The following is a 56,658-nucleotide window of genomic DNA, read 5'->3' on the forward strand; positions in this document are numbered from 1 at the left end:
ATCCAGACATCAAAGCTGGCACAAGAGCCTCAGGGCTACAGTCCCCTTCCCCATGCATTTCCACACAGCAGATTTAAATAAGGAAACAAAAGGAAAATATGTTTGTGGTGCTGATGTGAAATTCATAGCCACAACAGTTCTGCTTGTGCGTTACTTCATCCTGCCCTCACCTTTGCCTGCACAGCTCTGTCTCACAGACGTGAGGAGTGTCTGTCTCTGCTGTGTGTTGTACAGGGATCAGTGCAGTGGGGCCCAGCCTCTGCTGGCCCCTGATCCATAGTAATCATAGAACCACAGAACAGTTTGGGTAGGAAGGGACCTCAAAGACCAGCTGGTTCCACCCCCCTTGCCATGGGCAGGGACACCTCCCACCAGACCAGGTTGCCCAAAGCCCCATCCAGCCTGGCCTTGAGCACCTCCAGGGATGGGGCAATGAGGACAATATTAGCAAAGCAGTGAGGGTTTGCCCAGAAGAAGGGACCCAATGTGGGCAGGACTGTATAATGTCAGAGGCTCGTTTCTGTAAACAATAAATCACAGACTAGCACAGCTCTGTGTTTTACATACATTTTAATGTGTTTTGGAGAAAATTGCATACAGTCAATCAGGTTACTCCAGCAGTATGTAATATGTTTAGTATGTGTGGTCTGGTCTTTTTCTTTCCAGCTACTCAGCATAATTCTTAGCAGGATTTTATGCTTTAAAGAGTAACTAAACTATCAGCATCCTCTGGGACATCTGTTCCTATTGACTTTTTTTGGAAAATTCCTAACTATATTCTGAAATTATGAAAAGACATACTGTGTCTTTGTGGAAATTCAATAATATCTCTGTATCATTTCCTAATAGGAGTATCTGAAAATGTTCCTCTTAGACAAAATGTACTGCCAGTGTCAGAGAACATTTTCTTCAACCCAGAGCTTTTTATTTGTTGTATTTTTTTTTGTCACACATCACCATCTCAAGTTATTTTTATGAATAAAAATTGAGTGGTTTTGAGTGGACAAAGTTTTTATTCTGAAAAGGCCTCTGGATTTGCCAGAGGGGAAACAAAAGTCCTAATGGAGCTGCAACAGCTTTAACAAAGTACATTAAAAAAAAATAATCCTGATGGCTAAAGATTAATCATCTGGCGGTGAGGAGGGCATTGCTTAAGGAAGTAACACAGACATGCTTGTGAGTGCCAGCTTAAGGTGCTTGCATCTCCATATATTTCACGGTGCCTCTGCACCACGGCACCTGGCCCCAGCCTTGTGCTGGCACAGGTGTCCTCCTGTCGCGTTGTGGCTCCGGGAGCTAACCTCGCTTTTAGGTGCAAAGTAATGGGCTGAGTTATTTTCCTGACAAAGGAGACCCCTGCTCCAGTGTAAAGTGTGGGAACACGGAGGGCAGTGCTGGCAGCACGAGGGCGTATGCGCTACGGCATGGGGGTAGGATGTAGAAGGGCTGCAGGTTGGAGTGGCTGCTGAGGACTTTCACCTGAAGTCATGGGCTTACTTTCTACTTTTCTTCACCAGCTTTTGGCCAGTGCTTTCTCTCTGATTTCAGTGGAGTCATACCCATTCTCCACAAGTAGAACTCCACAGAAAAGCAAGTACGTTGCTTGGGAAGTCCCTGTGCCCACAGCTACCTGCAGTTTCCCCCATAACTAAAACAAGAACTTCAGTTCCAAATGATCTACTTGCCTGTTACAACCCCAGGTTATCATTTGTATAATTATTTATAATCAGACCTAACTTTAAAACTAGGAAAAAAAAAAAAAAAAAAAGCCCTATAAAAACAGAACACAGAGTCCATATTTCAATCATTAAAAAACAAAAGGAATCAAGGCTTTCCTTGATTTTGGATAGTCCGTAAATGTCTTGAGATAGTACCTGAAAGAAAACAAGCAAGAGAGTGAAACTGCATACATGCAAGAAAAGTGGACAGTTTCAATACAGCTCAGCTGAGGAATCTTATAACACCTCCAAACTACTTTGCTTTGCAATCTCTCTGTGTTACTCTGCAAAAAAAATATTCCCCAAGTATTTGTATCTGGTTATTTAATTAAGTGCAAGCTGATAATAATGCTAAGGTTGTAGCAGACCTAAAGTAGAAACCTTAGGAATTCAGAGCACAGGAGCCTGCCTACTCCAAAATATTGCAGAGAGTGCAAGGAACCTTCAGGAAAGGTTCACGTTACCAGGCCCGGTGACAAGATGCCCTAATGCAGGGGAAGCAGTGATGCAACTCGTGCTACATTAACTGACTGTCAGGCCCATTTGACTCCACAGGTTTTCCAGCACGCTGCTGTACTTTCACCTAGCCACAGACAGGCCAATACGCTTCTTCTACATCGCATTACATTTGGATTTTATCTTGAATTCTGGCCCTGCTCCTTTGCCCCTCCCTGCCATTTTGCCACACACTGCCGGAAGCAGTATGGGTTGCGGTACCTGTGATGGTGATAAGCACGTGGCCCAATGCAGCAAAGAGTAAAAAAGGCAAAGGCGAAGGCTGGTAGGGACCAGGTTGCGATGGCAAAACCAAACCACTCCACAATTTCTCCGAAGTAGTTGGCTCCAGAAACATAGGTGAACAGCCCCCCTGTATCAAAAGACAAAATATGTGATTTTTACCCTCCTGGGAAGTTCCTTCCCATGAAGTCAGCAACAGATACCCTACCTTCCTTATTCAGAACCCATAACAGAAACCTAAAATGACTTCCCTGAAGCCAGTGGAGCCATGTCAAAGTACAAGGAGAGTCTTGTACAAGTGTAAGAATCAGAGGTAATTCTAAACCAGAGGTTTCCAGCATTTCACAATCATTTATTTCCATTTGGAGAAGGGCTTAAGAAAGCCCATCATTAGAATTATCCAAATTATAATTATTAACATTTATTGAATTCTTTTCTGGCCCTAAAAATATTTTGCAACTCCACTACCTTTGGGGAATGCAAAATCTGGATCTCAGTCTTGCTAATCAAAATATTTACAAGGGTCATGTCAGTATTGGAGGCAAGGAATGGGGCAGGCGGGAGAGATACCAGCATCCACAGCAAGCCAGCAGGAGTCAGCTCCAAAAGCAGGACCTCCTGGATCGCTGTCCATGTTTCTCTACAGAGTCAGGCATTTCCTGGTTCATAGCTCTGACTTTTTTTCCCTGAAGTTTACGTTTTGAATCTTCCTTTTGCAGTGTAAGAAGTCCACTGCTTCTTCTTCCCGGACCAGAAGATTTCCTTCTTTGCAGCTGCCTTTTACAAGGCTAAAAACTCTTATCATGTCCCACTTCAATCTTCTTTAAATTATCCAGCCTATTTCCTACAACCTCTCCTCACAGGCTGTGTTTGCAGACACTCTTGTTGCTTCTTGCCGACTGTCTGCAGCCAGCTCATGCTCGTTGCTGCTGCTCAGGGAGCATCTGCAGCAAGTACCTGAGCAATACTGGCATTTATGCCATTACTGTTTGTTTGTTTGTTTGTTTGTTTGTTTGTTTGTTTTTATTTATTTATTTTGCAAAATGTCATCTGTCTTCCTGCACTACTTCCCCTAATGACAAAAACATACCTTGAGGAATCTTGTAAGTAACTTCCCCAGGTTTCCTCAGCTGGCGCAGCAGGAGATCACTGTGAATGTTGATTCCCATCCCCAGCAGAAATAAGAGAAGGCCTAAGGAAGAGAAATGAGAAATGGGTTAGAAAGGCAGCTTCTGGTCTGTCCCATTATTCCTACCCAAGGAATTCAAGCACATTTGTGAGGTTTATCTTTGGAGCACACAGACGTGAGCCCTAACATGATGTGGGTGGATTCTTTTTCAAGTCAAAAATGTGCTGCTACTGAGAAAGCTACTGAACCAGGGAAGTATGAATGATGGCTGACAAAATAACCGTGTATCTCTGTGTCAGCCGTGGGATCCCCTACACTGGATAATTTCAGTGTGGAGAGCAGTTATGCACAGAAAAATGACCACCCTGAGCAGACTGTTCTGTCAGTCTGACCAGAGCACTTTCAGGTGCTGTGAGAAAAAGCTGAACTTCCCAGGTGGCCACAGTCACTGAGCAGCACAGTCAGTGAACATCGAGGGGAAGGGCAGATGGTGTGTGTGTCGGAGATGTGTGCACGTTCCAAAACCAGAGGGCAGGTCAAGGCTCCATTTTCAAGAAGGACATGGAGAAGATAGCTTTCAAGAAGCTATTACAAGAAGAAAGGCTAAAAAGTCAAGAAGCATCCCTGCACATGGGTTTGTGGGCACTGCGATTGCTCCTCAGGCTTTTTGCCATTGTGCTGTGGTGTATCTATAAGTCCCATCCTCTGGCAGGGAGCAGAGCTTGGTGCTACCACGTGCTACCAGCTGGAGCAGCAGATGTGAGGATAGCCTGCTGCCAATTCTCAGCTGCTGTACAGTTGACCTTATCGGGTCCCGCAGGTACAGGCATTAATGATCTGGAAGATCAGTCATTCAGCTCAGGCTCCCCCTGGCTGAGCAGCACCTACGTATTGACAGTCCCCAGGGACATCAGGTGGCCAAGGACTGGGATGGGCTGGGGTGGCTGGGAGAAGGAGGAGGCCAGGGATTGAAAGGATCAGAGAGAAGCTGGAGAGAAACTGCGATAACTAATAGAATCCTGACAGCAACTGAACAGAAAGTTAAGGGAATAGGCAAAGGACCTGAGGAAGAGGCTTATTTTGGGTAGCTGAGGGACAGGTGGCTAAGGTAGCCAGAATTTTCTGGCTGAGGTAGCCAGGAAGGTTAGCTTGAGACAAAAAAAGGGTCCTCTGCCTGCCAGTCTAAGAGACCCCTGCTGTTGTACTTTCTCCCGACTTGTCAGCTGCTGCTTGCTCTTTTTCTTCCTGAGGCATCTCTTTTAGCAGAGAAAAGTGAAGAAGAAGAGCGGATAGCCTGCTAGCAGGCTCCATACCACATCCACGCTGATGGCAGCCTGCCACAGCTGTGCACGTTACTGCAGAGCTGTAGGCAAGTTTCATTATTCTCACTTTACAGCTGGGGAAAGAGGATCCCAGGGAACACAAATTTATCCAGCACGTCACCAGAGCACGGAAGGGAACATACATCCCAGGGCAGCTCAGTCCACCGGCAGCGAGGCCGCAGGGACAGAGCTGTGGGCATGTACACGGAGCAGTCGCTCCCTCGCTGAGGGCTGCTGACAGCTTCTGGGCGGCGTGATTCATTGATCAGCCTCCATTTAGCTGAAAAACTAGAGGCATCTGATTGAGGAACTCTGCAGGTGACATGCCCTACATTTCATGCCACATTAGACACTGAGAAAACCATGTCTGACAGGAATGAAATGGAGGTGGTGGGTGCTAAGAAGCATAGCAAAAAGTACTGGTAAAACCTCAACGCTTCCAGGAGCAGCAGAAAGTTGGGAAGAATCTGCAGAGGAAGAATACATTGGTTTTTATTTGAGATTTTAAGTGCTGCTAATAATGTTTTCTCTTTTTTTTTTTTCCCTCATTAAATATATTTTTAATTTATTATGCAAATTAGGCAGTGCGGCATTTACTTTGATATGTATGGGAGCTGTTGCTAAATAACATCCCGGATTTTTAACATGTGATGCTGTGACACAAGGCTGAACTTTCATCCAGTGCCTAAAACAATGTATGGAAAGTACCTTGGTTACTTTGTACTTGTCATACCCAAAACACTTCCTCTGACTCCGTGCTGATTTTCATTTCAAAGCGTGCATTTAAAAATCATCTTCTTTGCAGCACCAAATGTGTAATGCCACCTAGCTGCTCTTGCTCAGTTATTCTCTCAGGGTTTTTACAGGGTGAAATGTAGCTAGATTCTTAAGTTAGGGAACAGAAAGGAACCTTATTAACATACAAAGAGACTGTGCATGATCTCTAATCTTCCCATGTGCCCTACAGGAGAAAAAAGAGCCCTTTGTCTCTAAAGCCTCATTTATGCTGGGGCTTTGCCCTCTGTCAGTCAGAATGGCTGCATCAAGTGCAAACCACCCCAGCAGGGACAGAAAGCCACAGTTTGCCCTTGCACGCTCTCGCCACTGCCTGGTGGACATTTCTGGCCAAGTGGGGCACATTCCTGCTCAGCTGAGGTCTGAGGCAGCAGGAGGCTCTTGGATGGCATCAGGAAAACAAGGCTGGAGATTTGAGGCTGTGCTCTAAGACCCTCCATCTTCATCGTGCCTTCAGAGGTGGCTGCCTAGCAAAAAAATGTCATTGCACATTCAGTTTATCTGGGCCAGCAGGCAGGTTTTATGCTGATTTCCATCACAACTGATTTGACTCACATGTTCTGTGAAGATTAGGACGTAATTCAAAATGTTGACAAATTGCTTGGAGATTACATCTTGGGAATCCTGCAGCTGTAATTACCTGATGTAAATCTGATGTCAGTGCACCAATCGTTTGGATATTCAGCGCAGTAAATCAGGTAGTACCCCTGGAGGAAGCCATTATAGATACAGAATAACGTGCCAAAGAAAAGCAATTGCAGTGGGAAAGGTCTGCCTCTAGTGAAGAAGGGGTAAATAAATGTCCTAAGGTAGATAAGAAAACAAAGTCAGCACATTACATGATAACATTGTATTTGCAATTTCTCTGCTGTAGGAAGAAAAACCTTAACAAAACATAAAATATATATATATATATATATAAGTCAGTAAAGATTAAATATTGGGAAACAACTGTAACAAAATCAGACCAACAACAAATGGGAACAAGAAATACTGCCAATACCCAGATTTTTCTGGTCCCTTGGGACTGAGCACAGGGTGGGAAGCTCGAAATCTCATCCAGAGTCTCTGTGGCTTCAAGAATATCTCTCTGCCTTCATTCTCCCTTGCTGGTAACACGAGGAACTCAAACCACAAACAGCACTTTCATATTAAGACCTTGGCTGCCCTTTGCTGCTGTACTGCAGAGGGCTGAGCAAAGGAAGCTGTGGAAGCACATGGGCACACCGATATTCAGTCTCCCAAACGTGCCACAAGCACTCTGGAGGAGCTTCCTTGTGGAGAAGACATTCCTGATCCCACCACCAGGAATGATCCCTGAGGGATTTAGCTCATGGGGGGTGTGGAGTTGAAGGCAATGTCAAGACCCCTCTGGTTCTCCCATTCCCTGTGGTGTGTAACCTGAGGTGTAATCGCCTTTCCCAGCTCCTCCTGCTCTACTTTCGGATCTCCGCTCATCTCCGACACACCGCAGCTCTGTCCTGCTCTGCTTGGACACCTCAACCTAGAGGCAGAGTGATGTTGTTGCCTGCACAGGAGGGCCACTTTGCCCCGGTCTCTGCCTCTCCTCCATGCTTTCATACTCTTCTCTAAAATAAGAAGAGCTAAAAACTTCAGTTTAATATGCTAAACACCAAGATTTTCATGCAGTTCCAGCAACCAAAGCTTCCTTAGACAAAGGCTGTGCTAACACTAGCATAAACATTTGTAGGAGCAAATAATTTGTGATTGTGTGGCTTTAGTCATCACACGTTCTCCACTTGAGAAGGGCATACTCCTCTTGACACTGTAGGCAATCCATATCATTTTTGGGAGAGTGGAGATGTTATATTCAGGACTGTTAAGTATTTTCTTACCTGTCCAATTAAGTTCTGTACATGATAAAATCTACACTCTTCGTGTCTTTCTTTTGGCCTCTCAGGCTTTGGATGGTGCTTATCATCGCAGTATGTAAGCTCTAGTGGTAGGCAATCCACAGCCCGGGTTGCCAATATCAACTTCAGCAAGCTGAGGCATAAAATGTCATAACACTATAAATCTAGCTTGAATCTTATTAAGCATGTCTAAAAGTGAGTAAGCTGAGTACAAGCAACAACATGTTAATGTATTCACTGCTTTCCAGAGCAAGATAAGCCAAATTGCTGGCAATTAAGACAGCTATGATGCACAAGTACTAAATCTTTCTAAATACAGTGAAAGCTAAGAGGTACAGAAAATATTTTTCAGGCAGTGATATCATGAGCCACACTTAATAAAGCATGGAAAGGAATGCTCTTTGGAGTACTGTTACCAGCTATTGCTTTTGTCCTTCAGGAGTGAGGTGCTGGAGTAGGCAAGGCCAGCTTTAGCAATCAGACCTGCCTGTGGAAATCATTCTGGCAAACTGGACCCGAGCAGCTATGAGAAGTGGGACACTCACAGGTGGAGACTTGGAGAAAGCAAATTGTACAGAAACATGAGTTTAGGAGGGGAGTTTACACAGCAGATTGGAGTGAGGCCCCTTGTCCAAAACAGGTATGTTTGAGAATCTCCTAATTTCTTTAGCTGATACAGACAGAAGTTCCCACCCTCGCTTCTGTTCCTCATCTCAGCTCCTGGTGAAGCTGCTGCTTGCCATGGCACTGCCTGAATGTGCCGTGGCAGTACGAAGGCTACAGGCGCTCGCAAGATGGTTCATCCAGCAGTAACGGAAGGGAAAAATCAGACGTGGAGCTACCTACCAGGGGTGCCGTGGATGCAGGAGGACAGAAGGAAGCTCCGTGCACAGTGTAAGCACAACCTCAGGAGAGCCAGGAGGTGCCAGCTTTTTGTTGTTGTTGTTGAGGGGATAAAATCCTGGCATCAATAAAATCCTGACTCATAGTGAATTCTGAAAATCCAGCTCAGGATTTCATCCAATAACCTGCGTTGTGGAGCAACTTCTCTGAGCAAATCTGCTTCAGTTAATCCAGAGGCCAGACTCAGTTTCCTGTATCTGAACAATGCCAGAAGCCTTTGTTTTAACACAGGGCTTGTCAGCTTGTGCCACACAGCTACCTGAGAGTGCACAAACTATTCCTGATGGGTTTTGAAAAGACAGCTGAGACAAAGTGAGGATATTTAATAGGATTAAGTAGTACATGGAAGAGTCTGCATCTCTGCTGAAATTATTTTGCAATGCGCAAATCAAAAGAGGATCAGAAGCCACCATTTTAGACTAACAGATCAAAAAAATGGCCTTTTGGATTTAGACCAATGACAAATTTGACCTTTATCTTTCAGTGCAATATTGATGACTAATCCTTTAGTCCTTTATTATCTTTACTGGCCAAAGGCACTGCATCTGACTAAACCATTGCCAACAGCTTCCTTTTAAATGAATGAATAATAAATTATTCATCTCCTTTTCCATCATTTATTTTCCAGAAGAACAGGTTTCAAAGAGAAAATGACTTGACATTGCATCCAGTTTCATCTCACAGGTATTAGTCCAGCTCCCTCGAAAACTGTGGAGGTTCCCACTCAAACTGGGGGAAACCAGAGGTTTCTTCTTCTTTCCTTGGAAGGTGGAAATCTTTTCACCAATGTTACCATAGTCCAGTAAGAGAGGGTTCTCAGACCTCCTCCAGCATCTTGTTAACTGGAGGCGTTTATCCTGCTGCTGTCTTTTCTTCTCCAGGGCCCAGGTGCAGTAGTTCAGGCAGCAGCAGCTTGTGCTTTTCAGTCTAGAAACCAAAGGCGTTTCCAGTGTGCATGAGCTATTTTACACCTGGGACAACTGTGTTAAGCCCCAAGATACACTGTTCAGCCTGGAGAAGAGAAGACTGAGAGGTGATCTGACCAATGTTTATATATTTGTAAAGTGCAGGAGGCAAATGGACAGGGCCAGGCTCTTTTCAGGGGTGTGACAAGAGGCAGTGGCCAAAAGCAGGAACACAAGAAGTCCCACACAAACATGTGCAAGAACTTCTTTACGCTGAGGGTGATGGAGCTCTGGAACAGGCTGCCCAGAGAGGTTGTGGAGTCTCTTTCTCTGGGGATATTCAGTACCTGTCTGGACGCTTTCCTGCTCAACCTACTGTAGGGAACCTGCTTTTAGCAGGGGGGTGGACACAATTTTCTCCAGAGATCCCTTCCAACCCCTGTGATTCTGTAACCTCAACGCTATTTTAGTTGCATGGCCAACTAACAACACAGGAGTTTTTGCTATAGGTTGTCACTTGACCATGTTGGTGGGGAGCTGCTGATGCCCTTGGCATACCTGAGCACTTGGGTGAAGGCTGAAGACATCCACGAAGATGGATGTCTTCTACCTGGGCTATCTGTGATGCCCTGCACAAAGCCTCTAATTATTCTGGAGACTCCTGGATGTCAAAGGACACATTGCAAAAACATCTGCTGCTGAAGGGTCTGTGCTAAAAATATGCACATACTTTCTCTTTTTGATACCAATCCCATAAATTATTTGTGGATTGCTCTCTGAGTCAATTTTTAACTTTTACTATTTTTGAGTTGTATCATACTGATTCTCACTGAATACTTGCAGAAGACTGTTGAGCCTATTCTGCATGTACAGTCAACACCAGGGCACAATCTGGTAGTTCATTTTCATGTGCCAACTCAATTTTTTTCAGTTATCCCAAATGGGATTTAAACAAATGTGACAGTTAAAATGTCAGTTTCAAGCAGTAGGCAATCTTGCTATCAGTTCAAAAGGACAAATACTTTCAAAAGTGAAACAGAAGTGTTTTAACCCTCCCTCATTGTGCTGGCATCACAAACAACAGTAGAGCTTCCTCACTTCTCTATTCCTCTCCCCATACATCCCACCCTAAGCTGCTTTGCACCTCCTCCTCATTCCCATGGACTGTAATAGCCCCAAAAGGTCAATAAGACAGGAACATTTGAGCAACGAAAGCACGCAGGTTCTTAGGAGCCAGTTGTATGGCACAGGGTGGACCACATCCCTTTAGTTAAGGAAGTGTGTGCAGTCAGACATGCTCTGGCGTAGCCTCAAGAATCATTTCTGGCCGTGACCCAGGCGACACGCACACCAACGATGCTGGCATGCAGGAATGCCTGTTGGGCTGCTGAACCTCTGGCAATACCTGCCGTAGGTCCAGGACAGACGCCAGATCTCCTGACTGCAGTACTGCAGTTGCACATCATCTCCTGGTGTTTGGAAGGCTGTAAAATCAGGAGCTGAGGTCTAGCTGCAGCTGCCTGTGGAGGCTGTGTGTGGCCCTGGGTGACCACCAGCTGCAGGGCACCCCTTCTTCCTTGCCCCTTCCTGCATTGCTGCAAGTGTTTGGGACCACCATAGAGCTGTAATCACTTGCTGGCCCAAGGCCCAGTCCTGTAGACTCATCTTAAATAATTGTCCAGTGATTGTGATGGGAGCAAGAACTCCCTTTTTACTTCAGTCATGCAGATTAACAGATAGCTATGACTAACACAAAGCTGAAATTCACTCTCCTTTCAAAACCACATGTAATTCCACGTTCTTCCAAAAATCTTTGAACAAAGTTTTGGTTGCTATAACTTAAGGAACAAGAAAGATATACACAATACTGACAAGCTTACAGTCCAGCTGCAAAAAAACAATAGTAAACCTGTCACCTCGGGTTTGTTGCTGAGTATTCTGTCTAAAAAAAAAATTTGCTCAATCTATAATTATTGGGTTATTTGTGGTCCACTTAGAAAATTCATCCAACCTGGAGCCTGTTCATAGGGACACTTTTTCTTTGCACTCTCTTAGGAGCAGGTTCAGGACTATATGAAGGCTCCTGGAAGAAGCACTCACCTTTCCTGGGGAAAAAACACGGGCACACATCTGACTAAGGGATGGAAAAAGGACTGAGGAAACCCTGAGACAGAGATGGCACCATGAGATGGCACCAGAGATGGCACCAGAACTTTCAGGAGTTCTTGAGAGAAAGGGCAATGGAGCACGGAAAGTCTGGGCAACACTGACTGAGGGAAGGACAGCAGAAATGGAAAAGGATTCAGAGCGGCAAAATAAGAAGAGGCCTGGAAGAGATTCCTATACTGGACCATTGGTCTGCTGAATTTGGACTGAAGATTAAAATGAGAAGATATATTGGAGATAAAAAATATCAGAAATAATAGAAAATGATCTATTTGGTGGATCTGAATATCTGTGTGCAGAAGTTCTCATGATACTGAAAGGAAGCAAGTTCAAATGCAATCAATATTCATAATAACATTGTACACACACACAAAAAAAAAAAAAGTAGAGAGCTCAGTAGGACTGGAAGAAGAAGGGGGATAACCACAGGTTACAGACACAGGCAGGTCCTTTAATAAAGAGGAGAAAAAGTCTAAGGCTTTGGAATGCATATGCATTTTTCTATGGATAAATGTGGATAATAAATATTCCAATAATAAATAAATATTTATTAAATAATAAATATTCCAATACAGAGAGACAGAGGATAGCATCTCCCCTGGGTGACCGACCACCAATTAATGCACTTTCTTCTGAAAGACTTTTACCAAGACAGGGCACAAAGTGCCCTTAGATCTCTGCTCTAAGCCAGTGTGGTAACTTGAGGGTTTTAATAGTGTCTCACATCTCGTCTGAGAAAATCACACACAAACTGAGCGAGTTAAAAACAACAGAGTTAACTCCCTAGAATAGAAAAGCAATTGCTTAACATTGGCATTTATGAGCAGAGCTCCCGAGTGATACTCACTATCCCAGGAAGGCTGACACCATGGATGGCAGCACTTGCAGAAGCCAGCGCCGTCAAAGATTGACAGTCAAAGGGAATCAACAACTGTGCTTGACTTCTTGCCTACAGTTTAATACAGACTTCAGGTTGAATTCTTGGTGCTGGATCAGAAAAGCTCAGCTGCTTACAACTGCATTTGAATAAAGTGGGATTTTAGGAAAAGATCTACAATAATTTGCAGAGGCATGCATATCCAATGTGAATGGCTAAGAATAAAATGCTGTTTCTACACTACTATCAATCATTGCTTAAAAAAAATGATGCAGTGAGGTTTTTTCCTCAGATAAATCTGAGGAATGTGAGCTATGTAATGTTCAATTTCAACACTGTAAACGCGTAAAGTCAGTCATTCTGACAATTTAGTACTAGTTGGGAGCACGTGGTTAATTGTTACAAATTTTAGGCATGCTATATGGTTAGAAAAGTAAGAAGGACATCTACAGTGTAGGGATGAAATTGAGTCCTCTTCACATCAGTGCATGCAGGAATGATTAGATGTGCTTCACTTAATAAAATACATGTGGTTGGAGGAAAAAAAGAAAAAAGAAAAAAAAAAGGAAAGAACAGGACCTAATAATGGGTATTTGTTTTTAATTAGTAAGGAAGAACTGTATAGGCTTGACTCCAAGGAACACATTCCTGCTTTTCTAAATTCATTGCAACAGCAGCCAGGTTTCAAAAGCATTTTGCAAGTCTGTGTATGAATTACTTCCTTGCTCCTCTTGTTATTCTGCCATTATTTCAGAAGTTGTCGCTGGAAAAATCTGGTATCTCCCAGCGATTACCAGCACCCAGTCAGAACCAGCAAAGGGGAATTCTTCCCTTTCACTGTTTAGAAAAGGCATTGAATCGTGAAAAGCATTGAATCATTGTGATCTTTTCTACTGGCTTTAGCAGGTAACAAGTGCCACACTTCAATTATTATGCATTTTCTAAAGGGAAACCAAGAACAAAATTCTTGGGCTTGGTGCATTAGCAAGCTGTGCCAGCCAGACGCAGTCCATTAGCAAGCTACAATCAGTATACATTTATATTGATATATTTGTTCCTCACAGGTTTCCATTTTGGAGTAGAAATTCCACATTGGTTTTAAATACCCCTAATTGCGAAATATTATTTTATGTATATTTGCTCTTAGCTAAGCAAATTTTTATGATGTCTTCCTTTTTGCAGAAAGGAGATCTGAAAGAAAGATGGACTAAAAATTGGGGAAAATGGATTGAATGTCCATAACCAAAAGTGACTGGAGCAAGATCCTAGAACCAGCTGTCTCTATCTATCCCGTCTGCCAAACTGGATAAATTCACTGGAAAGACTGGGATTTTTTTTTCAAAATATTTTGCTCTTTAATAGCCAAAGAAGGTAAAGTGAAGCTAATAAAGCAAAGGAATGATTTCCTGTGTACAGATCCATGCTGGAATCAAGCCCATCCCACGCAGACCCACAGTTTGCCCACAAAGACCACACAGCAAAGTACTGGAGTCCACGACGTACAGCATGATGGACCTTTTGTCTAAAAAGCCAAACTAGTATTTGCAACAGCCTCTGCCTCCAGGAGTGCTATACACCTACAATAGCAGGAGGCAGGATTTATTTCTATATTTAATTTAGGTAATCCCATTTTCTTAAAATAGGTTTATTTAGTGAAGGAATTAACATAAATTGCATGTATTATGGGAAAGGGAGGGTAGCAGCAGCAGTTGTTCCATGTCTTGATCTTAGCAAGACTTTTTATACTGTCTTACATGTCAGTCTTAGAAGCGTCTTGGGGTTTCCTGATATAGAAGATGTTATTTTAAGTGGCAGTGAAATTGATTGTTAAATTGTATCAAGGGATCATTAACAGTCGTTCACTATCAATGTAAAAAGGGTATTTTGAGAGAGGTTCTGTAAAAGACTTTTCTGGTATTATTCAGTTGTTTTTGTGAGTGATATGCTTCTGGGAAAAGGTGAATATTCTTAATATGTTTATGGCTAGCACAACTCTGGTAGATGCTGAGCACACCAAGAGTGAGGAATAGAGTTAACAACAATCCTGAAATATTGGTTTCCTATTTTTAAAACAGTAGGTTTGATTCAGTAAAGACAATGATAAAATAAAACACTTGGGTAAGTCTAACCAGATGTAAGACAAACTGGAAAACTGTCTGGATAGTAGAGGGAATGCTGGTAGGGCACAAACAGCGTGAGCTCAGAATGTCAGCCTGTGGTAAAGAAGGCAATAAAATATATAATGTGGAAACAGGAGTGCTGATGGAGACACTCAGAGCAATCTTTCCCCTTTGCATGGTGTTAGTAGGAACTTAGAGCATACTAAGTACAGCTGAACTCTACTTTATAACATGCAGGGACAAAGCAGAAGCAGTCCAGAGAAAAACAGCTGTGGTTTAGGAAATGTGAGCTATGTGGAAAGACTGAAGCACTCGGGGTTGTTTCACCTGACAGAAAACCTGTGGATGACATTGTAACAACTTACAACTTCATTAAAAGTTGCTGCAAAAAATAAAGAAGTATTAGCTGGAGGGTTGGAAGAACGTCCATCACTGGTGGTTTTTAAGGACAAGTCAGACAAATGCCCATCAGGAATGATGCTTAGACTGATCGTCTTTCCTTATTCTCTGTAATTTACCCTGCAATTGCAATTCTGGGCTGTTGCAGGCTAGGTCATTACAGGACACTGGAGCTCGTGGAGGCCTCTCCTGTGCTAATTTTGTCCATACAGGTCAAAGCACTGAGAAGAAAATTCAAGGACTATATGGCCGGGAGCTGTACAAGAATGGGAACTTGGAGCTATCTTGGTGAGAGAGAGCTGGGGAGGAGTGATGAGATCTGGAATTAACTCAACAACAGCAACAGCAACAACAAAAACTAGCATGAGCAAAACCTCTTACTCAGGCTGCAGACTGAACCCAATGCCAGGTCAGCTATCTCAGTTGAAACCCTAACTAAACTTGGTCCAGATTTAAAATTGTATGAGTGGTAGAAGACAGGACTAGGGTCAACATGAAAAGATGAACTGCGGTGAAGACAGACGTGCAGATACCAACCACAGTACTTCATGCTTGCCTCTACTAATTGCTGGTGTCTAAAGGACAGCAGTACATAATGATTAAGGGAGTGTTTGTTGTTTTATCTAAGCAATAGTGTGTCAAAGGCTCGGCCAGCTAAAGCATATATTTCAGCAAGGTATCTCACTCTTTTCTTCTCCAGAAATAACCACTTGATATTTATGAAGACAGATCACTTTGTTCCTATTGCTAAACTATGGGTGCCTGCCAAAGGCACGAAACATGTGCCAGAGTAACTTAACCAGACACTGTGCTATGCACTTCAAAAAACTCCCTGCTCCACTGGAGCGGAGAGCTGAAAGAGTTCACAGAGGCTCAGAGTGTGAGAAGAACAAAAGGACACATCTACATGAAAAATGGTACAAAACCCAAGGATGCACAAATCTGTGCTCTTACAACTGCACTTATCAGAGAAAGTGTACTTATTTCCCACAAGTGGCCCACATGGGGCTGAGAAATGACCAAGGAAAAACAGACAGTTGGTAAATTAACCCCCTCCAAAGTTACATCTTGGTCAGACTGTATCCCACTGACATACACTAGCCTTAGTATCTGTTCAGAAAGCCCCTGGAGAGTTGCAAGAGACATTGCTAGTAGTATTTAAAACATTATTAACTGGCTTTTTCCAGTCCAGTAAGGACCTTTTTGTCCTCTTTTAAGCCTAAACTCCAGCTCTTTCTCCATTTTGCTCTTCCAGCCTTCCTGACTTTGTCTTTTCTTTGTCTTTCCTTCTTCAGATTCTTGCCTCCCTTATGGCTTCTCATGATTTTTTTTCCTCTAGTCAAGATTTGTCTCTCTTGCTACCTAACAACTGCACTCTGCCTCTCTGTCTTGTAGTTCTTTCACCTTTGTCCCTCTCCCTTTGCAATTATGACTGGATATCTTTAGCAACAGGATTGCTTCTCTTGGGCTCCCAAACAGGTCCTTGACCCCTCTACAACAGATTTTCCAGATCCTGTAGCTGGAAATGACTCAGCCATGACACAGTATTAGTACAGTTTACACTGACTTGTCCATGAAAATGTGTTGTGCTTCCTAAACTATTTAATTCTCAATTCCATTTGGCTTTGCATTGCCTCCATAGGGTCAGTTCTTGATAAACTCTTGCATAATTTGGACACATAACAGCATTGGTCTACACGGTTGCTATGGCAGAGAGCAGCAGAGACTGGCTGTTACTCCCAGTAGCAATGCTTGGTACTTGTGGAGGTGAGGACCAGGTTAGGACCTCCTGGGTTTGCTCTCCCCCTGTCCTAAGTGCCCATGCAATTGTTTTTTGTGAAGGAGGAACAGGCCAGGAACCTGGTGGAGGAGGCTTTCCTGTGCCAGTCTCTGGCTGGGGAGCACGTCCGCACTTGGGGACCTGTGAGCATGTGTTCAGAGGCAGTGTGCTCACTGCTCCCACACAAGGCAAGCAGGCTCCCAGCTGCCTCGCTGATCAGCCCGAGCAGCTGTGTCTGTGACAGGGGCTCACAGAGCAGGAGGGACGCTTGGGGACTACAGGAGACTGAGAAATAGACCTAAGGTCATGAGTGCATCTGGTGACAGCCAGCAGCTACCTGAGAGTCTCACCCCAAGTCTGGAGACTTGACACATCTGTGTTGTTTATTCAGCTACATGAAGCAGTTTGAGATTGTCAGCTATGAGTTGCTCAAAAAAAAAAAAAAAAAAAAAAAAAAAAAAAGACCTGAAGACCTGTGAGAAAACTGAGGTCATAAATTAAAATAGTTTAAGGCCCTACCTCGGCTGAGAGTGCTTCTGCCTTTCACCATGCAGCAGGCTAACGGTAGAAGGATTTCTGACTGTTTCACCACCGCCCACAGGGTTCAGAAGTGCAGCACTGGGTCATCTTCTTCCTTGTTTCTTAATATGCGATGACATGCTCTGAGAAACTGAAAGACTGAGCAATAAACTTCTGCAGCAGTTTGGGTTTGTCTCGTGTTGGGAAAGTCTTCTTCATAAACGTAATGACCAGAAACACTACATACATTTTTTTCCAAGTTTGGAGCCTAATTCTTTCATATGAAAATTTCAGGCCTTTTAACAGACTTGTTCCCTGCACACATTCAAAAACACATTTAACTGAACAATTACAACATTTCAAATTATTTTTCATCTCTGACAGCTTTGCACAGTCAGCTTAGTTAAAACAAATGTCTTGCATTAGTCTGATTAAAAACATGGTGCGTCATTAAATTCCATGTGCCAGACCAAGCTCTGTCCTCAGCTGTGTCTGTATTTCAAACTAATTCAAAAGCAATAAGGATGAGCTTGATTTTTGAAGGAAGACAGAAATTCAAAGGCCAAGATATATCATTATGATGACAAAGCAGAAAAACTGCTTATTGCAACACTTAAACTCTTGGAGCCCATGCTGCATTTGAAGGGCTGTTGATTGGTATAATCATTTTAACCAGTAGACTATAGCAACCGAATATGGAAACCACAAACAAAAAACATGGAACTCCAACTTGCATGGCTAAAAATTAGAGGAAGTCAGGTCCATGCTGAAATGTCCTGGAGACTCACATTTGCATAGACGTGTCCTAGGTCTTGAGGAGTACTGAGTACGTTCGATTTGATTAGTTTTCAATACCTCCCACACCTCCGCTCCTGTAATTGGCAGCATCCTGCCATTATAAGTCAGAATCTCAGACATAGCCTTCTATCAGCAGTTTAATCTGATCAATGTCTACAGCCGATACCTAAAAAGTTGTTCTACTTCTAAAAAAGTAAAAAATGTTGAAGTTGGAAGTTATAATTTCTAAATCCTTAGGTTCACATTTTGAAAAACATTGGTTGAATGTCTTTCATTTGGAAAGGTAGTAATCCAAATTACTCCTGAACCTGTATGACCTCATGGCATCCATGGCAGTACAGACACAGAGAGGAACAGAATCTGAAATGTCCAGTTGAGGTCCCGAGTTTATGTTCACACTAAAATGGTCAGAAGGTTTATTTATTTTTTATTATTATTTTATTTTTTGTAATGAAAAGAGCTGTCATGGGCTGACACTGAGTCACAGCCAGCTCTGCTCCCTTCCAAACTAAATACTACATCGAAAGATTTCCTATCTCATAAAATTGCTAAGTGAAACACTCAATTCATAGAAAATGTCAGTATTAGTGTCCTTTGTTCCCCAGATTTACCCCAATACTGTCCTCTTGCAATTTTTCCGTTCCATTTCTTCTCAGTCCTTTCTGTTTCTAACATTTCTCTTACTAGCCCTTTCCTGTTCTGCTCTTTCACCTGACCTTTCTATCTCTTGCCATCTAACCCTGACCAGAAGCCTCACAGTATTTTTTATTTCTCTGCATTCAAGACAAATTGTATTTTCCTATCCCTCGCTGACAGGACTCCAGACAGGGGACCCTTTCACCCCTACCAGCCTGAAATGCATGAGAAGCGCTGCTCTGCCCCTGCAGTGCTGGCCTGGACAATACTTGGCTGGATTGCAGGCTCGCACACTTTGGTCCTGCTTATAGCCTCAGATGAACCAGAACTGCTCAGCACAAGTAGACTCTAAAGATGTTAGTTGACAAACTTTATGAAGTTTTTATGAACAAATACAAATGCATTTCCCAGAAACAACTCCGCCAAGTTTAAATTGCTTTTGCTGGGAACAGCCAGAGACACATCTCTTGACTTTAGTAACCTTAGCCCAGGCCAACTTTGAAAACATGAATGCTTTGATGATTTTTTATTTTTTTTTTAAGTTATAAAGAGAAGCAAACACACACAAAGAACTCAATAGCATAATGTAAACACAACTTTTGTTTCTCCCCTTCATTGTTCTCAGGAGCAGCAAAAGTTTTATAGTTGCGCATGCATTTTCCTGCCCCAGGTGTGTGACAGGAGTCCCTGACAGGTCTGCTTAGGACAACACTCTCCAGAAGTATTCTGCATCACTTAGTAGAGCACTTAAAATCACAGAATCATCCAGGCTGGGGAAGACCTTCAGGATCATCAAGCCCAGACCTCACCCAACACTACCAAGTTCTGTCACCAAGCCATGTCCCTAAGCACCACATCCACTCCTCTCTTAAATACCTCCAGGGATGGCCACTCCACCACCTCCCTGGGCAGCTTGTTCTGATGCTTGGCCACCTTTTTGGTGAAGACATTCTTCCTGATATCCAACCTAAACTTCCCCTGGCACAACTTGAGACCCTTTCCTTGTGTCTCATCACTTGAGATAAAAGGGACCGACCCCCTCCTCACTGCAAGCTCCTTTCAGGCAGCTGTAGAGTGCAACAAGTCCACCCATCAACCTCCTCCTCTCCAGACTGAACAGCCCTGGTTCCCTCTGCTGCCCCTCACAAGCCTGGTTTGCCAGTCCCTTCACCAGCAGGGTCACCCTGCTCTGCCCACGCTCCAGAACCTCAGTGTTCCTCCAGTAGTGAGGGGCCCAACACTGGACACAGCACTCAAGGTGCTGAGTACAGAGGGACAGTCACTGCCCTAGTCCTGCCTGTCACACCGCTTCAATGTGCATCTCTACCAGGAGAACACCCTTATGCAATTAGACTGCATTGAGTAGCCCAGCTAGCTTATTCAGATGGTGGCATGAAGGCCTAGTTTAAAGGGATTTGGCTTTATAGCAAGGCAATCCAAGTCGTCTTCACCAGCATGTCAAAGTGACACGAGTCCTCACTCGGCCCTGGGATCTGCTTCAGCGTAGTCCTGCCAGGGAAGCGATCTGCTCCTTAATGCCACAGATAGGCAAACCCACTTCCTCTGGTAGACAACACATCTCTTTCCAGACAACCTTTATACAGGAACATTTTCCAAAGACTTTTCTGAGTAGCAGCCTCCTAGCATGAAAAGTGTTGGATTAGGTTGGTGAAATCTAGCACAGTTGTAAGCAAAATGGTATATATGGCAAATGTCAACTGTGGGTGACTACTGATCAATTCACCGGCCACATTTAAATCAACATCTAGAAGAGAACAGCACTTCAAGGTGTGTAACATAAGAATGGTTATTTGATTAATAGTTTAAGTATAATTCTACTTGACCAAAATGACTTTAATTTTGAAGGAGATAGCATGAATATCACCACCGGCAGTCCTATAGATGCAGTGTTTGGAATGTGTACATATTTATAATCAGAATAGTACAAGGCTGTTTCACAGGTTTTTATTCTTACCTGAGATCCCCAGAACTAGGAAATGACCTAAGTGTATAAGCTTTTCAATACACAAAGGGGCTTGTGAAAATTTCTGCTGCATGTATGGAATGAACCTTAGCTCTTCTCCCATGCTTTTTATTTTATACTTAAAAGAGCAGCCCTAATAAAGGGATACTGCAGACTTCCCACGATCAAAACAAGTAATTTCTTTGTTTGGTAGAAGGAACATTATTTTAAAGTAAAAACATTTACTAAGACTCTTGCATATAGTGTAGCCTTTTTTCTCTTAGTTTACTCCTTTACAATTCTGCTTTTCAAATATCAACAGCAGGAATCTGGTAATGCAGATACAAATCTTTACGTTCTCTTCAGTCTAACTGAAGCTCAATGGAGTTCAATGCTCAGCATGTATCTTTCCACAAGGCTTTAAACTCCCAGGGTACAGAGCATTGTAACTTCCTCACTGAGGTTTGGAAGCCCACCTGGGTGAGATCAGAAGGACCTACTTGTGCCTTGGTGACTGCCTCATGGCTGGGACTTCAGGTCTCTGCAATTTGAACAGCTCTCTCCAGAGCGGCTGGGACTGAGCACCCACTGAGCCTTTATTTATCAGTGACAGGCAAACAGGAGTGACCGACTGAGGTGCTTCAGAGGAAGCACAAATACTACTTTCGCTATGGCCCTGCTCCAGGTAGCAGAGATGGAACAAGGAGAAAAAACTTCTGTGATCTGCTCTGCATGTACCATACCTTCCTTTCCTTCTGGAGGACAGAATAGACACTTGGTATATGAAGCCAGTTGCTTGACTGCAAGACAACAGGTATAGTCTGGAGTGCTAAATTGTAATGATGGGCAGCATACACACACACACACACACACACACAAAAAAAAAAAAAAAAAAAAAACTTCTTGAACAACCAAATTTGGGAATTACTGCCTTAGGTGGCACAGCAGGAGGGGTGGACATGACAAGGAATGGAGAGCAAGAGAGCGGCACACAGTAATGTCTAACTCGGAAGAAAACCTCAATTATAAACTAAAAAAAAAAATAAAAAAATCACAGATTAATTGGCATCACGTAGAAATATACTGATAGCAGGCACGCTGTCTTGAAAAGATGTGAAGAAAGATAAGTCTAAGTCACCTAAGTGATCTGGGGGTTTTGGTCTACAGCAAGCTGAAGACGAGGCAGCAGTGCAGCAGTGTGCCTTGGTGACCAGCAGGGCCAACCCTACCCTGGGGTGCATCAGGCACAGCACTGCTAGTTGGTCAAGAGAAGGGATTGTCCTGCTCTGCTCTGGTGTGGCCTCACTTCAAGTACTGTGTGCAGTTTGGAGCACCACAATAAAAGAAGAACATAAAACCATTAGAGGGTGCCCAAAGGAGGTCTACAAAGATGGTGAAGGGTCTGGAGGGGAAGACATATGAGGAGCAGCTTGAGGGCCGTTGGTTTGCTCAGCCACGAGCAGAGCAGGCTGAGGGGAGGCCTCATGGCGGCCTGCAGCTCCCTCACGAGGGAGCAGGCGCTGAGCTCTGCTCCCTGGGGACAGCGACAGGACCCAAGGGAACGGCATGGAGCTGGGACAGGGGAGGGTCAGGCTGGGGGATAGGGAAAGGTGCTGCACCCAGAGGGTGGTCGGGCACTGGGATGGGCTCCCCGGGGCAGCAGTCATGGCACTGAGCTGCCAGAGTTCAAGAAGCGTTTGGACAATGCTCTCAGACACAGATTTTTGGGTGGTCCTGTGTGGAGCCTGTGTTGGACTAGATGATCCTTGTGGGTCCCTTCCATCTCACAATGTTCTGTGATTCTACAATACCTCTGCAGAAATTCTTCCAGTCCAAGGGATAAAAGGAGAAATGATGTGGGTACACTTTATGCTGGGCAACAACTGCAGGTGTCTGTAACGTTAGGCCATTTTCCAATGGAAAAGGAACATATAGATGAGACTGTTTGTACTAACAGTGAGGAAGGCAATCAGCTGGTATTCAATTATAAGGGAATAATTATGAGGGTATTTAATAATGCTAGAGGAGACTGCAAGGAAGCAAATTCAATAGCAGCTCTGGATATGTGAACATTTTACACTTCTGGGACAAAGCATGCTGAGATGTTTTAGTTGACTACTTACACGCTAATTTGAGGAACCTGGGTAGAAACAGCAAGAAATCTAATATTTTCACTGATGAGATGAAACTGGATATAGCTGGCATTACTGAAACTCATTGGGATGAATTGCAAAAAGTTAAACTCACTGACTGAGCAGCAAAGAATGCATGAAAGAGGCAGAGAGAATGGCCAGCCTCCTCTAGGGATATCACTACCAGATCTAGAGTTAAGCCCAAACAGAAGAGGGAATGCAGATGTGTTACTGGGTGGCTGGTGAAGGCCAAAAGGTACGTGGTTAGGATCTACTGCAAAGGATCAAGGTGAAGCAAAATAGAGAATTGTACTTGTTACTTGTCAAATACCTGCATGTTATGTGCTGGGAGATGAATGGTAGAGGTTTCAAGAGGCCGCTATTGAAATAACTTTAGTTCTTGACAATTAATGATGATGACTTTCTAAGAACAAAAGATAAAATAGGTATTTCTTTGGGGAAAAAATAATTTCTAGATTGAAGCTGGTGGCTATTATATGGTCTGATTATATCTACTATTAGCCAGGAGACTCCTACTTAGAAACATACAGTTTAAACTTAATCTAATCTCTGCTTATCTACTTGGTGTTTCAAAAAAAAAAAAAAACCATAATAAAACTCCATTATGAATGAGTACAAAATACCTCTAAAAATCATGAGCCAATTTTCTCACTGTTCATGAGTAGGCACACCTACAGGACAAAAAGAAAAGTGTGTCCAGGTGAGTGCTGCGCATGCCTGACCAACCAGGCAGTACAGGCAGGCTTAAGAAGACTGGATGAGCCCATTTTGCAGAGCTTGGGGAAAGGGAGCAGCTTTTTCTTTCTAACCCCAGTTTGGTTTTGGAGGGAGGAGTACTGGCCAAGAGATGCATAAAGAATTTGTGCAGGGTTCAAATGCTCCTGGTTTCCCATTCTTGAGCCATGAAAGTTGGCTTTCCCTGATTTTTTCAGAGTGATCTCTGTAGAAAACTAAGTACAGGCACACCAGATGGGTCACCTGTAACTAAAGGAGGCTGAGGATTCAGCTGTCTCTGAAAGACCTGCCTGCCTAATGCCTGTCAGACCGCTAGAGCACACTTCAAAATTAAAACCACAAATTTATTTATTTATTTTTTATACACTAACAGAGTAAAGGATTATGTTTGTAGCTCCGTAAGACAAGACTTTCTCCCTGACTGTTGAAGTTGGCATCTCCTCTGCTCCCTCACCACTCTGTCTTACTCTTTTCTTGCCTGGTCTGAGTTCTAAGAGAAATGCAGCCTTATGGTTTATATGGAATTTGATTGTGATAGCTCCCTCTCATCCTCTTATATTCTGTTTCCCCACTTTGGTTCTTGAATGGGATGCAAAACGGAAATGCAGTGAACAGGCTCCCCACCCACCCCAACACCACCTGAGGACTTCAGCTGGCATCCTCACTGCATTCCTGAACCAACGCAGCCCCTCTCGCAGGAAAGGCTGTATTACAAAATACATTTCAAACCACAGTCCTTTAAAGTGATTTATGACAAGAACTATTCCGGTACATACATCTCATGCCACTCATCATTTTCTGCTCACAGACAGCTTTTCCTAGAGACTGCAGATACAGATGGCAGATTTGGCATTCAGTGAGTGCTTCTCTCACTTTCTTCCTTTTTTCTCTGCCTTCCCAGCCCATCAGTTTTGGAGGCCCTGCTATCACAGACCCTTCCATATGAAAGTGAAGAAGCTGTGAGCTTACCTAAACCAGATGTGATAAGTTCAGATTTTTATGGTATGTTTTCTTTAGCACCGTAGGGCCTCTGGATTTGATTAAATTCACACCATGCTGCGGTAATACAGCACACACGGAGAGACGGAGAGCTGGCCAGCCACAGATAGCAGACAAACGGGGGGGGAGGGGGGGGGGGGGAGGGAAACATTTGGGATTCCCCCGTTTGCTCCCCCCACTCCAAACCAGCAGGCGCAGAGTGCCTTTTAGCTCTTGCCGGCGGCCACAGGGAACGCACCATCTCGTGCTTGCCACGAAGAGAGAGGCTGCTGCCTAGCGGTGGCCGAGAAGGCTGGAGAGCGCCCTGCTTCCCCACGAGGAGGGAGGGCGAAGGAGGTCTCCTGGCATCCTCCTCCGGCTGCGGGGCTCGCTGTGGGGCCGCGGGCAGGCTCCTGGCACCCCGCCTCGCCCCCTCCCGGGGTGCGGGAGCACCTCCGCCGGGCGGGCAGGGCGCTCCGGCGAAGCCCGCCCCAGGAGCCCCCGGCATTAACCCCGGGACTTTCTAGGAAAGGGTTATGGGGTCCCTGCCACGCTCCACCCTATTCCTCAACGACCTGGCAGCAGATACAAAAGCGCCGCCGAAAAAGCCGGCAGATGGCACAAATTCTAGGCGAGTGGTGAGCATCGGTGCGGGTCGGGCAGCTGCCCGGAGCACTGAGCCCATTCAGAAAATGACTTCCAAAGCAAAGAGTGTCCCTAAAGGGACTGTAACCTTAGCAAGAACCAGCTTCGGGGTGCTCCAAGGAGCCTGGAAACACAGGGCTTCCCGGCGTCACTCTGGAGCAGAAGGCATCCTGTGGTCTGTAAGCATGGGAATAGCCTATGGGAACGGGAAGGTGCTGGTCTCTAGATACGGTCCTACAGCTCTGGTGCTACAGCCAGCTCTGAGGTCTTCGCTTTAAAATGGATGTAGGAAAGGAGAAGAGGAAAATAGTTTCCAGGGAGGGAAGAACTGCCTTGCATTGATGGCCTTCAGCCATGCTTCAGTGCCGTGATAAATCTGGTTTAGGTATGATACCTCAGATCAAATCAAAAATGTTGCAGCTATGTGACACCACATGCAACAGCAGGACAAAATCATTATGCTCATTTAAACCTGTTCCTAAATTTATGAAAAGGTAACTTTATCCTGACAAACTTCATGCTGGATGAGGTACCATGTATCTGCACCGCTCTGTGTCAGATCAGGTAATGTCCATTCCCCTGTAGCTGGCAGAAAGCCAGCATAAAAACATAAATCTTTCATAAGCACCATATCATGTGCATTAGCCAGTTCATCAGAAATACGATCATGTGCTCCTGTACTATCTGGATCACACCAGTGCAGACAGAGGACCTGACAGCGAGTCCTCTGTAACAAGCAGGTTGAAGGATGATCTGATTACTGTATAAGTGATACCACGGTCAGAAAATACTAAAGGATACTACAGAGTGCTTTAAATTAGCACAGAGCAAGAAGCAACAAGCAACACTGGGAAGAAATCAAGAGTAGTCCTATTCAAGCACAACATTTTAAACACATTGAGTGATAGTGAAAGAATTCACAAGACTAAACTACCAAAGAAAAGAGCAGATTTTCCATAGAAAATGATGGATTCTCCATCTTCCGGGGTCTTCGAATCAAGACCTGAAGATACTCTGAACTAGGTGCTTCAGTCAAACACAACCTACTGGGGCGGGCAGCGCAGCTGGTCACAGCAAAGAGGAAGGCAGAACAGCTATTAAAGTGGTCTTTAAAAGTCTGTTTCTCTAATAATCCACATTGTCCTTCTGGGCATACCTGTTTAAAACTTCTATTCCACATGCATGTTTGGTGTAAAGAGATCTGACAAAATTAGGAACAATAAAAGCTTTCCTGTAGAGACAAAGTTGTTGCTAAAATATGCAACAATATATGAAGAAACTTCTCTTTACAAAGAGGTTATTTGCATACAAACATAAAGTAATGCTTAAATGCAGATATCAGATGATTAGTAGCAAAAGTAGGAACAGATTAGTTAGTTGGATAATTTTATAACTAAAACCAGAACATTTTTATTCACTTCAAAATTTTAAAGTCAGAAAAACTGCAGTAGGCTACATCCACTAAGTAAATGTAATTTTATTAATGATCAATTCTATATTTAACTTATTATATTTGCAGTCGAGTTTAAACATTAAATTATTTAAAACTTTTGTTAGTTCATTTCTAATGAAGATAATTAAAAAAAAATTTAGATAAACTCTGGATATTATATCAAAGTGCTGAACCTCTTTTCAAATACCATAAACCAGTGAAACATTTGTAACCAGAAAAACTCCTCATTTTCTCTTTTTGTTGCTCTTCTACATAACAAGAGAGCACTAGCATGCAATGCAATATTTTGAATATTAATTGGTTTAAAAGAATTCCCGAATGGCTTGCATGAGAAGAGGCTGCATGCTGTAAGAATAATACTGGAGTAACATGCAATGCTAGAAACAAAATAGGTGGTTATGTAGACTTGGCTAAACGAGAGCTTTTATTTTTACAAGGGAAAAAGTACAATCTGGCCACGGATGAGAAGAATCTCCAAACTGTTTGAGGAAAAAGAAGTATGAAAACACAGGGCTTCTGCCTAAGTCTAGCAGAAATGTTGGGAAAGAAGGCACTGGCTCAGATACATGCCCACCGGCAGGGTAACGTCTCGTTCAGTTGTCTGGTGGTGCTCATTGATTTCCTTTTCTGAAACGACCAGAAATCCATGAGAAGAGCAGAAGGCATTAAATTAAATTTAGTAGGACTACATGCAATTAATACATGTAGCTTTCTGGGAGCCTGGTGTGTGACAGGTAGCATCCTCCAGCTGATTTAGTATAGCAAAGACCACCTTAGTGATAATGAATACATCTGTAAAATAAGTGTTTTAGCCCTTAAAACCATTTCCCGTTTTATTTTCAACATCCTAGGGTCTGCATCCCTAAGCTGGCTGTTGAGAGAGACTGCTGCTGGATTTTCAACGTATTGATCGTGGCTGAGTCGCAAACAACCAGTTTTGCTCAGTTGTCACATGCAAGTTTTATATTTCTGGGAAAATACAAAAAAAATAAAAGAGAACTAGGAGTTGGGATAAAGGAAATAGGAAGGTTTCACTTCAGAAGTCACATCTCCCTTCACTAGGGAATGACATACTCTTTTCGCCTGCCCTCTCCGCTTGCGGAAAGTCGGTTTTACCACCAGCCGAAAAGCAGCAGCATGCAAACTCCTCACGAGACCCCGCGGGAAATGGCAGGGGGGCAGCGGCAGCAGCAGCAGCGGGCACACCACACCCGGCATACGAGGAGGCAGACGGACAAACTCCTGCGGTACCCTCCGGCAGCGTCCCCCCGGCCGGCCCGCTCCCCGGGGTACCTGTAGAAGTAGTGCCAGCAGAAGAGGCAGCAGAGGAGGCGGCAGCCCAGCGGCTCGAGGCGGGGCGGGCTGCGCAGCGCCAGCAGCAGCGCGGGCACCAGGAAGGAGGGCAGCTCCTGCACGAACCAGGCGCAGCGAGCCGGCAGCCGGCCCCGCGGCCGGCACAGCCGCTCCTCGTGCTTGCCGTAGCGGGACGGCACCCGCAGGTACAGCGACAGCTGCAGCAGCGCCAGGGCGCCCAGCAGCGAGCTGAGCGCCGGCACCAGCCCGGGCAGGCAGTGCATGCTCGGCGAGGGGGGCGCGGGGCACCGCCGCTCCACGCCCGGCGGCCGCCGCCAGCCCCGGCCCTTATTAGAGCGGCGGCCGCCGTCACCCCGCCCCGCCGCGCTGCCTCCCATCGCCCGGGCTCGTCAGAGGGCGCAGCCCCTCGCTCGCCCGCGCCCCTGCCCGCCCCGAGGGGAGCTGCGCCCCGCGGGGGGCTCCGCCGCCCCCTCCGCCCGGCCCGGCCCCCTCGCCTCTCCCCTCAGCCCGCCGCCGGGGCAGGGCGGCGGTTGGCGAGGGGCCGCCCGCGGCCGCGCTGAGGCGACGAGAAGGGGCGGGCGCCCCGGCTCCTGAAGCGGCCCGGGGAAGGTGGCGGTGGGGCCAGCGAGCCCCAGGCTCCGCTCTGGGGAGCGCTCCGAAAGCCGCCGGTCCCAACAGCGGTTTTGTCGGCAGCAAACTAACGGCGCACCTCGGGAATTGGGATTGTTTGGTGGTTGCGTTGTTTCAGTCAGGATTTTCAAGGCGCTGAGGTGCCACGTGAGGGCTGGCAGAACAGTAAGCGGTGTTACAGGGCACTGCGGCGTGTCAGCCCTGGGCTGTGAATTCTATCACAGACTCACAGAATCGTCCAGGTTGGAAGAGACCGCCAAGATCACCCAGTCCAACCTCTGACCTAACACTAACAGTCCTCCACTAACCCATATCCCTAAGCTCTACATCTAAGCGTCTTTTGAAGACTTCCAGGGATGGTGACTGAACCGCTTCCCTGGGCAGCCTGTTCCAATGCCTCACAACCCTCTCAGTAAAGAAGTTCTTCCTACCATCCAACCTAAACCTCCCCTGGCGCAACTTCAGCCCATTCCCCCTTGTCCTGTCACCAGAATAGACCAACCCCCACCCCTCCGTGTCATTCTGGAGCTTCACTGAGAAAGTGTTTGGATCCAGCTTGGCAAGAGATTGGATGCCGCACAAAATGCTGGAGAAGGCACCCTCACGGAGCAGGAGTGGCAGTAGTTCACTTTGTATTTGGTGTCTGAGTGGTGGACGTGTGAACCTGAGATGAGGAAGGCTGGGGTTCGAGTGCCTCCTTTGTTTCAGGGGGTTCTCTTTCTGCAGAGGCTGAGCAAACCACCAGCCTACGGACTGTCCTGTGGTCCTGGAGGCGCTTGTTCAGTTCTGTGGGCTGCCCCACGGGGTAGTGCTCAGAGGAACAGAGCTCTTCTGCCATGAGCTGTTTCTCCCTTACCTTGTGGAGTGCTGTAGTCACTAGGGTCACCTTTGTAGGTAAAACAAGGCATGTCTCCAGCCTAGGAGATATGTGGCATCTTATGGCTGTCAGCCATGTGCCTGAACGCTCTTCCCCGATAGAAGTCTCTTGTCTGCCTCTGAGCTACCTGCTGGAGCCAGTCTCTGGCACTTGCCACCTCCCAGCTGTGCATAAAGAGGAGACCTGGTCTGGAGCAGAGCTGTGCCAGGTATGCTCACCATGAAACAGTATATATCATGGCTAGTGGCATACACACCTGTGTTCAAGAAGCAGTTCTTGAGGCTGTGAATCACCAGTGGAGGAAAGTATCTGTGGGAAAAATTTTAGAAATTTAAGGCTATGTCTGAGTTAGGAAAAAGTGCAGTCCAAAAGAAATGGATCTGTAGTAGAAGTGATGTGGACCCAGCACCCACAATATGCAAGTTTCAGGGGGAATTACTTCAAGCTACCTCTAGTCTGATCTCTGTGCCTTGGAGACACATTAGCAACAGAAGGACATTAGGCACACTCATGGCACATATCTTCTGAACGAAGCCTAGCTTCATCCAAAAGAAAAACAATGTTGGAATCAGAGGCTATTTCATGAAGCAAATCAAAGCTCAGTAGCTGGGGATGTTTGTGAGATTCACTTTGAAAGTACAGTTTGGATTCAAACTAAAACTAGTGGGGAGATGGTGTAAGAGCTAGAGGAATCTGTGATCTGAAACAGTGTTGGTAGCTTCCCCCTTAACCTGTCCGGCTGGGTTCAAGCTGAATGAGCCTAGTCCTACTCATTTAAGGTGGAGGACAAATGGGGTGGGAATTCATCTAATGTTTAGAAAGTGAGCTAGTCAGATAGAAACCCTTTCCAGTTCGTGGAGAAAAAGGATGAATCATACCCTAGAAAAGCCTGTTTCTCTCTGTTGGCTCTAAAGGATATCTAGACAAATGTGTCAGAACTAAACCCCACTTTTGCTATGTCAGAGCTCTGAAGTCGTTTTCATGGACAGACACTCCCCTAAATCAAGTACCGGAGCGTTTATGTTCATTGTTTGAAATAAACACTGCGTGATCATCCACTTCATTCAACGGCTAGATGGATCTTCCCCCAAAATTCCTCCTCCTTGCCTAAGTATCCCACCATGGATTGTGATGAGAAGGTGAAAGCAGTGTAGCGAAAGAAAAGTTCTTCATACTTCATATACATGTACGTCAATGAGTTTTGAGAAGTCAAGGTGCATGTGGTATGGATATGTGTTGTATAGCATCACTAAAACTTATTTTTAAACAAAACTTTATGCTTCCTATGGGGGCATATGCAGATGTTGGTTTCACCAGCCCAAAGGAGCACCAGGCAGTAATGAATCTTGCCCTGAAATTATCTTGAGCCAGCACAATCAAGTTATAAAATGCAGTTCATTGAATTCAGATGTTTTCTCCTCCAGTAAATTACAGATATGCAGAATGCTTTTTATGTCTCAGCAGTAAATACTTCATGGGGAGTATTTGTTGAAAAAAAATACTTGAACAGGGGGAAGATGTACACTCTAAGCCTGTTTGCACATCTGATAAAACTTCAGAACTCTTGGCTTGTTTTATCTTCAAAGGGAGAAATCCAACTCTTCTGGAGAACTGAATTGTAGGATGTATGAAATGAGGTGTGTCAGAGGTAGAAACTTATAAATAGGGGTCATCTGAGGAAAAAAAAAAAAAAAAAGTGTCATTTATAAATCTAAAGGCTTGTTGATTTAGGATTTGTACTACTACAGATCTCCTCCCTGAGTTCAGGAGGCCACCAAGAATCATCGTGGCCCGCTGCAAAACCCCGGAAGAGCTGGAGGGTGGTGTTCCCAAAGCACAGCCTGCCTTGTGATGCAGCTGTGCCTCCTGACCACATCACATATGTCCCTGCTCTGATAACGCAGGGTAAGAACAGCATCGTTCTGCTTGACTGCCTCTCTGCCCTCTGGAGAAGTTTCTCACCTGTAGGAGCTCCTGCAGGCCAGGATCAGAGCACAGCAGACAGGAGAGACGGGCTGCTCTCTGGGCGCTTGCAGCAAGAGGATGCAGAGCTTGGGTGTGGCGCACCACTAGGTGTGCGGTCCTTGCAGTGGCACATAGCTAATCTCTAGCAAGGATTAAGTTTGGAATGAGAATATACAGTAATATAAAGAGTTGCCTGAGGAGACTCCTTAGATCTCCTTAAAACTTAGAAATTTCCTGTGCACTGGTGCAATTTTGAAAAAGCCTCTTCCAGTGCCGACATGAATTCAGCAGGGCTGGTGTTGAGACATATTGGGACCCATCAGCCGCTGTTGCCACTTTGCTTTACATCATACATTAACCTGTGCTGAATAAGAAACTTTTTCCTCGTGGTCCTTTCTATCGCACTATCCTCATATAATTGTGAATGCTGCAAGAACACAGAGCTGATAATCTGATCCAGACATCTCCCTCTCGGTCACAAGTACTCTTTCACTATGTGGCAGGAATTGCCATCTTTTGACATAAGAGGCTGGATTACTGCCACTTTGCATTGCATGTTTATTCCAGTGGGTGAAATTGCAAGCATAAGAAAAGAGAGAAAGAAAAATATACTCGTTTTCCTTCTGTCACAGATGGTGCAGTGAAAGAGCAGGAACCAAACTACATGTGGTTAATAAAAACTACATTTCTAAAGGCCTGTTCTGTGACTTGTGCAAGCAAGCATAGAGAAGCAATTAGAACTGCAGAAGCATGCATTAACTAGGCCTGTGAAGTTTAATAAATAAGCCACTGCTATTGTTTGTACTCCTAACACTGATGGAAGTGTGAGAATCTCAGAAAACTATAAAATTGTCACCAAATCCTGGTAGAAGTAAATCAGTATCCAGTTTTATGCCTTCATACATGGAAGAGTCAGTGCTTGCAACTTGCAAAGAAAACTGCATTGGCAAACCTTCACGCTATAAAATCTGTGGTCTGCTACTGATTAATGCTCTTCATTATGTATGCTTACTTGGCATCAAACAAATGCAGAGAAATACTCACTTAAGCAAATACCATTTGAGTGAAGAGGCAGTAAAGGTAGGGTTTGAGGAAGAGAGGTCAGATTGCCCCAGCAGATGTCAACAAGGAGGAAGGAATCTCTTGGAGGATTAACTTCATTGTAGTGCACACAGGGTTTTGCAGCAAATTATTTTTAATACTGTGCTTGCGTCATTACTGAGATAAATATAAAAAACTGTGACAAACAAAAGGCCGCAAACAGGAGGGAGAAACATAATATTTTGAGACTGGTTTTCCTTTCATTTTAGTTTTTCATGAACAGCATCAATATAAATCTGCCAGAAGATCAGAGCCTGAGCACTGGTTTTCTCTTTTAACAGCTCGTCTTTTATCAGGTGATTTTCTTACCATGTCGATTGGTTTTCATGTTCTGTTCCCTGAGAACACCGGTCTTCCAGCAGAGAGGGAAGATGCCTTTACACCCACACTGCCCCACCTATTCCAGTTTGTGAGCATTAAAACATTCTAGCCACTGAAAGTTACAAGAAGGTGAGGAAACACACTCAACTGTCTCACTCATGGCCGTTGAGACAAAATCACAGAATGAAAAGCAGGGGGAGCTTGAGGAGCACGAGAGAATCTTCCTCATCTGGTGTCTGGTGTGAGCGCTGAGTCCCCACGGCACTGAACTGCAATTTCTCTGCTCACCAGAAGTTGGGTCATCATCGTTGCAGACAGTCCCTCCTGGGAAATCAGCTACAAACGCCAACATGTTTCTCCTGATCACCAGAAACCAAGTATTTTCAAAGACTTCTCATTTGGCACGTCCCAGATGTGAAGGCCACCTCCTGTCAAATGTCATGTGAGTGCTCCAGAGCTTGGGGGTGCTAGAACAGCTCAAAGAAAATGTCTTTTTTTTTTTTTTTATTATTGTGGTTAGCTATTTTCTTGCTATTTTCTTTCAAAAACAGTTGAATTGTTGGCTGACATTTTCCAAAAAGTTTGAGCATACACCAAACTTGGAAAACAGCGGACTGTATGGTTAGAGCCGGCAAAGTTATAAACAACTAAAGATGGGGCATAACAATGGGAAATGCCAGGCATTGTTAACAATTTTGGGGATTTTTTTCCCCTAGTGGCCATGCAGCATGTCCTGGTCATGCAGCAATTGAGGCAGAGCATTTTCTGCTGCGTTTTCATGCCTGCAGCTCAGCAGCAGGAGTTGCCACTGGGTGCTGGTTGTTGCCATCCCAGCATGGCTCCTGGGTAGCTTGTGCTGGCAGGACACCCCGCTGAAATTTGGGTCAGGCTGGCGTGTTCTGTTAAAATTGGGAACTTGCCTGCAGTGTGCCGCAGCTCCCAGCTGACGTGACTGAGTTTCTTCTCCATGGAAATGGGGGGGTGCAGGGTGGGGATGGGACCTGGAGAGAGCAGGGTGGTGTCCTGGGTGCTCTGGGTAGAGTACATTACCTAGCCAGCAGCGCAGCCAGGTCCTTGTGTTGACATGTTTATGCCTCAGTTGCCTGTGCAGGGTCTGTTTCCAACTATGCCGATTAGAGGGATTTTGATTCTTGAGCTCTTACAATGGTCAACAAGTTCAGAAACAGGAAGTTTGTTGAATATTTTAGGCTTGCCGAACATCTAGCAATTGTTTTGTATAACTGGGAGGCATGGAAAGTTTTCTTTTCTCACCAAAAACCCGTCTTCCTAGTTGTCTGTGCTGTTTCATTCTGGCTGTTGGCTCTGCACTGAGACTGCAGTCCCGCTTTGGCTTCTCTGAGCCACTCCAATATCCAAACTATCTTCCGATGGCTTGCCATATCTAAGGAGAATCTCCAGGCAGAATTTGAGCCACAGCAGTGCTCCAATGCTAGAAGTCCACAGGTAGCCTGGGACAAACCAGGGTAGCCCAAGACCTTACTCACGGGAAGACTGTGGGCTGCATGGAGTAATTTAGTGTGATGAACAAGACAATTGTCTTGGATTTTGCAGTATGGACATCTGTGTTACACAGTACCTTAAACACTCAGAATTGTGATAGCACAGTGCTAGCAGTGTTCTGACAATCTGTACTTTATGGTAAGCCAGCTCTAAATTGTTCCTGTGTGATAAAGAAGGAGGATGGTGTCTTGGGCTGTATGAGGAGGAGAGCTGCCAGTGAGCTGAGGGAGGGGACCCTTCCTCTCTAGTCTGCACTGGTGGGGCCACACCAGGGCTACTGTGTCCACAGGACAAGAGGAAATGGGCACAAACCAGAACACGGGTGGCTCCTCCTGAACATCAGTTGTTTGTTTTTTTACTGTGCAGGTGACAGAGTGCTGGCGTGGGTTGCCCAGAGAAGCTGTGGAGTCTGCCTCCTTGAAGATCTTCAGAAGCCGCCTGGACATGGTCCTGGGCAGCCACCCCCAGGGAACTGGATGAGATGAGCTCCAGAGGGCCCTTCCAATCTCAGCCATGCTGTGAGTCTCTGAAATTCTGTGGCAGTTTCTTTTAAACTGAGGTAGGGAAGCTACCAAGGAACTATTTGTTATTTGAACATTACTAACACATCTGTTTTGGTAACTGGATGGAATTCTTCATGCTTTTTGTGCATTTTCATTTTACCATATTTTGTGATCATAATCACAGTATATATAATCGCATTTTTATATAAAAATTGCTGGTCTTTCAAGTTATTTTGTTTTCCATTTTCAGTTGTTTAGTCTGCCACAATTACAAGACTTGAATGAAGCTAAATACCTCATATAATCTCTTGAACCTAATATTTAGGACATTATGACAAGCCACAATTAAAGTAGAAGTTGCAATTAAATTAAGATGATAATGCTGTATCACTGATGTAAATTGTTTAGTCTGGACAACTGCTTAAGTCTCATCTAGATCAGGGCCGAAACAAACATTAGTGAAGCAGCTGAGAATATAGGCATGTGGATTGCAATCCCAAACCGAATCTGATCTTTAGCAGCCTATTGAGAGGAACAGGACAGCTCGTATCTTTCAGTGATGTTACTCCAGGCAGCCCGCAGACTCCTGAACCTATTCCTGCACTGGTCTGCCCTCAGCAAATATTCAAATGTTAGTTGTGAACTGCATTGCAAAATTAACTGTGCTCTGGACTGTCTTCCAGAACAGAGATCAGCTGGCATGAAATTGCCTGTATTGGTACAATTAAACTTTCCTAACCTCCAAAACAGGGCGGAGGCATGCCGGTTGTCTATGAGGAAGAGACCCTTGCCAACACTAACTGCCAAACCGTGCTTTATAATCCCAGTTGAGAGTTATTTGGTTTAGTCCATGCCAAAGATCACTCCTGCAATTTAACAGTTGCCCTCTAATGCACCTAGGAGCAATTTATGGCATTATCCAACTTAGATGTGGCCAAATGTTGCCAGAATGTATTTATTTTTAAAGACTGACTATGTTCCACTGCACCATTCTGAAGCCCTTAGCAGTTTCTAAAACAGATTTAACACTCATGAAATCAACATGTTATTGTTAGTTAAGTTTTTAAAGAGATAATCTAGTGAGTGCAAACAATGAAGGACAAATGTCTCCTTGAACCGTATATCAGAGCACAAAGAATAACTATGAGTTTGTCATTCCAACCCCATCTTCTGCGGAGCTGCTGAGCCCCCATCTGTTAAGCTGACTCTTGGCCCCTGGATGTCCTCCCTGCTACCTGGCAGAAAAGCCCCTTGCTGATTTTTGGCTTCCTATCGTCCTTTGAAAGCTTGGCTTTCACAAATACTGTAAGAACAGCACCTCACTTACTTCTCTAAAGCAAGTGTAAGCAACTGTTTCAAATAAATTTGCTTTGACTTGATGAGACCTAGCGGGAGGCCCTGTAAGATGAGGACCTTCATTTCCTGACCACATGAAAGAGAAAAGAGTTCTGGTTTCACACTCTCAACTTTTTTCTCCCTCCTTTGAGTTACTTTGGGCACTTTTAAATCCATATGGTATTCACAAGTGATGGTGCCAGTTACAAGGGGAATTCTGTTTCCAAATCTGCCAATCATGTTTGTATAAAGAATGTTTTTAAAAGTGCTGAAATGAGCTATAATATGATCCTTGGTCTGAAAAAAAAAAAAAAAAAAAAAAAGCCTATAGCAATATTTTAAAGTTACTTGTTTTTTTAAGATTGAGAAGTGTCTTTATACATATGAAAGTACCTGGTGCTAAATGACTCTTCAGCTTATAAGAAAAATGTGTAACAAAAAACTGTATCTGGAATTCAAAACCAGACAACTTCAAAAAAAAAAAAAAAAAAAAGTCATATATTTTTAAAACTGGAGGCAACTGTCATAAAATACAATTTCAAAGAGAAGCAGTTGATTCTCCATTGCTTAATGCTTTCTAGTTAAGAATGGCTGCATTTCCAGAAGGCATACTTCAGGTCAGTGTAATTATGAAGCTCAATACATGAGTACTTGGATAAAATAAAGTGGCCTCAGTTAGGAGCTCAGATAAAATGAATTAGGTTCTTTCTGGCCTTGAAATGCATGGGTCTATGAAAAACATGAGGAAGCCATTGCTGGATCTATTAAATCCACTTCTCTTCTAGTTATAAGCATTAGCTTATGCAGCTGTACTGCTCATACCAGAAGGACCGTTCGCTTCTTTGGTTATTGAAGAAGTTGGGACTAAACCTATAAATAAAGTGCTCTCCAGAACAGCGTGAGCCCCTAACAATACACAGCCACCTCCACCTGTCATATGGAGCAGAAGACAGAGAAAATCAGTGCAGGCACGAAGCCACCAATGCAACCACCATCCTCTACCAGCCCAGCCTCTCAAGTTCAGCTTTTCACATACTCCATTGAATAGTTCATAGATTTGATCTCTGCAGCAACAGTAAATGTAGTATGGTATTAGATTATTTGAGAAAAGTTATGTGATCAAGTAATCAGGTGGACTGTTGCATGCAAATGGTATCTTATAGGTACAAGCCTACATGTAAATAACAGTGTATTTAATTTAAATAGGGCAGTGATGACAGAAAAGGTTGTGCGATGTACAAGTTGGGAAAGCACAGTCTTGTTTTACTTGGTCCTCTGGAAGCTGTTTTCCTTGATTATACCTCTAATTCCTTATCCGTGTATTTTGTCATCCTCATAGTTTGTTTTAATTTTGGCTCATTTACAATACTGGCACTGATCTAGTAACAGGACACCACATCTTTCTGTGCTGTGACTTCTAAACACTTGGCTGGAGAATCACTCTTTGCCATTTCTACTGACTTTCTGGCAATTTAATACACAGTAGACCCTTATGAAAGCATCATGCAGAATGAGAACGAGTTGTGCCTGGCAGTTACAGTAAGAATGTGGGTAACACTCAATCTGGGTAATAAAATGTACCCAGACCAATGTGTTACCTTTATACTAAAATCTGAAAAAGGCAATGTAGATTGTTGTCATTACAGCTAAAAGTCTACAGCCCACCATCTAAGTGCCTGCAGGAACTGGAGGGGAGACACAAGGAGGGTTGGTCATGGACTGCAGAGACAGCAGTGTCTGCTACATCCACAAGGGCAAGATGTGAGGAAGAAAAAGCATGTGATGTGAGGACAGAGCATCAGTGTAACAAACAGGATTAAAATTGTTTGTGGATTAGGCCAAAAATGACCTGGTATGAAGTGCTCTCTACAGGGATACCAGGTGACATACATGTAGCTAAAAGGACAGTTTGCTGAACTGTAAAAAAATGCCAAACACTATGGCCTTTTTCCACATACATGTCTGTAGTTTTCATACTTCAGTTACCCTACCATCTCTTTTACATACTCTTAATCTCTGTTTGCTACATGTCTCTCCCCTCCCTCCATGAATTCATTGTAAATTCATTGAAATTACTCGTAAAGACTTGTAGGATATAGGAAAGACATAGGGCTCAGAAGTCCTATGGACTTCTGCAAGGTTCATATGGCCTTTTCTTATATTTCAAGCAAATGTTATACTAGTCACTGGCTACCCTTTTGTATTGGATTTAATCAGTACCATTTGAGAGGACACCCTGGGGGCATGCATTTTCTCACATTGTTTCTTCACACTTTGCTCATGTCCTAAGCATATACTCAAGCAGACAATAGAAATTTAGCAAGAGAAGGAATGGTTCAATATTTTACCCAGCACTTGGGAGATCTGCATTGACTCCTCAGGTCTGCCTGAAACTCCACAGGTAGTTTTGAGCAAGTTCAGTCTAAACTACTCCACAGGTAGCTTTGAGCAAAAGCTCAGTCACTTTTTTCTTTCGTCCCTGGTTTGTGAAATGGCAACCATAGCACTCCATTGAGTCACAATTCCCTGGCCTGCAAGGAAGCTAGTGTGTTCAGGATTATGAGCATCTCAAACACTACAGTGCTATGAGCTACTTGCTTAAAATAGAAGACATGGGACTAAGCTGAAGGAAGTGTGCATCACCAACCCTGCAAGACCTTGTCATTGGCAGCAGTGCTCCATGGCTCTGCCCATACATATGCCTTGGTGCACAAAGCAAGGAAACAAAGTTGGCTGTGCTGGTGATGGAGCATTTCTGACTGCACAGTTTCTGAGGCTGACACATTCCTGGCATGATCTTAGACAGTATGAGCCACACTCATTTTATGACTTCACTATTGAAACATATTTTTTTATTTTCCCCATGGCAGTATTCTTTTAGGAATAGTTTGCCATTGTTCTTACTTATGTTTTAAGCATCTTTGTTTTTTCTTCTATTTCAGCATTTCCCTTTTGTGTGCTTGCAAGCTGGTATACAAGCAGTGGTAATGGAGGGGCCATAACACATTTTACCTCCATTTTGCCACGCTGCTCTGGCTGTTGTGCAGGAGGTACAAATCTTTATGTTTTGCACTTCGAGCACTTGATTGCTTTCTGGTTGTTGCCTTTCCAGAGTTGCTGAGCGTGCCTACACGAAGGATTGACTGTAGCTAAGGGATATGTCAAATTTATCCTGTTTTTATTATTGTTTTTGTTTGTTTGTTTGTTTGTTTTTTAATGTGCTCCTGGCATGTCTCATAAGGGTGCCCAGAAGAAACACACCTCCTGCTGTCTCTTTGGGAAGCACAAGCTGCCCCAGCCCTTGCCGAGGCCCTTTGCACCTCACACTGACATCAGCTCTGCTGCATCCTATGCCCCCTGGAGCCATAGCGCAGAGCCTGGGTAAGGTTCATTGCCTGATTCCTTTCACTAAACCCCATGGGTCTGGAGCAAAGCAGGGCGAGTGGAAGGAACAGGAAGGAAACAGCTTGTGAACCAAACGCTGGACCTCTGGAGTAGTAGAGTAGTAGTGGAGTAGTAGATTTGCTTATATTGTCCCCTGTAAGCAAATTTCCTCCGGTGTACAATGGCGTTGCCAGCAGCCCTTCCCAGAGGCTTAGCCTACATGAACACCTGAGCAGAGCAGAGCCCTTCTTCCCAAGCCTTTTGCTAGGTCACAGTGGTGGGACCCATGGCTTTCCTCCATCATCTCCCTATCAGCTGCATGGTCCAAAACATCACAGCTCAACAGCACACTGAGACTTGGCATGGGCCACTAGAAAAGGAGACTTGACCTCTACTTAGGGTATTATGGCATCTTTTTCTTTAATTTGTATCTCCCCCATGTTTAGAGACAGACTTGCAGTTTAGGAGTACTTTGGATCTGGGCTGTCTTTCAGAAATGTGGCATTTGCCATTCTCTCCAAGATCCACATAGGTTAGCTCAAGTTAGAAGTATTGTTATCATTATCTAGAGTTAAAGTCAAAGCTGATGGCTTTTATTAAGAGGATTCAAATAAGATCAACAGGATTCTGGCAGAATTAGAGGACAACTATAGCTGACATGCTGACCTACATAAAGAATGAGAACCAACGAGAACCTTTTCACTTGGTGTCAGTGAAAAGAGAGAAGCAACCTTGCCTGCACCAAGCCATGTGCCAAGTCCAGTAACTTAGAAGTTCGACATATTGGCAAGCATACAGGACTCATGCCCTTTGAAAACTTAGCAAATGCCTCCTTACAGCTTCAGGGAAACTCTAAAAATGTCTAATTGTAATAAGAACTGTGATGTGTATGCCAGTGGACTAAAATTAAATTTCTGGAACTAGAACCTACACTTAAACAAGTGCATATGCAGGAAAGATTTGGGAAAAAAAAATAGTTTCTGACCAAAACATTCTGAATTTGTACATTAAATATCAAAGTATCATGTGCTTTTACAAATACACAGGGATTTCAACATATATGAAGTTATAAATCTTCATGATTTCTACATGATTTTAATATAACTTCTATCAGTCCCACCGAATGCAACTGTTAACTGTTACCGAGTGAGCAGCTGACTGACCTGCAGGCTTGCTGCACTGACTCAGCATGAGCCGTGTCTTTTCCTTGCTGTAAGACAGAGCTGGATAGAGAAATGTCTACTTTTCTTGGACAGCCATAGACACAGAGTGGCTGTTCAGTCCCCAGCCAGATGTCTGACTACGTACGTCAGCTGTAGTTCGGTTACTACACATAGCTACCAGATAGCTAGCTTCTGGTTGCACTGGGAAGTAAGTGAGAACTGATCTGCACATGGGATAAATAGGATCTGGAACCAATTCATTACTCTGGAATTAAAACACTGTAACTGGAAGCCTTTGGGAGGGGAAGGGGGGAATATCTGATTTAAACATCCCTTGCTAACGTGAATGCAGAAAAAGACGAGCGTGTGCATCTGAAGCCAACAGTGGTGCAGTGACAGCAGCTGGCACAGCTAGGATCTGCAGAGCCACACCAAGTGAAGGTGCCTTTGTTGCTCAGCTAATGAAGCAGTGTTGCAAGTAGCAGGTTGTTTTCCGTGTTGACCTGCTGCCTGCTGGGGAGGGATGGAGACAGCCCTCACAAAGATGTTTGGGAAAACCCATGAGAATGGTGAGAACGATCCTACTGAGTTTCCAGGCGTGGGATGGGGACTGTTCACCCAGCTGAGGGAGATCGCATGTGTTCAGCCTGCCAGGAGGGCCTGGGCTGTGCTCATTGCAGACAGGTGTCTGGAGAATTAGCTGGCAAATTTCAAGAAGTTTCTAAAGAGTCTACAAGTCATCTTGAAATTTGGACATGTTTCAGTGTATTTCAGTGGGGATTGTCACCAGGATAAATTGCTGCCAAGTGCAAACTCGTAGATCTAAAACACGGAGGCTTTTTCTCACTTTAACAAGATGTGAGAAATTTCTGTCAGGGAAAATACATTACTTTTCCTTGCATCTTGTTTTCAGAAAGACTGGTATCTTTCTTTGAATTAATTTTTGAATTATTTTGCTATGATTGACTGCATTTTAACCGAAATATTTTGATTTTCCTAAAACCAAGGGGGGGGGGGTGGAATTTATTGTGTTTCCCATAAATGTGATGGCCTCAAAACTGCCAAACATTTCACCTTTCTTTTAATCAGTCTTAGGCTGATAACAGGTATGGAAAATAGAGAAAGGAATAAAACAGGGAAGTGTTAGCAACATTAAGCAGAGGCATTATTGCTGGCACTGCTTATAGCAGCTTCTGGAATAACAGAAACAAGATGGGCCTTCTCCACTGTGCTTATTTTGTTTTATTTATGCAAATTACTTTTTTTCTTCAACTATGTTCAACTATATAAGAACAAGAATATTTGAATAGGGAAGAAGAAACCTTATAGGCAACTTAAAAGAAACACACTAGCAGCATTTCTTTCTTTCTTTCTCTCTTTTTCTTTCTTTCTTTCTTTCTTTCTTTCTTTCTTTCTTTCTTTCTTTCTTTCTTTCTTTCTTTCTTTCTTTCTTTCTTTCTTTCTTTCTTTCCTTGTATAAAGACTTTAGTGATATTGTCCATTCCCCCTTCCCATTTTTTTTTTTTTCAGTTTAGCTCATATTTTGTCTCAAAATAAGTGGAAAGAACTCTGGTATTTTGTTAAGAATTGAAAGTAAAATATGTGTGAATGATGTCTTGCTGATGTACATGTAAACTTGAACACCTGCTGCAATTAGCCCTGCCTCAGCCATCCCACGAGGTTGTAGCTTGTACTTGGACTGGCCTGCCTCATCACACTGCTCTGGCTTGACCAGTTTTTCTTGGCATGTTGTTGGCATATGCCAAAGAGCTCATGCATGAACTTAACAGAGGATCAGGCTCTACTGTAACAACTTGTTGAGGGTCTTTGCACAGAGAAGAGCATCCCTGTTGGCTTCTTCCCAGCCAGACTGTAAAAATGTATCAGGAGCAGAGAAAAAAGAGGTAGGAAAAAAAAACACACCTGAAATGCATCAGGTGTTGTGACAAAGCCAGTGAACTGCAGTAGATTTGTACAATAGTATAAGGATAATGTCATCTAATCATCACCATCAGAACATCTCCAGTAAAGCTCATCTGACAAAGGAGCATTAAATTAGGGCACATAACACAATGGTACAAGAAGCTTTGCCAGGAGATTTAGCTGGAAAAAAGCCTTTCCATTTTCAGGCACTCCCCACAATGAAAAGAGCAAAAAGAAATTAGATTCCAAAACTGAAAAAAAAATAAGGGAAAATAACATTTTATCTATGCTGGCAGTTGGCTAACATTGTTATGCCATGTAACTGTGTGGTTTCTCTGTTCTGGTAACCCCTGCCTGGGCATGGCCTCTGTAGAAATGCTTCTTGGTCTCATGAATCGCTCCCAGGAGATGCCAAACATGACTAAAAGACTTGAAGACAAGATACATGCAACAGGACAAGAACCAGAAGGACTGCAGGATGACTGAAAATCTGTCAAGGGAATATCTATGCAATGACTGTGCAGGGAAAGGGACATGAAGGAAAGATGCAGGACGTGATCGCAGCAACCTTTTGCCTGTTCCTCCCTTGCTGCTGCTCCCTTGCAGCCCTGCACAGAGCTGAGGGGTGAAGCAGTTGTCTTGCTGGTCCCAGCTCCAAGACCAGGAGACTGGCATTGGGCTCCGTGACATATACCTACGGCTCTCCATCGCACACATACGCTGTGCAATAGTTTGCTTGGCTCAGAGTTGACATTGTCTTGCTATTTATGAAATCAATAAAAGCTTTTTGTTTATTGGGCATATGTTCTTGGTTAAAAGGTTTATTGAAGCACACTCATCCCTCAGAAAACATGTGGATGTCTTCTGGGACGGACAGTCGAATTTTTAATGTCATAGGAGGTCGTATTCAATTACAAATACCATAGCGTATTAACAACACATGTACAGCAGCTTCAAAATTGATAATGTGCCATAACAATCTACTAAAGTTCACAAAAAGGGTTGGAGGCTTTTTGTGAATTGATGCATGACAAAGTACTGGGGCACGCGAAATGCCCCCGCACCCTGCTTTTGAAGATAAAAGTACGTATGGCTCCATACACTTGCCCGACTGACACAGGCGCTGAGCAGACACCTCTCCTTCTCTCCTTCTGTACTCTGCTGGGAAGAGTTCTCTGTGATTCTGCCACCCACCGAGTAGGCATTTGCCTTTAGAAACTTCTAAAATACAATATGCATTGGTAACACAAAGCAGAAATGTCTCACATGCTTCAAGCGACATCCTGACGTTTCCATTTTTCTTTCCCTCTTCCAGAATTCGTGGTCGTTCTTCAAACATTGATACTGTAGCTCAGACGATATTTTTTTCTTAGACTGCCACTTATTGAAAAGTCTATCACCCTGAGAGCTGCTAAAATCAGATTTCTTAAAATAATAGCACTATTAAGAGAGCATTTAACGTCAACAATGTGGGGTTGTGGAAAGTAGAGGGATGCGATACTTATGTAACCGAACTAGAGTTTGGAAACATCTTGGCATCAGACACTATGCCAATACTTTGTAAATCATTTAGCTTAAAGCAGTTCAGGGAGAGCAATATGGAAGCTTTTTTTCAGGTTCAGTTCAACACTTAAAAAAAAGAAGCAAATGAAAAGAAAAGATTAGCCCACAGAAGTCAATCATGCATTTCAAAAGAATGTTTTCATTTAAAAAATGGACAAATAGTAGTAGTAAAGGAGCTTAAAAACTACAGAGCATAAGCTAATATATCATTTAAAAAAGAAAGGAAAACAAAACCCTCCTATTTTGCCTAGTTTTTGTCTTGTTGAAAAAGAAAAAGCCACTAATCAATTACTTGTATAGCTCTGTCTGAGGTTGGCTGTTGTTTGACATTTTCTTTTCCCTTTGTTTCAATTTTAACAACTTTCTTTCAAACACCTCATCTTATCTCCTTTTTATCCTGCTTTTCCTTTTAGATTTATACATATATACATACAGGTTTTTCTACTTGCTTTGAATCTAACAGTGAAAGATGTTCAGAAGATATATTGTATAGGTGTGTTTTTCTTTCCTTTTTAACCTTCTCAGCTATGTTCTTCAATAACAATTCTTGACCCAGATTTCTGTATAAAAGCAGCATAAGCATAGTCATTGAAAATTAATTATACACTACCAAAAACAGGATTAAAAGACGCAGCAATCTATTCTAGAATATGTTATTGTATTGAATAGCTTCAGCTAGTGTGGGTTGTTGATTTTGCGTCATAGTCTTTTAAAAGGTCACAAAAATACATATTTCACATATTTCTGCTAATATATATATATATATAAACGTATTATCATGGGTCCATTAATTTCAAAACATGGATCCAATGGCAAATGATCCTTTTATCTTTCTTGGTGCAAAATTTAATAAGATCATCTCACTGTAGATCTAAGCACCTGCTGTGTTCTTAACTTACTAAAAACCAAGTTTTATGCACAACCAGCCATGGTATCACCAAATTTCTATTTCTGTTAGTAAGACAAACAATTTTTGCTTCATGGGGGAAAGAAAAGCAGGGTTAGCAGTAAAGGAAAGCTCTAGCAGGAAAAGTTCACAAGATAATTAGAGTTGGCTGAAAACCAGAATTGTCGTTGTGCAAAAAAAAAGTCATTTAAATTTAAAAAGTTATTTCAAATTTATTTCTAATTTAATTGAAATTCAAGACCACAATTTTTTTGCTTAATGTAACAGGGGCTAGCAGTAGTGAGTTTACTTTGTAAAACTAAACTTAGATTTACTTTGGGTTTGTGAACACATTTTTTCCTTAATATAGCACTAGTAGTATGGACTGAATAGGACTTTCTTTTGTGATTTCCATGCTCCTGTATTATTTTAAAAGCATCAAATAAATTGCCACTTCTTGAGTGACTGGCATCTGTCACTGTTACAAATCAAATACTGAAGGACTTCCTCCTCCACAGAGAACTTTCATTTTCCTAATTGCAGTGGTTTCCGTGATGCATGTGGTAGGATGCTGAAGGAAGCTTTGAGGAAGACTTCCTACCTCTTGCAGATTTTAAATATAGGATGTTTTCCTGCAGAAACCCATTGGCTGCCTCCCTGCCAGACCCTCAGTGAGTGGCTTTGCCAGGAGGCTGTGGAGTGACAGAGCAGCTAGGCCTGGGGCTGGGGACAGCTGTAGGACGGCGCAGTGACCACAACCCGCCACGCCAGTCAAGGGACACTGGGAGCCCCTGGATTTCGGGCACCTGGCAGCTGAGCTGCCCCAGACTCCTCTTTGGATGTTTTTACCCTGCTTGGATGAGGATTTTTTGGAGGTGACATTCATGCCCATGTCAGAAGAAAATAGCACTACCTCACCAAAAAAAGAAAAAACAGAGAAAAGAATTGTCTGTATGTTTGCCTGTTTTCACTCATTGCTATTGAAGATGGCCAAAGGAGACCAGGAAAGGAAGGAGCCATAGCCCCACTTGGTGCCAGCAGGGTGCAGGCACCTAACCCTTCGAGGTGCCATGGAAAATCCCAGACCATTATGAAATCAAGCGATGCTCAGCTGTCAGCGCACATTCCAGCAAAGGCTGTATGTCTCTCATTTGCAGGCTCCAGACTGTCTCTAACTGTTTGTGCCTCTCTTTTTAGCACGGGAACAGTGCTGCTTCAGGGAACAACGCCGCGTTCCTGGTGCATTACAAAATAAGACCCTTGCTGCTCTGAAGGCGCCCATGGCCGGCGATGTGGGGACAACAGATCCCACTAAAGATAGGTTTATAGTTTGGGTGTCAAAATGCCTCTCAAGGACTGGGCTTCCTGTTCAAGCTTTTGCTATATTCCCTGGTTTGCATTTTGCCACTCATTTTTCTCCATTCCTCTGCAGTGAGCTATTTTTCATGAATATCTAGCCAGCAGGAACCTACCCTGCTTCAACTTTACAAGAATCTTGACAATTGAAATGCTCCCCATCATGTGTTTCAAAGCAAATCTCAACAATTCTCCATCTATCCCCTAGCTGCGAATTGCCCAGACATCTGATCCAAATTATGGCTTCAGCTGTCAGGAACAGGGGTTTGCTCAGTGCAAATCAATTGCTTCCAAACAGTTCGCTTCATCTGTGCAATATTTTTAAATACAAGTTTGAAGACCAGATTGGTAAGAACTCTCGGTTATCACTTATTTTCCACTAAAGACTATGAATTCCTCCACTGTTTTCAAAACAAGTGGAAAATTTATTTCCCTGGAATCTCATTGTTTAATGGGAATGTATCAGTTCTGATGCAAAATTTAAAAAAATAAATAAAATTGGAATTGCTTAGCAGGAAAACAGGAGATTGCTGAACAACTCTCTTTTTAGCTGTCTCATTTCCCTTTTATTGTTACATTACATTTTTTTTTTCATGTCAGAAATGCTCTTAAAAGGTTGTTTCTATGTCTTTGACATACCCAAAGACAAACCTAGCCGGAAACCTAGAGTTTTTATTCTAGGTTTTGTTTGTTTGTTTAGATTTTGACTTTTCATCATAAGTTGGAATGAAAACAAGCTTCAAAATGTAAGAATTCACCTTGGAGTAGAAATTTCTTCCTCTAGCAGTTCTGAATTTGATCACAAAACTGGCTGAATCATCTCATTGATAGGTCTCGCATCATACACTGGATTCCAGAGAACTGGCCACCGTTCATCTCCATCTCCAGAGAGATGCACTGCCTCCGTCTCAGGTTCTCTGAACTTGGTCAAGGACACACCTCTGTACTGAAGAGCTTTCAGTGAGGGCCGATGTGGCTCAAGCACATCACTGATTTCAGCTCCCACATGCTTTCAGGTACTGAAGCTAATGGCATGGGTCATGCAATGCCCTTCCTTGCATATCTGCATTCCTCGGGGATCCAACTATGCATGGGAACTTACAGTTCATCACTTATTTCTTCCAGGATAACAGGGTAAAAAGGGACACAAGGCAGGTGCAACAAAGGGCACCTTTGACTCCTAAAGATCCTAAAAACTTACGCACAAATTATCCTGAGCTGCAATGTCTCCACAGGAAGTCCCATCCATGCCTGTAAGTCTGAGATTTTTTAGGCTAGGTAGAGCTTCTCCACCTCTCCTTTGCTGCAGCCCTCCTGGGGCACCTGCTCAGAGCAACATGTTTTCCTGACTCTTGTATACCTATTTCCTACCCAGCCAGCTGGAAATATCCAGTCTTTGCTTGTCGCCAGGGAGATTCTGCAAAACCTCCCTGTTCCACATCACTGCAGGCTGGGCTTTAAGGTCAGCTGAAGCAGATAGCTCCAGGCTGGGCGCCTCATGATGGCCCTTCAGCACATATCAAGTCAATTTTGTCTGAGCAAGACTTCTTCTGGAATTCCTTTCAATATCTTTGGTCTGACTAAGTTGAAAACTTGGTTCAGGATAGAAGGGTCCTAAAAATGGAGGCACCTACTGCAACATGGATTTCATACTTGGGTGTGATGTGGGGATGCTGCTCGGCTAGAGGTTTGGCTCAGGGACTGGCCAGGCACAGACTTTGTGACCCATGCACACTGCTCTCCCTCCATCCAGCCCTGCTATCTCCAGCACAACTACTTGTTTTCTCAGGTGTCCTTGCTGGGGGAAGCCAGGCAAATTCTTTGAGAAATTCACCATCTAGCCAGCTAGCTTTTGCATTACTGAGTAACCTTTCTAAACTTTTCCACGGCAACTTCCATGGGTGTAAGACCGATACATGTGATTTAAAGGCCCAATTTTTACGTAACTTCCTAATCTCAAATCTTCACCCTGCTGACCTTGAGGACAGCCTGGAAATAATAACCTTTCCTTTGTAAGACTTTTTGCCTCCTCTCTTCATAAGTCCAAACATCTGCTGTCCTTCCCATATCAATTAACATTTAGTTTTTCTTTTATCTTTTCTGGAAAGCAAGGTAGTGCTTAGGGTATTGGTCACATGAGCTCATTTTACTAGGCTAGATAGGGCTGATAACATTTGATGTCTACTTTGGATCGTTTGCTATTACTATTGGAGAAGCAGACAGATTTTATTTTACTCTCAACCTGCTTTTGCTACATGTTGTCTGGCCTTTATGTTCCAAACCTCTTATATTTTAAAACCTTATCATGATAAAGAATATCAGATAAGCTTCTCTTTTTGGAAACGTATGCAGCTTTAAAATACATATACTTCATGAGGGGAAAGAATAGGTTGGCTGTTTTAGAAATGAGCAAAACAAAATAATTCTATTAAAAATTACATTTCTGATTTATGACTTTTTCTAACGGAAAGTGTTTTGCCCTTTTTAAAATTCAGAAATGTGAAGTATGCATCATACCAGCGCTACACAGATTTATCTGTTTCTCTTGGGAGGGCTTTTGTCTTTGTGCAAAAATCACTCATTTTAGACTCATTCCTTGATGGCCTAGGTTATCTGCATGTTCTGGGGATGTTCTTTGTCAAAGGGGGTTGTGGAATCATTCAAAAAGAGAAAAGCTTTTCCTTAGGGGAAACCCTAACTTTACCAGATGCTGTGTATGGCTTTTGCTCAGTGCTTTCAGGATCTCATACCTAAAAAATCTCAAAGAAGCAGCACTTACTGCCCAGGGCTAAGGATTTCATGGGTTATGGATCTTCTAGTTTGACCCTTGGGAGTGTGGAGGCAATGGGGTTAACGAACCCTCAAGACAAACATGCGAGGCTTGGTTTCCTCTCCTCTTGTCAGCCATGCACAGATGTCTTGATCAAGTGCTCACCCACCACGGACACCCTGTGCGATGGCAAGAGCAGAGCTGCCTGCTCTGGCAGGAGCTGTGGGCCTGGGCTGCAAGAGCCGTGCTGGAGCCCTGGCTGTGCTGTGAAGCCCCACTGACGCGCCCTGCGGGGACACACAAGCTCACTGTGAAGCAAACACGGCTCTGCAAGGACTGTTCAGACCCCCAGGGTCTGCCTGCATCCTGCGTCTCTTTTCTATTGGCATCACAGTGTCTCAATAGTTTGTCATGAGTTTCCACAGGAGAGTTCACGTCCTGCTTGAACTCTGTCCTTTGCAGCAGGAAACGATTCTACCAGCACCTTGTAAAGTCTCGTGAAAGCAATCCTGTCAGAGGCACCTCATTAGCTTTCCTGATGGCTGCAGCCTCGGGAAAAGATTTGATGCAGCTGCCATAAACACTAATGCAAACAGATCCGTGTGCGGCCAGGAGTCAGGCAGGGGTCTGGGAGATCCACCTGTGCCCAGCAGAGGAGCAACAATGAACTCCAGCCTCATGCCGTCCCTCACGTTTCCACAGCATGAACCCTCCACCAGTGACAACTGCCTCCTGGTGCCAGATCAGATACTCACCTGCACAGGATCACACTTTTCTATATCACGGCTTATCTGCTCTGTGCCATCATCCAAACAACAAGTAGAGGTCATGGCTGGCACAAAGAATGGTATTTGGTGGTGCCATTTGCATTTCTCTTTCCAACCCACCTCAGCGTTTCTGAGTTTCTACTTTGAAGCACGTGGTTATTCTCAGCCTTAAACCAGGAGGCCAGCTACTCTGAGCATGGGTTTAAGAGCTAGACATTTACCTGTTGCTGCAATGAGAAGGTTAAAAATGAATTTGCTAAAGCAAGTTCTTTTACCAACATGTCAGCAGCATCATTTTAGCCAACAACTGCTGTCATGTCTTACCTAGATCTCCAAGGCAAATTTCCAGCACGTTATTTGGGAGTGAAGGAATTGCCACGTGAAAGAAGATCCGGAGTCTGCTGGCCTTCAACAGCAGCTGGTGCTGTGTGAATCGGAGAAACCCTGTAACAGCTGGCACACCTAACCAGGGCTTGTCCTGACACATGAGATGTGAGACATCTGATTTTAATGGGAAGGCCAAAGGGCGCTGCTTTAGAAACTTCTCATGTGATTAATGTTAATGAAAATACTCTGCACACGTGTGTCCCCTCAGTGTCTAACTTCTGTATGAGCTGTGAGTTGTGGGTCTGAGTGACATCTGGCTTGGCAGGGGGTTACAGCACCAAGCCTGGGAACAGGGATGTGTTTGGTTGCACCATGCCCAGAGGAGGGTATGCTCAGCTGGGCGTTTGGATTAATCTGAAAACAGGATAGAGTTGATATATCTTTCTGGATTTTATTTTGTTTTAGTTGTCCGATCCATTTATCTTGGGACAAGTCTCTACCAAAAGCCTGACAACTGGAAGTGGTACAGACTGAAGATAATGACAGCCGCTGCACGTGTTGGGCCTGTGACGATGCCAGGGCTAGTGGCTGTGGGCAGCTTGGTTCTCAGTAGTTTTCCTGGGGGTTGGCACTTGGCTCCTCTTTATTTTCTGTAAAAAGTGTCACTTTGTGAGCAATTCAAAGTGCGCGGCTCTTCAGAGAGACTCTTCTTTTTATAGCGCGTGTTTCAAGAGGCGATAGATTTATGTTTTGTGCCAGAGGTGCACTTGAGTAAAGACAATTGAACTGATGTTTTATTGAGTAGGGAATAGATGTTTTTCTTCAATGTGGTGTAGAGCGTGCAGCTATGGCTTGATTTGATTACTGTTCAGGAAGATGTTCCAGGTTGTTTATTGGTGTTTTGAGTTCCTCTTCTGAGCAACATAATAGTTCCTTTAATGAATGTTTATGCTTCTTCCATACAGATAATTTGTTCTCTTGGCAGATTGTTTAATGACTGATTTTTTATTTTATTTTATTATTTTTTTCTGGGGGAGTGACTTGAGACGCTCTTAACTAGAGGTTACACAGGAAACATTTGGAACGGCATCCTTTCTGCTAAGTGATTTACTCTTGGCTCATGTTTGGTGACATTTCCACCCTGAGGAAAGACAGTATAACTCACTGAGGTTTAGTGCCACTCTTTTTGTGGTCCATTGGGCGGGCTTTAATGCCGTGGTAGATTATTGATTTTCTATCTTTATTGTTTGTAATGCAGCTGTAGATAAGAGTTGGAACTAGTACTTGATAGCTTGTCTTTTCTTTCAAACCCTTTCCTCCCTTAGCTTTCTAAGACTCAACTTAAATGAAACATGTAGTTGTGGTACTGTTGGGATTCCTCCTAAAGGATGGGTTTGCTTTGAGGGATGGCTTTTCCTCTGTTTAAGCATTGCTGGAAAGTAGGGAAGTGAATATTCATTTCCTGTAAGCAACACAGAGAGCAGACAGTCCTGGGTCTTTGCCACAAAACGTGAAGTTCTGGGATCTGTAGAGCCAACAAAAAATTTTTGAGGTGTAACCTTAAGCACTACCAAAAGTACAAAATAGCAAAAAACAATCTGATAGAATCACAGAATCAAAGCATCATACAATCATAGATTCACAGAATGGTTTGGGTTGGAAGGGACCTTAAAGACCAGCTGGTTCCACCCCCCTGCCATGGGCAGGGACACCTCCCATCAGACCAGGCTGCCCAAAGCCCCATCCAGCCTGGCCTTGAGCACCTCCAGGGATGGGGCACCCATAGCTTCTCTGGGCAGCCTGTGCCAGCACCTCACCACCCTCAAAGTAAATAAATTCTTCCTAATACCTAATCAAAATCTACCCTCTTTTAGGTTAAAGCAATTCCTCCTTGTTCTGCCATGCCACTCCCTGACAGAGTCCCTCCACAGCTTTCCTGCAGGTGCTGGAAGGCCACTGTAGGGTCTCCCCAGCACCTTGTCTTCTGCAGGCTGAACAACCCCACCTCTCTGTCTGTCTTCATAGGGGAGGAGAATAGGAGCTGTGAGATGACAAAGTCTGGGGTAAGAGGTCTGTGCTCAGCTACTGACACCCCCAAATGTCTGCTCCAGCTCTCTTCTGTCTCACTCTGGGCTTAAGTGTGGGAAGAAGAAGGCAAATGGCAGTGTCAAGGCTGCTGGGGGACAAAATGGACCTCCATTTTGCAGAACATATCCACTGGTGACTCACCAGATCTTACCAAGATCTTCACAGCATCTCAGCTTTGGACCTGCAAGGACTGGGAGGGATTTGATTCTCTCCACGCTGCCCCCTGACCCTAGCAGCTGCGTTCCCAGGATGACACCCGGCACTCGTGTTTTGTCACGAGTTTCACAAGATCTGTTAGTGTCTTTTTCAGGCCACCTGAGAGAGACTTGGGGAAAAGTTTTGCCACTCAGCTATCACCAGGCCTTTATCCTGAGGGCTATGAAGAAAAAGAAGAACCCCTGGGGGATGAAGCATTGAAGAGTTTTGTCCTTTCTCTGGATGTCGTTGTTAGGTAAAAAGTGTGGCAAATAGACTGCAAGCTGCATGTGGTTTGGCTGGGAACACTCATCATTCCTCCTTTGATCTCAGTTGGATTTACTCTCTGAAATATGCAACTTTTGCCTAAAACACATGTGGCTCTTCCACCAGGTCAACGTCTGTTGATGGGGGATGTATTTTGATTGTGGATTGAGGGCTCTTGGTCTCTGTTCCAGGTGGTTTTGGAGTAAAGGCTGCATTTATCTCCTGTGTTCAGTTATTGCATAATGCTTAGGAAATGAGACAGGTCGTTTGTCTTATCAATCCCCATAACTCGTTATTACAGCCTCTTTTAACTGAATCTTGTTTAGGAAAATTGTGAAATTGTCTTTCTGACCTTTTCATTTTGCTTATTTTAGGCTGCATGTGAGTAAGCAAAGGCTTCATTTTGTAGAACATGCAAACAGGATTGTTTCTCGTGAGTGTGCTGTCTCCATCTCCCCTGCTCGCAATGCTCTGCTGAGCAGCCTTTTCCAGCATGAATCTCATCCTGGAAGGAGAATATGTTGGTGATTGCTTGGCTTCTTCCCTGTCCCGCCTTCCCTAGCTTAGCATTTCTTGTCACCTACATTTTTGTGTGCTTTTCCTTGTTATGTAGAGGACTTGGCCAGAAACTTTGTTTCTAGGGCTGAGGTTTAAGTTGATTTTATGAGAGCACTTTGAAAGAGTTTCCAATCCTTAAACGTATGAAAGAAGCACGTAGAAAGTGGACAGTGGGTCAGATTACTGAGGGTGAGTATAAACCAGTAGCACTACTTGTATTGATAAAATTAGAAAGGTGAAAGGTAAAATTGAGATGCAACTAGCAGGAGGCATCAAAGATAGCAGAAATGTATTAATAGATAAAGACCAAGCAAAGCATCAGTCTGCTAAAGGTGGCAGAAAGCTGTTGTGAGACAACATGAAGAAAGTCACAATATTAAAGGCCTTTTAAAACTAACTACAAAATGTTAAGTATAAGCAAGTACCCAAATAAATCAATATCAGCTGCAGAGGAGAAAGTTTTCATTCTAAAACAGGCAAAGAACGAGGTAGAAATTAATCAGATATTTAGAAGTTTTTGCAGTGGCTGGGACTGAGAGACTTCAAGTTTTGATCCTGAAGACCCGGAAGAAATAACCTCTGAACAATGCAATCACTGCAAACACTCAAAGGGCAAACAAGGTAGCCTGAAGATAAGAAGATGGAAAATGTGATGGCTTACTTTAAAAAGTGTAGAATGAAGATGGGAAATTATCAAATCAAAGAATCACAGAGTGGCCAAAGGAAAATGTCCCTGAAAAAAAACTCTTGATGGAAATAGTTGAACAAACTGCAGCTATCTGCAAGACAAAGAAGATGAGTATCAGCCAAGATGGATTTGCCAAGCATAAATAATATTAAACCAGTTTTATTTCCCACTGCAACAGGGATAATAGGCCTTGTGGAAGGACAAAAGCAGGAGTTTCTACATATCATGATTCTAGCCAGACCTTTCTTGTCTCTATTTCATTTGATATTCTCATTATAAATTAAAGAAGCATGACTTGAATGAGATGTTTTCACTCTTTTCTAACATAGATCCATGAGGAAGCTCAGAGTGCTCCATAGTAAGCTGCAACTGCTGAAAATATTCCTACTTCTCTTTGTTACATTTCAGAAACCACCTAAATGTAGCCCCTACCAAAGCCTAAAGACAAAAATTTCAAAATCACTGGTTTACACAAAACTACCACAGGGCCAATAAAAAACTGGTTACACATATGTGCCAACAAGTAGCCACTGGTGTCCACTGTTAAAATCCAAAATATATAGACAGGATTTCTTTGGAATCTTTTCTAGGTTTGCTCTGTTACTAGCTAATGAATAAAAAGTGCATGGGTCTCTAGAGCCACAGATCACAGCTAGCAATAGGAAGGTATGAAGCTTTCTCCAGAAAACAGTGTGAGAGGATTAATTAAATAACTTAATAAGCTGAACTCTATCAACAGTACTGTTTTGGTGGCGAGAGGGCAAATACTGTTCTTGTAAAAGCAAGACTTTTTGTCTTGATTGTAAGACATAAGAAAAGACCACCCAATTCTACTCAGTGCTTGCTAACAGCTCAGCTGGAATACTGCCTGAGCTGCTCTAGTTTATGTCCCTGCAGACAGAGAAGTCCAAGGAAGAGCAACACAAAATACTAGTGATATAGAAAATACAGATTATGAAGAAAGATTGAACGAACTGGGTTCTCTGGCCAAAGGAAAAGAAGACCAAAGAAGTAAGGAAGAACTTTTGTGTCCTTACATACATTTAAGGTTGCTGTAAGGAAAGGAATAAGCTGTTTCCTATATTCACAATGAAAATTATAATAAATAATAGGATTAAGTTATTAAAGTGGAGTCTGAGGGCTCCCCAGTGCTGCAGGTCTTTGAAGAAGGATCTTGCATCTGGGAAGAAAGGTGCAAATGCACTTGATGCAGCCTTAGGGTGATGGGCTGGTCTAAGACACCCACCCCTTTACAGCCTCTATTTCTAGGAATCTGTGAAGTTGTCCAAATTAAATGCTAAGAAAATGATTGCTGGTGGTGGATTTCAGCCAGCCAATGTGGCCAGCTCTTTGCAGCTTAAAAGGCAGAATAATTTACAATAGGCAGTTTTTTATAGTACTGCTTTATAGTACTACAAGCAGGTTTATATATTATTTTACTTGAAAATGACATAGATGGGACTATTTATGAATCCAGGTTGTAGCTGCTATTTGTTTTGCACCTGGGTTTTATTTCAGTTGTATCTTGAACTTTTTATGACTTTGTGCATTTTCACTGTTAGCAATCTACTTATAAATCGCCATGTGTCTTGAAAGCCTTGACTGAAATCAGATGGGCACAGTCTGTCTGAACAGCTTTGTAGTCAATGGATTTTGTTGCCCCACTGTTCACATCTGATCGTACACGTACATGCTGAAGAGCCTGGGCCCCAGCACTGATTGCCAAGAAATTCCTGGTCTTACAACCATCAAACTACAGAACGGTTTGGGTTGGAAGAAACCTTAAAAACCACCTGGTTCCACCCCCCTGCCATGGGCAGGGACAGCTCCCACCAGACCAGGTTGCCCAAAGCCCCATCCAGCCTGGCCTTGAGCACTTGAGCACTTGAGGGATGTGGCATCCACAGCTTCTCTGGGCAACCTGTGCCAGTGCCTCGCCACCCTTGGAGTAAAGAATTTCTTCCTTACATTTAATCTAAACCTACCTATTTTAGCTTGAAGCCATTACCTCTGGTCCTAATCACTCTGCTGAGTGACAAAGAGTTCCTCCCTAGCTTTCCTGTAGGCCCCTTTTGCATATTGAAAGGCCACTACAAGGTCTCCCCAGATGCCCCCTCTCTGTTGAGAAAACCTTGTTTTCTATTATTCAACCAGTTATTAACACATAAAATGATCCTCCTTCTACCCCCCTTTCAATTTCATTCTTTTTCAAACACTTCCAAGAAACAGCATGGCTTTGCTCTACACAGTACGGGCCCTTTACCACCACACCATGTTTGTCTGTGACTGCGTCTATTCTGTGCCGTGTCCCCGAGTGGAAGTCGGGATCGCTGATCTGTTTCCTGGTTTAAAAATGAGTACCGCATCTGTCATCTTCCATTCCTGTGGCACCACAGCTGAGGTGCTACGTATGGATGGATTAGGTATCACAGCAGTAGTTTGAAGATGTTATATCTGGGTTCCAGCTATATTCAGAACTCCTGTCTGTGTGAATACCTCCTGGCCCTGCCAGCTAGCCGTGATCCGTATTATCAGCTGTGCTGAAGTCTC

General features: G+C 43.7%; 1 protein-coding gene across 1 annotated transcript; it reads right to left on the reverse strand.

Moving 5' to 3' along the window:
* Positions 1-548: 548 nt before the first annotated feature.
* On the reverse strand, positions 549-28,387 carry SRD5A2 (steroid 5 alpha-reductase 2). Its single transcript, XM_084512324.1, has 5 exons — positions 27,900-28,387; positions 6,343-6,506; positions 3,547-3,648; positions 2,436-2,586; positions 549-1,874 (listed from the first exon to the last, which is right to left on the reverse strand). Exons 1-5 carry the CDS (start codon positions 28,295-28,297, stop codon positions 1,808-1,810), a joined length of 882 nt encoding a protein of 293 aa, XP_084368450.1. The 5' UTR covers positions 28,298-28,387; the 3' UTR covers positions 549-1,807.
* Positions 28,388-56,658: the final 28,271 nt, after the last annotated feature.

Source organism: Aythya ferina (assembly GCF_964211825.1).
Source record: "Aythya ferina genome assembly, chromosome: 3".
In the NCBI taxonomy this organism is placed as follows: domain Eukaryota; kingdom Metazoa; phylum Chordata; class Aves; order Anseriformes; family Anatidae; genus Aythya; species Aythya ferina.

What these genes read in the sequence shown, in the direction of transcription:
- SRD5A2 (XM_084512324.1), bottom strand. Translation starts at nt 28,297, where the DNA reads ATGGGAGGCAGCGCGGCGGGGCGGGGTGACGGCGGCCGCCGCTCTAAT. An exon ending in TGCTGGCACTACTTCTACAG is followed by an intron (nt 6,507 to 27,899) that starts GTACCCCGGGGA and finishes TATCTACCTTAG; the next exon opens with GACATTTATTTACCCCTTCT. An exon ending in TACTTACAAGATTCCTCAAG is followed by an intron (nt 2,587 to 3,546) that starts GTATGTTTTTGT and finishes CTTTTGATACAG; the next exon opens with GGGGGCTGTTCACCTATGTT.